General features: G+C 40.7%; 5 protein-coding genes across 6 annotated transcripts; 4 read left to right on the top strand and 1 right to left on the bottom strand.

Moving 5' to 3' along the window:
• The first annotated feature begins 853 nt into the window (after positions 1 to 853).
• Positions 854 to 6533, top strand: LOC124409307. The gene is made up of 5 exons (XM_046886846.1): positions 854 to 1060; positions 5334 to 5508; positions 5574 to 5728; positions 5845 to 5961; positions 6211 to 6533. The coding sequence occupies exons 1-5, from the start codon at positions 1041 to 1043 to the stop codon at positions 6389 to 6391; spliced, it is 648 nt and encodes a 215-aa protein (XP_046742802.1). The 5' UTR covers positions 854 to 1040; the 3' UTR covers positions 6392 to 6533.
• Positions 6534 to 24416: 17883 nt separating this feature from the next.
• On the top strand, positions 24417 to 33966 carry LOC124409018 (mucin-5AC-like). Its single transcript, XM_046886405.1, has 9 exons — positions 24417 to 24760; positions 28752 to 28888; positions 28963 to 29314; positions 29383 to 29569; positions 29674 to 29990; positions 30085 to 30397; positions 30464 to 30990; positions 31106 to 31745; positions 32479 to 33966. Exons 1-9 carry the CDS (start codon positions 24720 to 24722, stop codon positions 32842 to 32844), a joined length of 2880 nt encoding a protein of 959 aa, XP_046742361.1. The 5' UTR covers positions 24417 to 24719; the 3' UTR covers positions 32845 to 33966.
• Positions 33967 to 34815: 849 nt separating this feature from the next.
• LOC124408624 (autophagy-related protein 9A) lies at positions 34816 to 42470 on the top strand. 2 transcript variants are annotated; one of them, XM_046885689.1, is made up of 8 exons: positions 34816 to 35050; positions 35635 to 35743; positions 37037 to 37353; positions 37560 to 38026; positions 38127 to 38311; positions 38488 to 39438; positions 39636 to 40016; positions 40438 to 42470. In XM_046885689.1, the coding sequence occupies exons 2-8, from the start codon at positions 35690 to 35692 to the stop codon at positions 40591 to 40593; spliced, it is 2511 nt and encodes an 836-aa protein (XP_046741645.1). In that variant the 5' UTR covers positions 34816 to 35050; positions 35635 to 35689; the 3' UTR covers positions 40594 to 42470. The 2 variants fall into 2 exon arrangements, with proteins under 2 accessions (XP_046741645.1, XP_046741646.1); XM_046885690.1 differs by lacking the exon at positions 35635 to 35743 and having other exon boundaries at positions 34817 to 35050.
• Positions 42471 to 43020: 550 nt separating this feature from the next.
• LOC124409145 lies at positions 43021 to 46590 on the top strand. Its single transcript, XM_046886563.1, has 3 exons — positions 43021 to 43292; positions 45164 to 45309; positions 46369 to 46590. The coding sequence occupies exons 1-3, from the start codon at positions 43151 to 43153 to the stop codon at positions 46588 to 46590; spliced, it is 510 nt and encodes a 169-aa protein (XP_046742519.1). The 5' UTR covers positions 43021 to 43150.
• Positions 46591 to 47571: 981 nt separating this feature from the next.
• LOC124408669 (sodium-independent sulfate anion transporter-like) lies at positions 47572 to 55319 on the bottom strand. Its single transcript, XM_046885788.1, has 11 exons — positions 55117 to 55319; positions 53769 to 53947; positions 53499 to 53694; positions 51033 to 51253; positions 49697 to 49841; positions 49467 to 49631; positions 49223 to 49384; positions 48909 to 49049; positions 48639 to 48784; positions 47874 to 48035; positions 47572 to 47773 (listed from the first exon to the last, which is right to left on the bottom strand). Coding segments are annotated over exons 1-11 (1665 nt in total). The 5' UTR covers positions 55118 to 55319; the 3' UTR covers positions 47572 to 47626.
• Between the last annotated feature and the right edge of the window lie 4176 nt (positions 55320 to 59495).

Here is a 59495-nt window from a genome sequence, read left to right as displayed (position 1 = left end):
TTTGGCGTTAAATTATTTCGAAACATTTCCAGAGCACATGCTACGCGCCGCACTCGACCTGCAGGTAATAAAATAATGATTATAAATAATTTCTAAACAATCGATAAAGTTTTAATAAACTCTCAACTGTCTAGGAGGACCTCAAGGCGTGTTGACAAATTCCACGAAGCGTTACTTTCGTAATCTGCCACATTCAAGTGTACTTTACAATGCGCATGCGGTGTTCCATAGGTCAAATTAATAATAGACTACGATGGAAACTTATGTGAAGAGGTAAGAACAAATCCAACATTTTTTCACTTCATTATGATAAGTCTTTGATGAATTTCTATGAAATAAAATATGTTGCTTTGATCAGTGAATCATATAACTATAAATTTACTGGAAACCAACACTGTCTAATTAATTATCTTTATTCCTTCTTACGAATTTCTCACAGCTAGAAAATACCTTGACTATATTTTTATATAGCATAATTACAGTATCTCGATATAGTAAATGCCTGAAAAATAATGTCACAGAAGACCACTGATCAATCGATCCAATCAGTTGATCCCTTGAACGAAACGATTGGGATTGTAAGTGAAGGTGGAGTCAGAAGCTTGAATTCTATTTTTTTTTCCAACCCATCGTCGAAGAGCGTAGTTTCGAACCCTTGTACTTGCGTTCTGACAGGTCCACGTGCTCGTGGAGTACACCAGAGACGACGTAAAACGATGCAGTAGGCCAGGTGGTGGGCGTTGAGCTGTGCGCAGCTAGTCCCTCAGGATTGGAACGATCGTGTAACGAACAAGCTGTGAACGAAAGCGTATGGGTGGTTGGTACCAGAGTGAGAGTGGCATATATATAGAGGGAAGGGGGAACCAGCGGTGCACTTCGAGGTACACTGTCTCCGCGTCTGTAGTGTGTCCGACGATCGTACGTTCTTTGTTGTATCAATTCGACGTCACCCTCTCGTCGCCAGCGAAATCGGCGGCTCCAGAACACCTCCGGAGAACCTACAGTTCCTTACTTCACCGTGAAACATATCGAAGTCCAAGATGAGGCTCCGTATTGTTACGTGAGTACATTAAAATAACCATCCATGATGGTACCATGGGTCCCAATAATCATCATCTGAAAGTAAACGTTCCAAGTCGCAGTGATTTATCAGTGCTGACTTCTGCATAGACTCCATTAGATTGAGATTCCACTATCATAGTAGTCTTCGATTGTTGTCTAGCGAGTTTTTTTTACGAACCGACAAGGTGTCTTTGGTTGAATAAACATGGATGCTTTTTTCGTCCGGTATCTGGAGGCCAGTCGGTCAGTCAGATATTTTACCAGACTCGATCCATGCGCATTGCACCGCAGGGTTTGAAAAGCGGCTTCTTACGTAAGGAACTGTTTCTACTGTATACAATGGTTCTTTTTCTTTTTTCTATATCCACGATTTGCCGTCTCATTTTAATATCGCTCCGATAATAAGTTGTAATGAACGGATACGTGGATTCGAATGATACGGCGCTATAGTTCGGAATGTAAATGCATGATAGCAATAAGTAATTGGAAGGGAACCTGATCAAAACTACAAAAGTGAACGGCGATCGAGAGAAAACATATGGTGGCTGCTTGGTGGCTCGTGCAAAATGGAAAGTGCGTATTGGCAGAAAATTTAATCATTTAGTTTGAAATTGCCTGTTATAACGGCAGGCTGATTTGATTGCCGGAAGAAGTATAGAAATTTTGATGATGGGACCGCTATTAAAATACTAAACAACGCGATAATTGAAACTGATATTTTTCAAGCGTTGCTTTCTACTTATTGCGAATAGTCCCAAAACCAATAAAATGACACGATAATGATGACCTGAAATAATTCGCAGTATTCGGAGCGTTCAATTTCACCTGTGAATTTCCTCAGGAAATTACGGTTCCAAGATGTTTATACGAGCTAGTATAATTTGCTACGTTGCTTCAAAATCGATGCTTCGCTTCAAACGACCACAAATTAACGGTTTTACAATTACTATCGATCACTAGCTTCGACAATGTTCAAGTAAGAGTCTCAGCTACATTTGCAGCGAAGGCTATTAAAATATTGCGGTCAGTCACATGAAGATAATCAGGATTCGTCCATAAATCTTTATCTGAACAAATAATGACGCGGTCTTGCATAGCTTGCAGGTTATATCACACGTTGCGTAAGATCTGAAAACTTCTTATAACGAGGAAACAAGACGGCTAATTTATACCACAATCTATAATCATCTGTACGCTCTGTAATGAGTTGAATGCACGTACGATAAAATTTCGACGAATCTCTCAACGACCTCGTCCTGGGTTCGAAAGAACCAAGACTCGATTCGATCCCTCGAGCGATAGAATCCGTGATTACGATCTTCCTTCACGGACAGGTAGCTTGGATCTATGTCGGAAAAATGGGCAAGGCCTTGTCCAATTATTCGACCACGTGGTATTATTTATCTACTTACGAGGCGAGAAACAAGCTTACAATTAAATCCGGTGCTTGATTAAATTCGGTTTTCTCGCATTGGTGAAGGGTCACCAGTGGCTGTAGCAAGTACCACATACTCACTTGATCGGGGTCAACCGAAAGTCTCTGAGATCAGCGTCACGCACGAAAACTCGCAACGGTTTTACTGGTTTGTCTGAATCATGATGTGTACAATCAGGGAAAATGTCTTTCGAGACCAAGAAGTCTCCGCAAAGCAGTAACTTGGATCGTCTATCAGAGATGGTCTAATGGAGAACCGTTGATTGTTGATCCTGATTGCAGAAGTTCTGGAGGAAAAATCGTTGGAAATGGACAATCCTCTTAGTTCGTGATTGAATATAATTATGACGCTTTCAATTGCGTACTGAAGTTGTGGACAATGCGTTAAGCAATATCAAGACTTATTGGCTCAAGGATTCTTACGGCAGATCCTTTCCTCGATATTATTGAGCCGATGACGGTCGAAAATCCCGATTGGCAAATCGTAGAGACTTGGCAGAAGGGGGAGGGTTCACAGAGGGATATAAGTATGCTCTTTCGGTTACATAAACTTTCATACAACGAATTGGCTAATCGCCAAGGGGCGCAACGTGCCTCCAAATCCCTCGCTTATTGAACCTATTTGCTATATCGCTTCGTGCATGGTGCCTACTTACATTTCTCATTATCGCATGATGCTCAGCTTAAAGTTCTTTCGAAAATATCCACTTTCGATTTCATTCGATGAATCTCTCAAAGGCCACCTCGAACCCGGCAGCGCTAAGCCGCCTCCAGAGATCCTCACTTTCACTGAGTCCCACTCGGGCCACGTTCAAGCTTCGCTTGGTCTTTCCAACCGCGCCACGTTCTGGGTAATTGAAAAACGCGGGGCATAATGGAGATGAAAAAATTTATTGGTTTAGTTTGATTAAATAATGAACAAGAAGTATCGAGTTGTTACAAGGTTTTGTGTCAATCAGTCCAGCTGAACTCCACGTTTTTCGGTGTAGACTGGTATGGAACATCACTTTCCTAGCTCTGGTGTCGACATATTTGGAGAATGCAATCTTTTTTTGGACTACAGTATTTGAAATCTAATCGACGCGCTTTACGATGCTTTTCGACATGAATACTGACCGGTTAATTAAATGTTCGTTTTCAAAGTGGAAGGCATTTTATCCACACTATGCATAAGTGGATTGGAAATGACGATGTTAACCACGTATTTCAACACACAAATTTCAAAATTAAAAAGACAAGACGAATACCATGGTGTAGAAATCTCGAAAATGGTTATCTAAATCGAAGGTGAATATTTATAGCCGTCGTAAAGTACTTTTAAACGTGCTGCTTCACAGAAAATAGATGAACAGTTATTATACCTGAAGTCGGCACCGACAGGTTTGGTTATTCAAATATAATTTGTTTTGACCATGTTTGGTTTTTCCTAATCACATTCTAAATCAGAGACCTTGAAGCCAGACTGCATTCGCTTCGTTATTTCGGAAAACGTATTGCTGTTATTGACTTTTCGTTTTCGGTTTCAACACTATAAATTTTCCGACATTCCACGAGTCACAATGAAAGATGGATCAAGGACATCGTCAGGAATAGTGAGCACCGATGTATAAATAGATTACAACAAATCCTGGTTGGAATGTACGGTATAAAGATAGAGAATGTCAGGAATACTTGTTTTGTACCGATTACAAAACCAGCTGCATAGATTTTTTAATATACCGAGGAGGTTTTTGAAACGATGAACTAAAATGAATCTTGGCTCCCGATGTTTAGGATAAGAATATTAGACAAAGATGAAGCCGAAGGAGTTCGGTGACATTCGTGGTTTCTTCGTATCCCACGAACCGGAGAATCGCTTGGGGCTGCATGGTGCCGAGTTAGCTGGCAGAGAAAGTCAGTTTGGTACGTGAATGTCATAGGGCATGAGGAATCTGGTTTCCATGTGGTTACAAATCTACGGGTTCTTTGTAGTCCGTGAATAGCTTTGAAGAAGTCACGTTGGTCGAGACTGGGCCATGAATAATGCAAACAATTACGCACAAGCAGTTGATGAATATCGATACCCAAACATCTTGTAACTCTTCCATGTCAGGAACGACGTAAAGAGTATATTTCAATTGTTTTCCTTCTTTTATCCGCGCGTCATGGGACCATTGCTTCGACCCAACCCGGAACGGAGTGTAGAAGCCTAGTCTTTTTAGTTTCTAGTTTTTTTTTCTCAGATTGAATCATTTGCAAATGTCATGTTATTTTGTCAATAAATTCAAATACACTCAGCCAAAAGTTCAGCTGCTATATGAGCAGGTTTCTACGATTAGCTCCTAGTATACCCAACGTCGAATATGATCATCTTGCTTGACATCTAAATGCCACGTGAAGAATGATGAACAAACGTATTTCATTGCACCATGGACCAGCACAAGTCGTAAGTCGTAATACACAGATCAAGGCATCCGCACATTTGCACGTTAAATTGTATGTGTAGATCCATTTGCGGTGCTAGACATGCGCCGAGATTATAGGCTGCGGTTCAATCTTCATAATTACAACGACACCAGCGATATTATGGCACTGAGAGACGAGTTTTCCAGTCTTCGTCATCTCGCAGGCGTCTAGTCTAGCCTGTCTAAGGATCTTACCCAACGTCTCTATTCACCTCGTCTACAGAATAATGGATAAAAATTTTAGAAGTATATATAGGTATAGTCCTTCATAATGTAGCAGTAAATGCTGCCAATCATCCTCCGTTGACGGTATACAGGTTTGAAAATTCCCAGGAACGCAAGTGTCATCAACATCGTTAAAAAGTCTCATGATATCGCCTTGATTGCTTCAGATTGGTCGCTCTTTGCTTGATCGCCGCATGCAACTGTGCCGAAGAGGAATACGAGTACGATGACGAGCCAGCACCAGCCCCAGTGGCTCCAGTAACTCAGGCGCCTTCGAGGAACGCAGGACGTCTGGCTCTCTTGACCAGAGGACGAGGTCCAGTCGGAAGGAAACCTGCATCGGTAATTATTCCAGGATTTGATTATCCGTCATCCACTGTCACATCGTTCATGTACGGTGTTTTCAGACCACCACAACTACCGCCAAGCCCGTTGAAGAACCCGTCGAAGAACTGGGAGGTGGTGAAGAGTACGATGCGGAGAGTGAAGAGGCGGAAGAGGAAGTCCAGACCACGACGACCGAAGCCCCGAAGAAGATTCGAGGAGGAGTCAGGCCCTTCAGGTGAGCCATTAAGAGTCCTTCAGAGTCTTTCGCCTGATCAGTTATGCTCTCGACATGCTATTAAAACAACACCTTTTACAACGGAACATTTCTTACGTCCTACATTCGAATTTCAGATCCAATGAGGACCTTCTCGCCGCTCTGAAGAGGAGAAGAGCCCAGGTTGTTAACACCAACAGCATTCGTGACTCTCCCACGACAGAGGCCGCTGAACCAACAACTCCACGACCAAAGTGAGTTCGAGTGTTTTTTACTGATTTGAATCGATGAGTTCATAAGCTATTACAGCGGAAGGTCTAGTCTGAGGTTCATCGAAATTAATTTCCCTGACTAAAGTGAAAGTATAGTTTTTCATCGGTGTCTTCGTTCGAAAGTGTTTTTTTTTTTTTTTTGAGAATAAATACGACGTCAAGAGGTCGTTATGGATGACAAACAATTAGGGTGAAGATCGTCTGACGATTCTAATCTTCTACTTCCTTCAGGTCAATTTCGTCGAACAACAGTCGAAGCCGAGGTGGCCAAGCGGCGGACAGTGCATCAAGATCAAATCGAGGCAGATTTGGAGCCACACGAGGCACTGCCAAGCCCGTGCAGGAAGAGGTTGAGGAAGAAACCCAGCGGGAAGAAGTTCAAGTGAAGCCTAAGCCGTTCCGCAGAGGTTAAAAACGCGTGCAAGCAGCGTATTCCGCTGCTAAAATCAATTCGCCAATAACGAAGACAGAAGTTTGAAGCGAAGAAGTCAGCCCCAAAGTGCTGGTGGGGTGATGGCTTGACTGAAGCCTCTACATTTCTCTTTTTTTACAATTATTATCACTATTGTTTTTTTTTTTGTTTTTTTTTTTTAGATATTTTTTTGGTAAATGAAAATCTCCAACTATTGCATAAACTCTTCGTAAATGATTTATTTTTTATAATAGATTTGACGTGTCGTATGAATTGTGATAGCAGTCCTAAAGTGGCAATCATCGAATACATCATGTATACTAAATAATGTACAACATATATAATTTTCGCGAAGTTACTTATCCCCCTTCGACTGAACCTCTAAATGGAAATATAAGGAATACAACGATGATCATAATAATTTAGGGAGTACACGAAGTACAGATTGCAAGTTATTTTGAAATGAACAAACAGGATTTGAAGCAAAAACAATCATTTTTTCCTACTTTTTAATGATGTGATTTGTACGACGGTAACTCGGTAATATTGTATAAATAGGAGACTACAGTAGTTTTCCTTCTCTGATTAAAATAAAATATTGTGTAAATGTAAATGAGTGAAAATAAAAAAAAGTATAAAAAATTATCACTAACATCTGCATCTCAACCCAGGAATTTTTTTTACTCTACCTAAGATTGATGTGCGCATGTGTACTCAATATATGTATACCTATAAATATATGTATGTAAAAGTTCAAGGAATGCTAGAGCATTGGTACAGGTTAAATTTTTCTCATAAGGCAAAAATTAATACAACAAATTGAAACTCTTGGTACAATTCGAGTTTCGCAGTCAGTTTGCATTTATTATTTTATGAAATAATGAATAATAAATGGTCAAATTTAAATGTCAGTGTTTTCGAAATACTCAAAAGCATATAACATATTTCAGACTACTATCCACGCGTTTAAAAGGTTTCTAAGCATTTCACACATTTATCTCTAAGCTCTTCGACGACACTTTATTAATTCTGTGAAATCGATAATCGCTAGAAGCAGATGGATATAACGATTAAGTTTATCGTGTTCCGCGGGCGATGTGAATCGGGCAACGTAATTTGAAAAAAATAGAAACAACCAGCGCCAGAGTCCAGGCAAGCCGCAAGCCTTGAAGGCCATGCAGGTTGCCAGAGGCCGCACAGCTTCAGAGTATTCGAAAGCACCTTTGAACTTAAAATTGCTCTTTGAAATCGTTAAAAACGTGTGAATGTCCGAAATGGCAGATGGCGTGCGTTATATCTCTAGGACCAATTACCACGGTGACGCTAAAAGAGAGAAGAGCAGAGCCACGTAATATCTTAGATAACGCGCGTCTCTCCAAAGATAAATATGCAAAACTTATTAAAGCCATTCCCGATGTCCACGTTGACCATTTTTATTTTCAACATGAACGGTTTTTAACCATCGCATACTCAATACCCTCAGAATCAGATTTGATTGGATCGTTTTTTCGTTCATCCCTATCATCGTTTTTCCTTATTTTATTTCTGTCAAAATTGACGTTCAAATCAATTAAGATCCTGCGTATCGGGGAAAGTATAAAGTTTTGTGCAACGCTTGTCTCTAGCTCGGTACGAACGTTTTTATTGAACGGAAACTTGCTCTACAGATTATAAAATCGTGATATACGTATGGAACATCAATTTTAATCGTCAACGTCAAGTGATTAATATATTCTTATAATATATCCTCATTTCTCCGTCTCCCACCACGTCATTTTCCCACCTTCGACAGAATTCTTATAAAACCGATCATTCCACCCTTGACAAGCATTTCGATAATGGAATTCAGAATTCGCTGGATCCTCGATCGTCTAAACTAATCCGAAGATTCACTACCGCCATAGGCATCCAGTCGTTCTCGATCGGAGTTTAAGTAACACTTGAATTTCAACCTTTGGTTACGAGTTCCTGGAAGCAGTTTGCAACGTAGGACTAATTATCAATTTCTCGAGAAAATTCACTCCTCGCAAAAATTGGGATCCCTTTGCGATTGCATTTGTTAATTCTGATTTTTCGTTCCTTGATATTTGTCATCTGCGAATCGCTGCCGTTGGAACGCAGTGGAGACTCGAATCACGCCGACAGAGAATGAAAGTAAGAGGAACGGAACGTGGTCGGCCTTGGTAAACGCGGAGAAGAACATTTCACTTATACATAAGGGATACACGCTATCGCGATGAACATCGAGGAGAGCTGCAGAATGCGATGAGCCCATGGGACTATTATATTACCGGTAATACGACTGTAATGGTGGCACAGTGGCGCTGCTGCGGTGCAGCGAGTAACCAGCTGGAATTAGATCGGGGCGAATCAAGTTTTTCTATGTTACACCTATGGCGCCGAGAATGTTTATGTAGGGAGCATTCCGCGTCAACTCGACGGAGCTTTGACCTCGCCGTTTTCAATTTCGGTGAAATTTTATCGGCTGAAACTCCCGATTCTTCCATTTCTTATTTATTGGAGCATTTTTGTGTGTTCATCTTTTTGAAAATTTTATGAATTCATTAGTAACTTTTATTACTTGAAAGTCCGAGCCACGATAGAATCATAGTTTGTTCAATTTGCCAATTTTCGACACTTTGACAGTTTTGGATTTTAGAAACTCTTTAAAACGTTCCCGAATATGTTCGATGATAAGATGAAAGGTACTTTTGATAGTTTTTTTCGCAAAATCCGTTTCACCTTCCTTATGATTTGGACTTTTTTGTTATGGAGTTGAAAACGATACACAGATTTTAAAAATTCTTTAAATCGACTGTTGTAATATGAACTGACTAAAGACAAAAAGGAACTAAAAAATAAACTAGAAAGAAAATATTATCGTAGGATCTGTTTTAAAGTGATTGCATTAAGATGAAGTTACATTTTATTTCAGAATTCAGTAAATACATATTGCAGAAGCATGTAAGGCAGTGAATATTTCTAATAAACCAAAAATCGTGGTACAAAAATAAAACCGATGACGTATAGATGAATATAATCGTTCGAATGAAAACCTGAGCTCAGAAAAGCGTAAGCATAGAGTTTCAATCGAGCTGCTTAATCATTCCAAAGTCATAAAAGCGAGTCGTTAAACATACAGCGTTTCCAACAATTTTTATAGATTAAGATTTCCTTTGATTCCATAAGTTTCCTGCCACGCACGTTGTTCAAAGTTCTTAAGTGTCGCCGTGGATTTTCATATATATATATATATATACATAACCGATTTCCGTTGTTTTTGGTTTCTTCCGAAAATTTTTGCGTATCAAACGATTGACGTCAAAGAGATATATATATATAGAGATAGATAAGAGAGAGAGAGAGAGAGAGAGGCAGAAACAAGTCGTTTGCTTTTGCGATTCCGCATATCAGTTTCAACCGCAGAAGGAAGTGTAAATTTGTAATGCGAAAAAGCAGCGGAGCAGCGAAGCATGACGGCGAGTCGGAGCTGAACGCCTGCAACCTCCAACCTGACCTTTCCGACGTCTTCGCCGCAGAAGTAGAGAAGGACAGAGGACTTATGAAGAGAGTAGGAACGATTGGGGCTTGCGAAATGACTCGGGGCTCAAAATATCGCGTGGCAACGACCGATCTTATAGTCATATAATATGTACACAGAAAACGAAGAAGAAGGAGAAGAAGAAGAAGAAGAAGAAGCCACTTGACCTAATTGCAGCGGCGAGCTATAAGCCGACTTTAATTCGAAGACAAATTGCTGCAGCTCAGTTACTCAATCGCAATTTAAGAACGAAATTTAAAAGAAAGAACGACCAGACGTATAAAAATCAAACAACGCGTCGCGCAAGACTCGCGGTTTCTCTGACCTTTGGGCTAATGTCAACCCGAGTCAACCTGATCTGCATGATGCTTCGCGATGTGCATTATTCCGCGAATTAGGTATATGATTCTGCAAAGCTTCCAGGTTTCCCGTCGACTCGTCCTTGCGGTGTGCGGAATTTCTTTTTGTGATCTTCGTTCGAAGGTCTCGAAGATTGTTCAGGGTTTCCAGTGCTTGAAGTTATAAAAAATAGTTGCGTTAGTAGTAGAAGTTATGAAAAATAGTCGCGCTTAAGGTGAAATTGTGCTATAATTTTTGAATATTGATATATACATTGGTCCTACAATAATGGTGGATTTATAATTAGTTTATAGTCAGTTTTTATTATGAAAAAATCTAGGATTCGAATGAGAATAGCTTGAATTATTATTTCTGATACCCATAAATTAATGTTATTCTCATTATGGAGGTTATATTTATACTTGAACCCAGACATTTTCAACAAAGCTACTTTGACATTTGCACATTTTTCAAAATACCTACAAAATCTCAAAGATTGATGGAAGGTCAATAATCCGATCCCCGTTAATGTTGAACCTGAACTTCAACTTCAAGCTTCGATGCTAAAGAAAAGAAAATTATTCATCAATTGTTATTAGAAATATTTTTGAAAAAAACTTCTTTAAAAAACAAAAAGTTGTTCTTAAATTTTGAATGACTCCATTGCGGAAAATTATTTCCGTACACATCGAAAAAATAATTCCTAATTCAAGAATAGTTTTCTTCTCTCTGCACTTTTAAAGACGAATTAATGTCACATGAGTAGAAAAGTAGTTTTCTATCCAGCGAAGACATCATGTAGCGGCATGTGTCGAAAATAGTAGCAAATTAGTAGCATTAGTGACAAGCTTGGCGTGGCCGGAAATCGGTAAGATTAAAGTGTCGCATCTCGTTCTGCACAAATAAAAGTTGCGAAATTATAATTCGCTCGGTAATCGATTCGCCTCGATTTCATTCACGGTTTCCGTAATGCGTCTTGTAATATTAAAAACCGAAAGCCGGTCGCCTTGTGTCTTGTTATAAATTGCGCCAAATGATCCTGAGGATAACCGCGACCTATCATAATCGAGCAGCGAACCGCGACTGATATCCGTACCTATTATTGCGAGTCGTACCTGCTGCAGCAGCCGGAAGTATAGCGAGGATGCAACAAACGGCGGAAAGAAGCTGACTGAGAACCGGAAATTCGCCGAAAACCGCCGCGGACATTGCAGGAACAATGCGCGTTAGAATTAAAAATTGACACACTTGCGAAAAGAATATTCGTTCTCTGCTCTTCCGGTCTCTAATTGCGTTGTTGTTGTGCAAAAAATAACACAATTCCTCGGACTCGAGCACTTGGGAAACAGGAATTGCGATTATAACGTGTGCTAACAACGAGGCGCGAAGCGTAATTTCGATGTAAAACAGGCGAAATCGGAGGAAAATAATGTGACGCAAACCACTTGTATTACGAAACTAGGAAATAATTATGAAAAGTTTGTTGGTTTTATGGGTCGAGCGGCATGTGTGCTGACTGTTGTCGTCTCACCTCTTCTCAGATGCATCCGCATCTTCTCATCGTATGTACTTATTATTTCCCTCTGAGTTAAATTATGCAAGTTAACTCAAGATAATTGTTCTTGAGATGCTCAAGCCGTGAAGGAATCCGTCTCACACCTACAGAAAAGTTGTCGACCCAAGATGACTTCCAAAAACTGAAGCAAAACGGGGTACAATTTCATTAGCAGATTGCAAATCGGATATCAAATTTTAATCTTTACGCTAAGAGAATAGCCGTGGAATTATGACAATTTTTTAATAGAAAAATTATGACGCAAGGAGCTTTTTTTTTTAAAGTAACAATTTTACGTAATGAATACAAATCGAGTAAACTAGGTGGAAAAATACTTGTTTTGTGAAACTTTTTCGGATTATCAAAAATTCAAGAGTTTGGAGTTTCTCTTTGATGCATCTAGATACGTGAAAATTTGTTAGCAACCATTGAAATAGTAAAAATCTTACTATTGAGATCAGGAAGAAGAAGAATATATTATGTTGATGTTAAAATACAGATTTTCAATAAAAATTTCAGAAATACAACAATCGACTTATCAACTGTAATTAGTAGCTTATAAAACTTTTTGAGAACCAAAATCTGCAATATTTCCTTCATTACTCATTAATCACGCGCATAAAAATGCATAGATATTTAGATAAAAAGCTCAGAGGCATGAATGCGTGCGCAAGCTTCGTTCTAATCGAGTGATATTATTTATGAAAATTGGCCAGCTCAATGATTTGTTTGGTATAAAATTAATGTCGTTAGTTGCGTGCACTATTATTGGATGTAATGTATTACTCGACATGTATATGTATATATATTAGGGTGGCGCAAAAAAACCGACAATTTTTTTTCCTGAGTCTCGTGTGACAAAATTTTAGTTTTTGATGTTTTAAAAGCCCACTCCAAAGGACAGACCAAAAAAAAAAAATTCTAAGAGGTCGGACCAAATTTTAAAAAATGTCAAAAATCGTCAAAAAATTAAATTAAAAAAATTATATTTTCAGTATTTTGTTTGATTTTTAATTCATGCCATGGTGTATTGTTATCGATTCTTTTTTACTAAATAAAAGAAAAAAAATGTGTGAAATTTTAATATGAATATTAAAAGGTCGCTCGAAAAGATCTAAAGAAATGCACCAAAAAATTGAAAAAAAATTATGACCGATCTTTCAAAATTCAAATTTTGAACTGAAACTTTCGGAAACTTATTTTTTTTTTTTTTTGTCTATAAAATTATACCGTAACGTGAAAAAAAATTAAAAAAAAAAAGAAGATTTTTAACGATTTCTGACGTTTTAAAAAATGTGGAGCGACCTCTTAAAATTTTTTTTTTTGAACTGTCCTTTGGAGTCGGTTCTTAAAACAACAAAAACTAACATTTTGTCACACGACTCGAAAAAAAAAAAAAAATAGTCGGTTTTTTTGCGCCACCCTAATGTATATGTATATATATATATAAAATTGACCTGTATTTATACCCGTATAATGCAAGACGAGTAAATGAGATACTCTACACAGAGAATCGCAAAGCGCACGACGGCGATTCGGTGCGGGGGTGAGAAGTATAAGGGGAGGGAGAGATCCGAGGACTTTCACTCGGTCAGAAATCCTTACACACGCTTTCCCTGATAGCTGGATGTATGTAAGCATGTATAGAGTGTGTTGCATACAAAGACTAGAAGTTGGTTATACGTACGTTTCTCGCCCGCGTCGGCCGAGGATTATCATAATTATCGAGAGGCTGCAAAAAACTTTTGGACGAACATCGCGTGCCGGCAGCTTATATATTCTGCGGCAGAAAATGGCGTCGAATTAAATCTGACTTGGTTATAAAATATATAATAAAACAACAAGAAAGTTTTAGATAACAAAATTCGGACTGATCCGGTACCCCAGAGTTTTTGAATCTTCTTCTCATGCAACCAAATGACTATCGAACTTCTACGCTTTTTCATTCCTGCACGTTGAGGTGCTTTCCAAACGACACTTAAACATAACTTGCGAATAATTAACATACAAACATACTTTTAAGATGCGAAAGAAGCTTCGGCCAATTTTACGCAATTGGAATTTGAGTAGGTATAGTAGGTGGATATGAACCAACGAAATCGTTACTTTCTACTCGAAAAGTTATCGTCAACCGAGTTAGATAGGTATTGTGTCATAAGTATCGATACACTGATCGGTGCCTGGAAGTTAACAGTAAAATTGGCGTAACAAATGCCATAAATATACGTGTACCATCGCTGAATCTTTCTTCATAGGAAATAAAAATGGTAAAAATTATTGTTACCGTTGAATTGCCAGCTTTAAAAAGGTCTCTGCAATCACCGTAGGAGAATATTTCAACGGCACGATCCCAATAGTGATTAAAAATCGTTTCGATCCCCAGCTCGGCAATCGAGATCGAAGGCATCCTGATTCCCTGCGAAAGTTTGATAACGATCTCGTTATACGAGTTTATGCACAGAAGCGATCTGTACAGTGAAAAGTATCGCGTAAAACCGTTTATAATCCTGATCATTGGATTTTACGATATAATTGAATTTCATTCGATTCGAATAAATTTACGACGTGATAAATCATTTCATCAAGTTGAAGAGCGATTTATGGATTTTCTGTTGTTAAAGAAATGACATTTCAGATACCGTTACGTAAAGTAATTTTAAAAGATTAATTTGACTCTGATCAATTGAAGAAAACGATGAGAAGTAGAGATTAACGATTTCTTCACATCGAATTGAATGAAATTAATCAGTGGCGTTAAAGGACTTTTGGCAAATAAATATTGTATTATTAGGTGTACATTAAAAGCACAGTAAGTTTAACGTATCCTGCGAATTCACAAGAGCAGGAAGTTACGAAAAGTCCGCTATATCTGGCTAAATTAAAGAAGGCCAAAGACTCAATGATGTAGACAAGAGAAAATAAGAAAAAGAAAACAAGCAAAAATAGAAATAAAAAAAAAAAAAAAAAATGGAGCGACGATCTGGTTTAAAAAAAATTAGAGATCGTCGCATAAAGCGAGGAGTGTGGAAGTGGTTCAGAAGCACGAAGAACGCCGATGGAAGGAAACTTTTGCAAGCGAAGTAGAAACGACTCTGGCACAGATATTGGCGCTTGTGTCTCGCGACGATCACTCATGATCGTTATGGTTATGCTCGAGGGACAAAAATCGCCGAGGCAACGCTGCAGTGGTCGGGTTGAGGAGTCGGAGGAGCGAGTGGCCGGCCATTCTTTCAATGTTAAGGTTACTACATCCGCGGTTCTCTCCTGCGCCGTGGCGAGCAAAGTGAGTGAGCGAATAAGCGAGCGAGCGAGCGAGCGATCGGGACGAGACAACGAAGCCTCTTTACTATCCTTCGGATCTGGGTCAACTCGACATCCGGTTCTGAAGAGATTCGATCGCGATCCACTCCCGTCGCTTCTGGGCTTGATTGAAAAGTTCGCTTATGATGCAGTTTCTTGATCTCGTGCCAATCTCTAAATCATTGTGGCTGTTGGGCTCTGACGGATTCTGAATCGAAGATGCCTCAGGCGAGCAGTCTAGATGAGACAGTGTCTTAATGAAAGAATTACGAAATCAAGACTGATGATTGTGAGTATGGATGAGATTGATCAAGTCGACTCAGGTCAAAATAGTGATCCGGGCACATGGAGAAACGAGAAAGAATCAATGGATTTTCATGGACAGAGCTCAGTTATTGGGAAATATAGACGTTGCGCTGTTTTTACCACTCATGGAAATGAAAATAATTATCTAATATTACGTCAAATTTTATTGGGTGCTGCTTCATTCGATTTGTGAATCGATTATCTGCAATATTCCTGAACTTTAGTGTTTGCACTATTCATGTAAAATCAATACAGGTTGCAGATAATAAACCAACCTTTTATTTGGGTTTTTGATATTCCAAAACATGTTTATTTTAGTAAAAAATCCATGAGAGGTGATTTGCATGGACTTTAATTACAATCAAAATGAGATATTATTTATCGAGTTTGGACAAAACCATACGATCTTAGCACTAACGAAAGTTGATCGATGATGTGAAGCGTCTTAAATGATCAACATTTCCGATAATATTTATACCAAAACTCAATTCACAATTAAGTTATCGATTCTTAAACTCTGTTTTACAATTTTTCCATTTTGTGTAACTTTTCTCTCCGGACTGTACACTTCATAAATCCTCACGATGTGGGCAGAAATGACATTTCCAATGGATCCTTTCACTCTTCGAGAGGCTCGCGCACTATGAAGAATTCACGAGTGCCTTTCAAGGTCCGTTACTGTAGCTGCTGCGGCCTTTGCAATTTTAATAGTTCCGGTAAAAATCCAGATCTTCTTTAATTGTATACAAAATGACGTATGTATCACGTGGTTGGCTGTTTCCATGCAGGCACTCTCGTTTAATGGATAAGCCTGACATACGTGAACGGTGTTCATTCTCTGCACGACAATTCACGGACCGGAATCCAAATCGCGCAATTGGGTGCATCAGTTTCAATGCCAGAGTTGAATTTGGTCGGATAAGATTCTAAACACGATTACAGTTCGTAACTTGAGACACGGAAGCGCGACGCTGGATAAACATGACGTTGCTTGCACGTTCGTGGATTGTGAACGTTGTTAGAAATCAGTGTCGAGAGGCATAAGACACATAGATTTACTCCCGGTTGAGCTCGACACAAATCGTATGTAGCTGTTCTTCGCATTCTCGCATTTGAAAACAGCACAAAATTTAAGGCCTTAGGCCACTCTAGAGGCCGAAAAAAATAGGCTTTTTGGGGATTTTTTTTTCAGAAATACTACAAAATAAATCGAGATAACAGAAACGTGATTTTATTATTCATATCAGTGACTGCTTAGAATAATTTTTTTGAAGCGATTTATTTCAAAATAGCGGCTGTGCAGCGTTTTTGCGACGACGTCTCCTTTTTTTCGGGGTCCACGGCCCGGACTAACAGCTCCTGTAATTTTTTTAATCATAATGAGCCAATGAATTTTTTTGATTATATATAATAACTGCTATAGAAGTATGTAAGATTTTTTTTTATATTGCGTAGTTCATTTGTTATTAACAATTATCTGACAATTTTTTAGGCAGGTTCTTCACTTTCCACTTTAGAAGTGCGCTATTTGGCCAAAAATCAATATGTCGCAAAAATCCTACGTACTTCTATAGCAGTTATTACATATAATCAAAAAAATTCATTAGCTCATTATGATTAAAAAAATTACAGGGGCTGTTAGTCCGGCCGTGGACCCCGAAAAAACGGAGACGTAGTCGCAAAAACGCTGCACAGCCGCTATTTTGAAATAAATCGCTTCAAAAAAATTACTGTAAGCAGTCACTGATATGAATAACAAAATCAAGTTTCTGTTATCTCGATTTATTTTGTAGTATTTCTGAAAAAAAATCCCCAAAAAGCCTATTTTTTTCGGCCTCTAGAGTGGCCTAAGGCCTTAAATTGGAACTGACTTTCCTCCCGAGACGAAGAGTTCGGTTGATTCAAGGGTGGTTGACCCCCTTCAGGAATTCACGGTTCTCGAATAGCAAAGTTGCGCCATCGTTAATCGGTCTTTTTTGCTTCAACGAAGGAATTGGTGATTAGAAAGAGTTGAAAATCAGTGGAACGAATTCGTTAATCCGTGGATAATTTAAGAGTAAATGAAAAAGGCTATGTTGTTTATAATCAATTGTATTTATGCAGCTACAGGAATCGACGACGACGATGAGTTTTTTTTTTTTCTTTTTGTCAGCTCTTTAATTGTTCTTTCCACAAGTCTCTCCCATCTTTTGTACATTTTGTTCTCTCTTTTTTGTCGGCACGTGACAACAATAACAAGACAAAGAAAAAAAGCCAACAATTTTTTCCTCTCTCGCGGTTTGAGATCTCGGTATTTATGAGACGCTTTATTTGCATGAATCGTTCTTTCATGCTGTATCCTCCTAGCCGAGTGAATTATGGATTAAAGGCGAGAACATTCTTGCGACTCTTTAAACGTGCGGAATATGAAACTTGTCAAAAACGAAAACAACACGGCGTGCCTATTTCCGTTAAATGCAACACACAACCAGCCACAGTGGATTAGTCAAGGTCATTGAAACCCGTTCGACTAACTTTCCTTGTTTGAGTATTCGAGTGAGCGACGCGACGATCACAGCTCGCCTGATATGCCTGCCTTCACGATCGTTTGTCACCTGAAATCCACCCGCGCAGAGAGAAAGTAATAGTTCGAGACCGCGTAAAAGTTGGGTGCAACGATTATCACTCACTTCCGAGAAGCTTGCTGAAGTGAGTTTTCCAATCGTTGAATAAGGTATTGATGAGGAAGTTCCAGCTCGTCTCAATCTTATCCATCTTTCATATTTCGACATCCACGAATGAAAGTAAAAGTCCCGAAGACAAGAGACCTGTCGTCATCAGACAGGCGCCAGAAATTCTCAACTTCTTCTTTTTCTCTACGCAGAGTCCAGGAGAAGTTGTTGTAATCGTTCTAAAAATGAAAAAATGTTTTCGGAGTTTCGAGATTCATCTTTGGACATTTTCAGGCCGACGCCTGGATTTTTGATCCATTTTTTGGTCTACATCGATGCGGATTTTTCTAACTCCAAGCTGATTAGATTTTGAGCGGAGCCAGCTCGACTCTTCTTGAGTTATTGTAAAAAATCTTCATTTCTTTGTCTGACAGTATATCGTAAACGGATGGACCGATTTGGATGTAACTTGATCGATTATATTTAAGATCGGTTTAACTGAGAACTGATCGGATCTTGAAAAGAATCGAGCGAGTTTTTCACGATCATAAAACTCTTCTATTTGGAACATCATTTAAAATTTCGTCAACAATGGTAATAACGGACAATTTTATGCAAGAGTGTTTTCACTCAAACTAATTTCAAGCGATTTTAAAGCAACTGGTTTCTGATTTCCTGTTTCTTTAATCTAGTCTCTTCTTCCTGCTTGTTCTTGGGAAGAAGGTACGAGATTGAGAACGAGAGCGGGCGTTTGGCAGAGGCAGGAATTGTAATAGTGATTCGAAGGAAGCCATGGAGAAAGTGAGATTCAAATTCACTCTCTATGGACTTCACACGTTCGACCGCGGGCGTGTGTAAATATCCATTATACGGTAGCAGCTATCTGACGGTCGGATCACGCATGATCGGAATTTTCATGATACAACCCATGTACCATGGTGGCAACCCGCCCTCCGGCCCGACTCGCCTTATGACACTCAAAGTCAACACCGTTCCTGGGAGAAAATACTCATCGCATAGTTCCAACGCGTACGTGCTGCGTAACGCGAAGTCGATACAGTGCCATTCTTCCTTCATGTCTTTTGGCCAATTTCCCTTTCTTCCTTCGCTTAAAAATATTTGTATTTCCAGCGGTCTCGAGGCAATCGACGGTCAAAAGTGGTCACCTTCAGACGCCACACAATGCAGTGTTATTTTTCACATTTCAAGAAACGAAAATACATAAAGACAAAGAACATGGATGTATTTTTCGCAATTGCTTATTGCACGTTGGAAACATGGAATTGATCTCAAAACTGAGCTTTGTTAAAATCGAACAATACATACTCAGGTCATTTGAATCCAGTAACCAGCTCAGTTTTCAATCGAGAGTTATAATACAAAATTTGAAAGACACATTGCCACTCTGAGAGAAAAGTTGCCACTGGTTGCAAGCCTCGAGGCATAGTCAGTAAGGCCCAAGGTCGACATTCCCGATGTCGATGAAGGCTGGCAGCAGTCGCGGAGCGCCAGAAACGTGGTGGAAACGTAAGATTTTGAAAGTATGCAGTTTGGCTGATAGGCGGCGATTTGAATGCACGGCGAGTGCACTGCGTCGTATTCTCGAAAGTGCATGCATGAACAAAGTTCGACAAAATTTCCCGGATCGATGCGTCGTCACGATTGGCGGTGGAACATCGCCCGTAGCTGGAGTAAATTCTGATCGAATGTCTCTTCGTGCGGTTGGAAGGTTGAAAGGGAATCGTTCGAAAAACGTCATCGAGTGAGACCAATCAATTTAAGGCGTCGCCGAAATGCACCTTGAACGAGAACCAAGACACGCCCCTGAAGTGAGATTCCTTGGCACCTTTGACCGCACCTTGAATGCCTCGACACCACGCATTCGACTTTTGTCACCGCGGTTCATTGGAGAAGAGGATTGTTGGTACGAGAGTCGTTCCTCTTTGTGATGATAGCTACAAAACGTGATCGACTGCAGAGCTGCTCGTGGCGGTTCCTGATCCCGCTTCGAAGCTTTCGTTGGTCGAATGGCGCCACTGTTCATTGTCAATTCTACGGTGAGAGGTTTGTCTCGAATATTGTTAGCGTGCCCCACGCTCAGAGTGACTCACGACTAAGGCTTGACGTTTTCCATCATTTAACAGCCTCTGCCTTCGCTATGGCGGCGGCGATCGAGAGAAGAGAAAAAGGAACAAACCAGCGAAAGTCGATGACTGTAGCAGCCACGTCATTCTTTGTTTATTGTTTCCTGGGCCTGGCCAGGATTCAAGCCTGGCTTATAATCCTAGAATTGATAATCACTAACCGGAGTGGATTACGCAGGCTAACAAAAAAAGTCTCATCATTAAACCGCAATTAGTGCTCAGTTCCGTTCTGCGCAGTATGATTGATTTTTTTTTTCTCTCTTCTTTTGCTTTTGCTTTACAGTGCTTACATTATAGCCGGTTGCAACAAATCAGACGAGAACGAGTGACGAATTACTAGGACAACTCAATTTTGTCAGAATACTACTACAACAGGCGTCGATTGCTATGGTTGGAAAAAATATACAGCAGCATTCCTCCGAGATATTTGACACTGGAGAATTTTTCTATCCGAGTCCTTGAGGCTGCAACCGAATGCGTTATAAAATAAAACATGGAGTGTCCCTATAGATAGACTTTCATCGAATAAATCGCTTGAACCTTGAAAGAATGAAGGGATTTCTTGCAGGAGCCTCAAGGGCGTCTCATCACATTCGTATGTGTAATAAAAATAACAAACAATTCGTTGAATTCCTTGCCCAATGAGTGGCAACGATTTATTTTCACCTTTTTTCCTTACAAACCGCAACCGGCCAGCCTAATAAATTCTCAATCACCAAAATATATGCAAGCGATTACGAGAATAACCGAGCTGGACGAGCACGGCGCATTCAAAACTGGGTAGTTTTTTTACCACCACAGCAAGATTGTCCGGTTCAAAAAGCGCCGTGAATATCGGGTGAAGAGACAAATTCAAATCATCAAAACAATCGAATTAGTCAACTTGACAAGTATCGTCGAGGCGAGTCACTCCAAGTCGTTACTGATAAGTGAAAACTCGATTACCATTCCACTACTGCGGTTTTCTCTGATCGAATTTCTTTCACCTCCAAAAAAGAAGGGGGAAAAAGAATGGATGAGAGCCGGTTAAACGCGACCCTGGATGTTTTTATCCTTTTCTGATCTTCGCAGAATTAGCGACTATAAAACGAAAAGAAATCGCTTCTTTGTTCGGAAAAATTCTTACTATCTCGCTTTAAAAAACTGTGGCTGATTTTTTATTTGCTCGTTGAACATAGCGAAGAAGAACTCGAGAAAAGAGGCAAGGAGTTCCTTGATCGTCCCACTGGTGTCACCAGTTTTCGCGGCGGCTCCTCTTCGTCCCGATACAAGATTTTTGAGGCAACCTGCAATCGCCTAACGTTAACAATCCTACCACATCAAATTGCACAATCCTCTGACGTGCGTCACGGTATTCACGATTGGCATTCGTTCACTCGACTCGGATCCGGTTGGACTTGGTGACTCAAATGAGATCAGTTACCGAACTGGTACAGAGCAGGGCAGCACCGTAATTCACAACAACGAGACCATCATGGCTGGTTGCGTCATGGGGCAATAGAAAATCCGCTGTTGGATTAAATTGCAAGAAGGTGAGTACGCACCATGCTGTGGCTGCTAATCACCGACACCAAGTCCGAAGTCCGAATAAAGGGATTTGCTGGTTGGAGTGGTGGCCGTCCTCGGCTGCAGAAACCTCGAGGGAGGGCAAAAACAAGAGTGAATCCGGATCCACTTGGTTCCTCATTGCCAGTCGTGACTTATCCTTTCTTTTCTTAGTTTCTTTCTTTCTTTTTGCACTCAAGGTGACTCGGGGCCTCCGTCTTGTGCTCGGCCACGTTCTTTCGGACAGATCAACGACCGACCTCATGCATCGCTGCCCAGCGACCTTATCGGGTCTTATTTCCCTACACTGATCATCCTTATTCGGACAGTCTTTCGGCCTGTCTGCACGGACACTGGCCTGCAGCGGATACGATAGACGTGTTAATGAATTACAATTACGAGGCGAGTACAACTAACGATGATTATTTGTATCTTTATCTACCGTAAGTCACAGTGGGGCTTATAAGGATTGCGAGTGCTCGTGGCTGTTGCTGCAGCCAGTCGTGATGAGGAAATGCGTGTGAAATTAGAAGTGACGATTCCCAATTAATGAAAATCGATTTTTAATGAATCTTTATGTAGTTGCAGTACACGGCTGGGGATTTCGATTAGGCTCAATTCTCTTAGCAATTACGTTGTAAGAGAAAAATGAAAAACCATTGAGCTTGTGCAGTTTCACTCGAAGTTGGCAACCGTTATGTGTTGATGATTATGTAAGGAGTGTGTCGAAGCGAAAAATCCGTTATAAACGATGATTTCTTGACGACATTCTTTTACGACACATCGAACAATTCGATTTAATCACAATTTGACTTATACTGCGAGATTTTGGGAGTAATTATTCTAAATATTTCAACCTTTGTGCTGGCTCGCTTCTCTGCGACTAGCATTTAAAACCGGTATTCATGTACAGTCAATTCTTCTGTTTCAGATGTGTAAGAGAAATTTCTTAGAATGATAGTTGGGGTTTGCCAGAAAAACGAAAATGACGGGTTCTCAGGTAATGGTTATCGAAGGTGACCGCTAACGATATTTCGAGTTCATATATTTTCTTCGCACCCATAAAAAGCACAATTTACGAGCATAAATGAAAGGGATCCTTGAACGAAATTGTGGAATTTACCAACTCGTGAAGAGGAGTTATGACATTGTAGAAGATTTTAAGCATTAAAAGTGTTGAAACATTCGCTCATTTTTATTCAATCTTATTTTGAAGTGACCAAAATATAAAAAATCAACCCTTTTCCTTCAAAACTAACAACAATCCTCTATCTATAGTCTCTTGATAGCCAATGCCGACCTGCAAGAAGTTCCATTTTCATGGCAAAAGCAGTTGAAGGGATTATTAATGAAAGGTTCAAAGACTCGTCAAAACGAAACAACGGTCGAGGTGGGATAGAATTCAGGGAGCAACGTAAAGTGAAAAAAACAATATTGCCAAGATGATGCAAAACCGAAAGTGATAGTTCTTACAAGTAACAAGCTCCGTTGGATGTTGCCACTGCATTATAAGATGTTTGAGTCGTTAGTTCCACTCGGTCTCAGAACGTGTCTTTGTTTTTCTCTCCACCTCCATTTCGCTAGGGCGTTTAAACTCACAGTGAGAATCTCTGATTCCAGGAGTCGCAGCCTCAGTATTACGTAAATTAGTCACGTCACAGCGAATCTTGCAAGCCAGTCTAACGGCGTTCTGGTTACCCCGATCGAACTCTTACCGCACTAGCTCTCACAGACCTTGACACCACGAGGTCTACCACAGGCCAAATAATCCGTGTCTGACTCACATCTAGTCATTTTCAGCAAATACGACTCGCATGAAACCTCCCGGCAACGTACTTCCCCAAATCGCTTTTCTGCTCTGGTTTTACGCCTCAGGATAAACTCGAAAATGCCTTTTTAAAATTTTTTAATGAACAATGCTTCTTTCGTTATTTTCACCTCGATGAACGGTGTAAGATCCAGTTTTTCGCAATGGATAAAAATCGTTGACTCAAAAAGAGTAATTAATCTTTCGAATAACTAAAATATATGGAAACTGTAACTCGAATCCAAAATGGACTCTCAGCAGACCGATGAGTAAGAATAAAGCCCCGGAGTCAAGGATCAAGGTGTTTTTCGAGCCAGATGAAATAATCGTGGTCAAAGAATGATTGCTCATCTTTAAAGGCAGTGAACAAAAATATTCATATCTTAATTATGTAAATATCGTTTCTCTGATCATCTTTACAGCATATCAAATTTCGGTTCATCAAAGTTCACAACGAAACCACAGATGGAATGTCAACTGCAGAAAGTTTGTCGACACGATTTATCCCCAAGATGATTTCCTCATTCGTCCATCAAACATTATAGCGTCGATGAATCTCTCGTGAACCTCGGCCATTCGACTGTTCGTCTAGCTGGTATATAACTTGCGTAAATCGTAAATCCGTGAATAGTTTGAATTCTCTATAATGGGCTGCATCTAGTCGAGTGGACGGATTCCTCATAAGACGGCGTGCAGCCCGACTCGGGGCATCGAAGTTGCTGCAAACGGTCTCCAGAGGTGTCCGACGGTCGGGACTCCGTTCTTCGATGCTGGTGGGGTGTCGACGGTAGACGTGGTGGGTGGCGTATAAGTAGGGGTCTGGCTTCGCGGCCGTCCTCATACCCTCACCGTGTCCTTCTGCGTCCGGCTGTCGCGATAAACTTGGCCACTTTGTGTTCACGAGCTCCTTCTCCACCTCCCAAATCTCGGGGGTCACCACCGATCACCGAGACAAGCCGAATTCACCGAAGTAACACCGAGTGCTAGAGGGGCCGCCCGGATTCGGCGAGTGCTTTCGAAACAGCAATGCGGGCCAGTGACCAGTGACGTTAGATTGATTGAAGTGATTTTCTCGGTGCCGCCGATCATTCAACGTTATTAAACTTCGCTCAAAGTTCGCTGACGAGGATCCGGGGCAGAATGAGGCTCGAAAATATCATGTGGCTGAAGAGCGCCGTCCTGTAAGTACCATCGAAATCATTATTATTATTAATATTATTATTATTTGACTCGGTTCAATTCTCGCAACTCCAGACTCGTTTTTACCCTTCACATTACGCCATATGCCAGGACTGTACGATCCAGAGTTTAAAGTTTACGGCTGTCATCTCCGACCTCGTTACGCAATTTTTTTAACCGGTATATATATATACTCGCGGTATTGATGCAACGAGCTCGACAATAAGAAAAAAAAAAAAAAAAAACACCTCGAGAATAAAATGGGACACATAAAACCAAATCGAGCGTACAAATCTCGTTGCGATTCTGTTTTTTTCTTCTGCAAGTGTACTGAAAAAATGGCGGAATTTCATGTCCCGCGCGAGCGTTCAGTTCTCTGACGACGCGACGTCCGGCTGCGAGACGGGAAAGTGCCTGTGGCTTGTAGAGAGACCCTGATTGTTTTTATTCGCATACACAAACCCCTCGTGAATGATGCAACCGGCAAATAACTAGGCGATTGCTGATCGACACGGCCTACGTATGTGCATAGAAATCTTTCACTCTTGGCTTGTCCTAAATCAGTTATCGTGAGTACAGTTTGCAAGCTGAGTTGTAACTTTTACCGCGTTGTCGTCGAAGTATCCCGAGATGTCGCGGCGTTTCGTTTAACTTCGCCTTTTGTTTTCTTTTCTCTTTTAGCAATTGCTTACCTCGATTTATTGGCCCATCGGCATTCTGAAGTTTCGTTAATGCACTAGCCGCTTGTAATATACATAATCGTGAACACGCAAGACTACCTGCGATTTGTGGATGTTTGCACACCATCGACTGTTATAACTAATTGTATACACAAGCTATAGCCATTACATATATAGTTAAATGCATAACTCGAAGTCGTTAAACCGTGCGTGTTTATATGCTTGTCAAATTTTACTTTCTAGAAAATATATATAAATATGTATGTGAATATATATGTATATATAAATTTGGAATGTTGCAACAGAGCGGACGATCATGTTTTCAAGCTATTTGCATAAATTTACAAACGCGGAGATTATGTAGTCTCATGAGCTCAACTGAAACTTATATGCAACATAGACGACAATTTAATATCAACATATTACTACTTCCAAACTATTAACAAATTTTTTCCCCAAAAACAACATTTTGTCCAGCATATTTTAGTGAGCTTTTCTCGACGTAGCTGCATCGTGTGTTTTCAACGATCATCGTACTTTGCTTGAACTCCTTTTAAAATTCAATCAATGTTTGAACAATCCTCTTAACTAATCCCGGTTAATTGGAGAGTCGCTTAATATCACGGGGCGCGGTATGATGATTTCTAAAACGAGCGGCTTGCTGCAGATCAGTCGCAGCCTCTCGCTGGAAGACGAGCCTGACTACTTTCATAGCTTTAGAGAAAATAGAGGAACTGAATATATGTGTGCGACTCGATTCCTCCAGTACTCGTTGGCATGTTGCGTTAATCTCGCTTGTCTTCGTGTAAGTCACGCGTCTCGAGGTTTACTTATCCTCCTCCTCCTCCATCTTACAGGCACACCGTAATGTCATCAGCAACATTTTCTTCTCCACCCTTCACCCACGTAACGTTAAAACGCGTGTGGGCAGTAGAAAAACGATCAATCGCATAAAATAAAATAAACCGTTATATCTGCATTCAATCGTTAATTAAATTTATACACTGAATGCTGGTTTCAAGTTTTCTTCAAGGACCACGACTGGCGTACTCGTCGTTTGAACTTTCAATACCACTTCCACAAGTTGGACGTTTGCATTCCGGTTTCACTCAGGATTTTACTTACGATTAATCGCAAATAGACTTTTCTACCATCCTTCATTCAGGCTATCCTGTTTCTTCCTGAACATAACTTCAGAACACCTTAGCACAAGCATGTAAAGCACAAGAATCGGATAACAGGACCTCAGACCTTCCTGTCACAACGTCACTGTTCCAGATCATCTCATGATCCCAACTTTATCCCTCTTTCTTCATACTAGCAAAGCTTATTATTAATTCTCAGTTTCTCGGTACTTCAGCCCTTCTGCTGCTACTTTATTCTACTCATTCGCTACACGATACTCGTATCCGATGTTCCCCTGGGGCAAATTGCGCCAGCAGGGGTAGCTGTCGGTAGCCGAGGAAATGAGCCGCGGTAACGAGGCACTCCGACATTCCGTGGGCACAGCTTTCGCAATAGTAACGTGCGTCGATTTTGACATTCGACTGCCGAACGGTTGAAAGTATGGCCCGAGGGCCTGGCCATCCCTCCGAGGCCAGCCAACGTCCCGATGAGGACCGGCAGCCATTCGTGATCGGCTCACCACTAGGAAGGTGGTGGGTACAAGCCTGGTACCAAGTGGTAAAAGCGGATGAAAAATCACATTTCTAAGCATATGTTGGTGTGTTTGTCTTTGGATTATCTATAGCCGTTGAAACATCTGTGGGCTGGTTAGAGGCGGTTTCTGCGGTGACGCTGCGTCGTGCGACTTGCGTAACCCGGTCCGCCGATAGACGTCTGCTGTATGCCCGGGCCGTGGCTGCTGGCTGCACCAACCAAGCCTCTGTAGTGTAGAAAACTACTTTCTCCGTATGATTTCTTCTCGATGAATTCCACGCGTGTATATTAATATACGAACGATCCGACAGCACCTGTGGATATTTTACGCGCGCAAGAATATGAGAGGATTTCGCTCTTTGATTATCGGCCAAATTCACCACCTGCGCATCCACTCCATCGGCCATATTCGACTTGGACGTTCGAACAGCCGCCTGGTTCGGATTTATTCGAAACCATCCCCAACGCGTCATCTCAAACGCTGTTAAGTTCCAGATTCTCTTTATTTTTGATGAACAGATTGATGCTAGTAACTGATTTAGTGTAAATGAATTATCTTCAGAATCAGCCATTTCATATAGTTCGGACAAAATGGTTGAAGAATTCTTAACTCTATTTCTTGAGATCGCGTCGCTAAGCTGACTGGATGAGGTTCTTTAATTCTAGTGTCATTGTGTAATGCGTATAATTGTCTGGTGCCAAGGCGGATACACATTTGAATTTCGAACGACTCGGTGACAATGGATTGATCGGTAATAGGCTGCAAGTGAAACGAGAGTAAGGTCGGCTACCGGTGACTTATTCGTTATCCGCATTCAGTGCGGATTTGTAGCAAGGACTCGTTCACGGAATGAATATTTCGAAGAAGCGAGTCCGCCATACTGTCACGTGACAAGAACGTCACTTCCCTTGGCGAGAAGCAGGAGCCTTCGGTAACGTTGATCCCCGCCTTTTCCACCTTGATCCCAATCGCATACACCCATTTCAAGAGGACGGATCAAGGTCGAACAAGCCCGCGGGGTCTACGCTCGAATTAATTTTCACGTCTAACTACTTCATTCCTACATATAATAAACTGTAATTGTTGTTAAATTATCGCCTACGTCCACGCGGTTATACTCTAGCATTTTGAATAATGTATTTTTGCCCAGCACACAAGGTGGGCCTGAGATAATTGGCACTAGCGGTATCGCGGATCAGGAAACAAGAAAAATCACCCTGATTTATCACGACGCATCTCGCACTTAATTATAACAGAGGCTTAACTTTCTACGGTTTCGATCTAGTTCTCTTTTCTTTTTTTTAACAGATTTTGACGGTGAAAGTAACGTCTGTAATAAATTCACAACGATAAAAATATTCAATTTTCTTTACGCTTAGTATCGAATCACGTTTCAAGGTATGCCTTGCATTACAAAAATTATTGACACTTTGCGTTTTTTGTTCACTAGATAAATATCCGTAAGAATTTTTACAAATAATATTTAGGGAAATGCTACTCAATCAATAGAACCTTCAATTACAATTTATTTTCTGTTTATTAGGGTAACTTCCTCCAGTACAACCGATTCTGCAAATTATCAATTAACCATTACGAATTTGCAATTCCGGAGAACATTTTAGCACTCTTTAAGTTCTCGATTTTGTTTTCCAGGCTGTGTAGCGTGATGGCCGCAGTTCTGGGCGATGATGACATCGTGACTCAAGCGCGAATTGGTCAGGAATTTGTGCAATACGATTCCTCCCTCGGTGAATCGTCGCAGCTAAAAGCTCGAGCGATTCCCGTAGAAGGTGAGTCTAGAAGCTCTGGTCTGAAAACCCATCAGAAAACCGTCGACCTGTGGTACAAATTGATTTTTTTCCAGAGTTCGTAACCGCGCACAAGATTCCCGCAGAAATAGAGCAGCCCTCAGACGAGGACGACGAAGAAGATGCGGAACTAGCAATGGAGGTGGAACTCGCTAAGGAAGTGATTCAGCGAGCGGTTCAGAGCCGCGATAAACGAACGGATAAGAAGAAGGTAACGCAACAAACGTCGGAGCCCTACGAAGACGAGGCAAAGTCCAAAAAGAACAGCCCCAAAAGGCAGGCTCGCGTGCAAATCGAGAATTTCAGTAACTCTGGTGTCCTGCCAGAGGACGGAGTGATGAAGATTGAAATTGCGAAAGAGAATTCCGGGGCTCAAACCGACTCTATAATCCCTGGAGTTGAAGTGAGGTAAGAATCGCGGAAGCGGCATGGCTGTAAACTCTACCATTATTCCATTAATGTTCTGAACTTATCAGCCCGGAGAACCCGACCACCATGATGCCGGTTCTAACCACCCCACGTGAGGTCCGTGCCTTCGACTTCGTGCCCGTAAACATCATCCGTGAGGACAGCAAAGACGCTTACACGCCCTTCGCCGACCGGCACTTTGGCGACCTTAGTGACGTCAGTCTTGTACCCGCCGGATCAAATTCCCGCATCCAGGTGAGCCAATTTGAAAGGAAAACGTAAACAGTGAAAACAGTCAAAAACCAGCTCCATTTTTTTTTCTCGACCCTTTAACGCTGACCTCTTTCCCCCAACATCAGGTCAAAAAAGGACCCAACGGCAAGGACTACGAGTACGAATATGTGTACTATTATTACGACGAAGAAGACGAAGGTAAAGCAGGTTCCCAGACAAATACTCAAGGCGATGTGGTCAAGACGACGCCATCGCCACTCTCAAGACGTGATGCGATTACCGGAAGGAATAAGTACTCGTCCATTGATCGCTCGACAACCATCGAACCAGCCAGCAACGAGGTGATTCCAAGCCGTGCCAATGGGCGAAACAGACAGATCGCTGAGTCCGAAGAACCAGTGTCTGATGAGAGACTGCCCGCGAACACGAGATTTCCACCCAGGTAAGTTGATGAGGAAACAGTCGACACATTTAGCACTTTAGGAATGCTAAATTATTGTGATTTCGAGGTGAATGTCAAGAGTTATTATTCCTAGGTCAAGGTCGAATCACAACACAGGAACAACGGAGCCTAGCCGAGCGCGAGGCAACCGTCCACGACCTAGTCTGGACCTTGTTGATTCCAGCAGTTTTCGAACTCATCAGGAGGGACCTGAGTTCCCACAGAACCTTCCCAAGGGACCTCTAAGGTTCCTGGGAGTCACCCCAAACGAAGAACCGGAAGAAAAGCCTGCCGTCCGTACCCGTCAAAGACCCTCCAAGGTCACGGAAGCAGCACCCGTTGAGGAAACCTCTGAAGAGGCTGTCGTGCCGCACAGAAGACGACCTGTCGCAGCTGCCAATCCCGAGGTAAGATAATCGAATGCCATAAAAACTTTGGGGAGAAGTCGTTGCAATATGCATCTAATTTTTCAGGTTGAAGTTGAAATGAACAAAGATGAACCAACGACTGCGGACGAAGAAAGCAAAGAAGGAGGAGCTGAGCCGATCGATCCAGCTACGAACTCTGCCCCCGCACCAGTTGAGGAAGAAGTTCACGAGGACTCTGTCAGCATGGAGAGCGCCTCGAAGGAGCAGGACCTCATGGATGTGACGACAACCGAAGTTCCGACCACAGAAAACCCCTCAGCCATGGACAAAGTCGCTTTGGACCTTTACGCCTTCCTTCTTCAGGGTCAGAGCAACGTTGTCGACGTCTCCACCCCCGAAGATAGCGCCGAAGATTCGACCACCTGGTCGGAAGACGACAGTACCACTGATGTCCCGACGACCACGGAGGCCATCACAACCACGACGGAGCCCACAACTACTACAACTACGACGGAAGCAACCACCACAACCACAACCACAACTGAACCACCGACCACCACAACTCAACAGACGATTGGAAAGGGGAAATTCAGAAGACCAGGAGTACCTGGAGGCATTGGCTCTAGGAACAGGTAGGTCCTCGATTCTGGCGTGAAATCAACTCCACGTTTCGCCTTGAAGTTAAGAATAATTAAAGTTTACTCGAGACCCAACTGACTCTTGATTATTCATTTGAACACGTGTCAGGTTCAAGACCAGTGGGTCTAGCTCGACGACAACGGAGTCATCGTCTTCGGCTGAGCAATCACCGGCACGTCCTCGCAGTCGCTTCGGATCAACGAGCGGAGGTTTCAAGAGGCCACGACCTGGACAACGGCAGCCAGCCGAAGAGGAAGAAGTCCAGAAGCAAAGCAGTGGTTCGGTGAACGCCGAGAGACCCAGCCTTCCAAGTCGCGGTAGATTCCGCGGATCTTCGTCCAGGTCATCAGCGACGACGGCCGCCCCAGCCATTTCTAATTCACAAGAATCGTCGACCTCCTCCTCCGCGGAAGTGACTCGCGGAGTCGTTCGTCCATCCTTGAACAGATTGAACCTGAACCGCAGACGCGGAAAACCGACGACTGCGGCACCCACAACCAGCGAGGAGGCCCAGGAATCAGGTGAAACTGCACAGACCAGCAGCGTGGAGGTCACCAGTACCACTGCGCGGTCCGTCGTAAGACCGAGACTTCCTGGTACTGGACCAAGACCCCTCAGACCGGGACCAAGAATCAACCTCCGAGCAAGACCCGGGCTGCAGACGACAAGCACCACGGCGGCACCCAGCACGCCGGAAGTCTCTGCTGAAGAACCAGATGGCGCTGGCACCGAGGAAGAATCTCACGAGGTGAGTTGGTCTCAGTTTCTATTCGCAGATTAATCCTTTCTTTGGGTTTGTAAGGGAATCCACTTTGAGCGGTTTCACTTTTATGCCAGTAGTGCAGTGGTTTGACGAGTTTTTTCATGAAAGTTTTTTTTGCCAAAAATTGACTATAACTACAACGAAATGTCATCTCTCGATGGGTTTGCTTGTCATTACGCGAAGCGAAGCTGGTACCGGTAAATCGCATTTCGAATCACGCAATCTGGCATGAACCGAAGACGATCATCGCGCAGTTACTTTCACTAATTGACCTTTTCAAATGCCATTCCGCCTCGCCAGCTGTGCATGAACTTTTATATATACTCCACGTGCATGTCGTATACCTACTTTCCGGTGCGTAATATCAATATTTCAAAGAAATTAGTATGTTGCAAAGCATTGCAGTTACCATTGCTTGGCTATTGTCATGTTTTTCGAACTTCTTACGAAAGTAGGTCGCCTTTGAAGTATAGTTTCTCACCAATGAAATACGTCAGTTTGAACGCAATCAGAGCAATAGAAGATCTAGATAGTCTTGTACTAACTGCATTGGATAACCGAAATAAACCATGATTCAAGACGAATAGGTACATAAGAACTCAAGTTCGATTTGAAAGTGATGATCAATTTGTTGCGTCTCTGTGCTCATAGTGTCAAGTCTCGTTATGACTTAAAATCCAACTAAATTTAACATCCGGTAAAATTTTCTGACCTTCAGGCCCCCGCGGAAACGAGCCCACCGCAGCCTACGACACCCGAAAGTCCGCTGACGAGGTTGAGAAACAGAAACAGACTACAGGTTCACCCGAAGGCTCCCCGAGTGGCCACGCAACCTCCACCAAGGCGGTCGCCTCTTTTGCCCCGAAGAAGGACAACGGAGGCACCGACAACGGAGGCTATCAGTGAGCCAGCCTCTGCAGAAGAATCCGAAGGTGCAGAGCCTTTGGTCACCGAGGAAGCGGAAACTGAATCCAGCACAGCCGCGAGTCAAAAACAAGAGGAAGTCAGAGGTCTCAGTGGACTCTTGGCTCCGAGACGTAGGATAGCGTCACGACGCCCTGGACAGCTTATCGCTAGAGAATAAGCAAGCGAGAGAAGAAGATACTTCAACGCACCGCGAAGTACCATTTCATAATTTATGACCCCTTGTGGCGTGGATCCGTTTTAGTATGGTACCGGCACCAGAGAGCTTACGACATCGAATGCGCATCTACCCATGCCTGATCGGTATCTCAAAGTAGATAGATAATCTGACGAATATTTTTAGTTTTTTACTATCAACTTTTTCTAATTACTTTTCATCTATAGTATACTTAGAGGTCCGGTTCGTCTGTAGCTGTCGTTTTTACAGTGTAAGCTCTCGAATTTATCAAATTTTAATGAGGGTGGTAGGTAGGTACCATTGAAATACTCATGAAATGGATTTTAATGTTGATCATCTTTTTTCTTTTCTTTTTTTTTTGTTACGTCCACCAGTATTTATACTTATATCATCGCTTACGTTTTAGTAAAATAACATTTTTTTTTTTTCTTTTCTGTCCGTATATCGCCATCGATGAGTAATTTTATCTATTATTTTTTTATAGTGCTATACCTAGTACTAAGATGTTTTTACTGGTGTATAATAATTCGTAAATGATGAAAACAGCAAGAAAAAAAGAAAAGAAAAGAAAGAAGAATGAGTAACGATGCTAATTTTAGTCACATATGAGTGTAATCACGATATTTGTAATAAACTTAGCAACTTCATTGGCCCTTATTTTATACGCAGATTGAGAGAAAAAAGAACAAAATACATGTAATAAGTGTAAAATGCAAAGAGTAAAAAAAAAAAAAAAACTAAATCTTTACTACGAAAAATAGTTGGGCCAATTTTTAATAGTGTGATCATTACAATGCCTAATGTGTATATTTAATTCGACTTGAAATGTGTGTGTACTCCTATTTAATTATTAATTTTTACAATTACTATATTGCATATGCACTGCTGTACTTAAACTAATTTTTAATCATATTTCAATTACACATAACGTTCATTTTATTGTTGCATTCTTTCTTTTTAGAAATCGCGCGACACTGTAATGAACACCGTAAGTTTTACCGTTGTACACTATTATTGGTTGTAATGCCCCCAAAATGCTGTAAATATTTCGATAAAAAATATACGTAAAACAGTAGATCATGAACTTCTGTCATAACGTGGAAACCAAGTTTATACCTTTCACACTCTCATTGATAATATATATTCGAAAACTCGACACTCCGCGATTTTCACCCCGATGCACTTAGCATAGCTTGAGAGTGTCACGTTTTTTTTTTTCAGAACCGAGAAGTATCATTCATAAAATTCAATTTAATTTTTTTTATTTTATATTGATATTTTTAAATCAGATAGATTTCTTCGATTCAAATTAATTCATTTCAATTCATGAATTTCAATTTTTTATTGATAATTCACTCTAATTCAAGTGAGTTTGAAAAAATATCAATTCATTCTTTTGTATTTCCTATTAATGCGAATATTTGTTTATTTTTTTTCTTATACAATCCAATTTCTTATTACAATTTAATTTTTTTTTTTTTTTTACGGCAGAGGCAGAAGTAAAAATCAACATCCCGTGCACAGACATGAATTTTTCGACGCAATACTTACACATATAACTCACCTTCGATACTTGCAAGCCGTGCTAACTTCAATAACTCGCTACAATTACTTCGGGCTGTGAGTGGCGGGATATACGGAATTCCAAAGACCCCTCGAGACTTGACGAAGATTTCTCCCTCGCTGGTTGAGATTAAATGCCAGCCCAGCACCAGTGAAATTTGATAAGTTGAAAACGTGACCCTTTTTCTCAAGCCGGCGTTTGTCTACAATGTCTGCAATCAGCTTCCACTCTCGACTCAACAAATAACAGAAAGTACAGATTCCGACTAGTATCGATCGAAAAGAAATCATCGACAGTCGGTAAGTCAGCGGAACTGTGTTATCGATAGTGTTCCAAAATTGACCGGCAGTATCGCTACAGTGGCAATCGCCGCGACAAAAGAGTGAAGTAAACGGCGGCAGAGTGAAGAAATAAATAGAAAAATGAGAACAGCGGTGATGAAAAAGTACGCGAAAATGGCGAGGCGGACGAAGTCCGCACGGTTTTAACAGTCAAAAGTCTAAATTAGCAGTGCACGATCGTCCATTTGGCTGTTCAACATGTGAGTTTGACCATCGAAGTGATTGATTTCGTGAGATAGAACCTAAATCAGAATCGGTGCTCGAGCGAAACTCGATGATAAAGGTAAGACGATTCGCTTTGTTTATGAAGATCAGCTGTGTCACAGCCTGGCGTACATTCGCGTGTTATTTACGGGTTGCGTCCCTCCCTCCCCTCCGTATAAGATCTAACGCGCGTCCTATTTCCGTCGGACAAAGGTCACTTCTAAATTACGCGTTATCAGTTGACCTAATAATGAAAAAATATGCGATAAATCATGCCAAAAGTTATCAACCGACAATAATTGCGCGTTGACGGATATTAGATTGAATTCTCAGCGAATCCCTCATCCTCAGTTTTATTGCCAAGGTCTTTGGCCTCACCTGCCGCAATACTTACTCGGTCAGTCTCTTTGTTGTGACACATATACCTAAGAATATATTTACTAATATACCACATTCGCGATGATGATGATGCGCCTTGTTCAGTTTTCTCTTTGTTTTCATTTCTTCCAAACTCCTCGATGTAGCTCGTACGAATATGCTCTTTTGAAAATAAACCGAGTCACGGAGAGCGTAAGAGTACGATGTGAACGTTACGAGACGAAAGAGATGCACAAACAAGGATGAAAGAAGAGGGATCGATACATTTAACAAAATGTATTCTAGATGCTTGGAGCGCACCTGTTGGCTAGTAGTTAAATGAGCTTAATAACATGAAAGAATGAAACGAGATACTGTTATTACCTGCCTGGAGCCAACTCGCAGAGCCCAAACGGTAATCGTTACCAGTATTCATCGCTCGCTGCATAACATTATTCTGTATTTCTTTTTGTAGCTTTGATGCATGTGCTAGAATCTGCGCACCTGAGTTGTCTAGATGCTGAATCAATTTAGTCGATCGTCGATTTTCCACATTTTTTAAGGCAAAATTTTTATACAAACTCTTACATGTCAAGTCTAAAGTACTATTGGTAGCAAACATTATAAGATGGAGAATTTTAATAAAACACTACATTCACTATATTGAAAAGTGATCTTCCTAGTTTCTAACTCTTTCTTCGACCTTACACTTTGATTCTTCACCTGAACAGCTCGCTTATTTGATACCAAGGTAGATCCTTCTGAGTAGGACTGAGTAGAGTGAGTTAAGATTACGTCTTTAAACAAGTAGATTGTTCTTCTGATAAATATTGCGTCAGCTTCTCGGTATTTTGAAGCCAGCAGACATCGTCGTCAATAAAAACATTTCTGCTGATAAAAAAACAAATTACCGTTCCAACTTCTGAGCAAATATATTGACGATGGCTTACAGCTATTTTTTTGTCTCGCATTTGTTGCAATCTTGTTTACTGGTAGTAATCTAACACAGTTCTACACTCTCCTCCCTTGAACAAAGCCTTGAAAACGGATTGATTTTACATTTGAGAGATGTCCATGAGTCGACAAATGATAGAAAACCCTATTCGTCAAAAGTTGTGCTCTAAACACAAGACAGGCAAGGAACGGTGAGATTAGAAACAGCCTTTATGGAGGCAATTCGACGGAAAGTCATAATAGTTCACGAGTCGGTCAAAGTTGTTGACAACTGCTCATTTTTTATGTCACAATAGCTTTCAGTGAGTTCCATCTTACTATCGACTTCAGTTCCATCTTACTATAATTTTCGAAAAGATGTTCTTTAATCATCCAACTCATATATGCACTTCACTCCTGACATTGACAATTGCATTGAACTTCAATCTCTCAAAGGGAATATAAATGAAGAAAGTTTACCTAATCGTCCAGATTATGTATCAATATGCATTCAATAGTTATCATTATAGTTGTTTCCAATATTACTTGTTACCTCTCTCATTCGCCGTATCATTTGCATCTTAGCAGTGTACCGAAAACTGTCTTCTATGAATATTCTGGTGTCTCATGGTGTAATTTTAATTTACGTCTATCTGCCTACTTGTATTCGTGCTCATTGATAATTTGACGTATCTTTCAATTCTTTCCTTGTTTTGATCTAAGAGGAATAAATTCTATTCCAGAAAAGTCATTTAATTCTGAAGATAAATTTCAGATGACAACAGTGCTGGAGGGTAGGTACCAGCAGCTCGAGACATATTCGGAGGGTGAAGATGAAGCACGGGATGGGAATGGGGAAGAAACGCCGCAAGAATCGGGGATGATGATGCAAGTCGTCCCTGACGATGGCAAATCGAGATGGAATCACATAGAAGATCTGGACTCGTTCTTCACTAGAACGTACCATTACCACCAAAAGCACGGATTCGCGTGTATGATGCTTCAGCAGACTCTAGAACTTGGACAATTTATCTTTGTAGTTACGTTTTCAACTTTCCTTTTCCACTGCGTCGACTATTCAATCTTATTTAGGTGAGTATGATTAAACGGCATGAAACACTGTTCAATATTTTGTATTCGTTATGAGTACGTTCAGCCACAGTGCTTCATTTGAAATACTCAATTGTTTCCATCATCAGACCATGGGAAATTCGGTATTCCTTGCAAAAAATGTTAAGCCGTCAATAATCTGAAAAATTTGAGCGAGCCATTTTTTCAATTCAATTATATATTTTCAGGAACAACGTTATGAACAATACATCGCACAAAACATCGATAAACGATGCATTATACTCTCCAAGCGAATGTGCAGCATCCATGGGCCTGATAACGTGGATCTGCATTCTAGTCGCAGCAATTTTCTGGATGTTTCGTGCTGTCAAAGTATTATGCCACCTGTCACAATTCTGGGACATAAAGCAGTTTTTCAACACAGCACTGAAGATCGAAGATCGCGAATTGGACAATCTGACTTGGCACGAAGTCCAGAGGCGTGTTAGGGATGTTCAAATCGACTTGCAAATGTGTATACACAAGCGGGAGCTGTCTGAGCTAGATATATACCATAGAATATTGAGATTTAAAAATTACATGGTAGCCATGATCAATAAGTCACTATTACCTGTCAGACTGAATTTTCCGATAATCGGAGAAGTCATATTCATGACACAGGGCCTAAAATACAACATGGAGTTATTATTGTTTTGTAAGTATTCGAATAACTCACCAGCAAAATTTCTCTTCTAGAAAAGTAGAAGGAAAAACATAGAAAGCTGATCGTTTTGTTCCTTTTCCTTTGATTACAGGGGGGCCTTGGTCGCCTTTTGTAAACAACTGGCACCTCAAAGAAGACTACAAAAAATTTAACAAAAGACAGGAACTGGCACGGGCATTATCCAAACACATATTGTGGGTCAGCGTTATTAATTTCATCTTGTGTCCATTAGTTTTTCTCTGGCAAATATTGTATTCTTTCTTCAACTATGGAGAGGTAAGAAGAAGTTTCTTTATTAAAAGCTTGACGATTCATTATAAAATACTTTCATATTTTAATACAATGATCCCAAATGATCAACTGTGGCTCATGAAGTGATACGATACTTTTTACTGGTACTACCTAGTTAACAAAGACTGACGCATGACTAACCAGCTTGTTCTTTTCGACAGATAATAAAGAGGGAACCAGGCACTCTCGGATCTCGAACGTGGTCTCTTTACGGTCGCTTGTATCTTCGCCATTTCAACGAACTTGACCACGAGCTGAACGCGCGGTTGAACCGTGCCTACCGTCCGGCGTCAAAGTATATGAGCATATTCACGTCACCAGTAATGACGGTGATCGCGAAGAACGTTGCTTTCGTTGCCGGCAGCATATTTGCTGTATTATTGATACTGACGATCTACGACGAAGATGTATTAACCGTCGAACACGTTTTAACGACAATGACGATGCTGGGTGCGGTTGTCGCCGGCGCAAGGGCTTTCATACCTGACGAAAACCTTGTCTGGTGCCCCGAGCAACTTCTCACCGCAGTCTTGGCTCACACTCATTACAGGCCCGACAGTTGGCGGGGACACGCTCACACTATGTCGACCAGAGCTCAAGTAGCTCAGCTCTTTCAGTACAGAGCCGTGCACCTGCTGGAAGAACTGTTGTCGCCGCTCTTCACACCGTTCATTCTCTGTTTTCAAATGAGACCACGAGCTCTGGACATCGTCGACTTTTACAGAAACTTCACCATCGAAGTTACCGGCGTCGGTGACGTCTGCAGCTTTGCTCAAATGGATGTCAGGAAGCACGGCAATCCCATGTGGCAGACCGCGCCTCAGACCCCTGGTGTCGAGGAGCGTAATATCGGATTCGACAACAAGTACGGCGACCACCTCGACAAGATTCACGTCCCCATGTCCAATCAGTACACTCAGGCTGAGGATGGGAAGACGGAACTCTCCCTCATACATTTCACTCTCACTAATCCAGAGTGGAGACCTCCTAGTCACGCGGAAACTTTCGTCACTGGGCTCAGGGAAAGGGCCAAGAAAGATGTCACCGACATTCCAAACGACATCAATCCGCTCTATAGCAGCTTGAACAGCTTGTCCAGTTTGGGGGCTGGGGTGAGTTGAAAGGATGTTAATCGTTATGCTAGATCTTGGGTTGATACTATTTTCCAAGTTTTCAATTTTGAAAACGACCCGAAGGGAAGACTTTGGTAAATATTGTCGTAAATTCGTATCACCTGGGACGAAAGAAACACGGATAGTTTTTAATTTCTCGACTTGGTAACGAATACACGAATGTCTTCTGTTTTCAGTACAACAATTTAGTATCCAGCATAATACACGGCACCTTATTGAACCAGTCCCAAACCACGGCGTCTGGAGTACACGGAGGTTTCATGAACCAGCCGGGAATGTCGAGTGCCTTCGGAGCTCCCGAGGATTCGCCGAACGACGCTAGATCCGGCGCAGCGTCGCCTGCCGTTCGCGGTGGGCTGAACAGGGCCGAAGGACCTCTCCACAACGATCGAGGTCTCCTTCACAGTCTGCATCAAGGACTGTCCAACCAGTCGCTCGGGGCTTCGATATTTGGTTCCGGGCACGATCTGTCGCCGGAAGTTACGGTTCCAGTGGAATTAACCGCTGCTGATATGTCCCTATCTACACTGTACCTGCACGAACTTCATTATAGACAAGTATGTGGCATTTATTTACAAAGTTATGAGCCTCTAAAGATGAGCTATGCTAATTTTTTTACTATTGCGCGGTTTTTGACTTCCCTACTACTGATTCCGCGACAAACAAAGTTAATATTACCAAAAATCAAAATATTTAGTGTCTAATATACTAAGTATTCTAATCTCAATGGTCGTCAAGTCGCTAAAAAATGGGGAACCATTGATTGAGAGATTTGTATATTGTTTTGAACTATCCTAGAGTTCTTCAAATCTTTTCAAAACCATAAATACTAACAAAATTTGTAAAGTGTTTAAATAACGGTTGGACTAAGTTCTGCTAGTTTTTGTGCGCGTAAATGTGTTTAATAATTCGTTATTTTTTTTTTTTTTTTGTTATTTTTCAAACACAATAAATGAAAAAACATTTTACTCGATTCAGATTAGAAGACGAGGCTATCAAGAAATGGCAACTAGAAGTATATGGCAACGAAGCCCAGTTCAAGAATTGGCCACTCTTTCGGAAGTGAGACAGGAAAGAGTGCCGCTGCTACGTCACGTGGATTCTTCTGTGAGAAGTTCAGGCCGGGATTCTTAGCACAATATTTAATTACTCTTATAATACACATACACACATACACGTGTGTCAATTTTACCACCGTCTCACGGCAGATATAGCCTACATACCTATATACTAGACGTAGTGTATATATGAATATATGTATAAATAGTGTGTATGCGTTATGCAATGAAAAACAAGCAAATAAGTAAAAGAAAATCTTTAGTATCATTTTTAAACGAAGAAAACGATAACATTTTTACTCACTTAACGATATACTACGTACAGTATGTGAGGTATATTTGCATTGAGCTGGTAAGATTGATTTCACCATATCACTTAGACACAACTCACGCCGCGTATGTATGTGAACCGAATTTTGAAAAATTTCAGACTTAAGATCACCTCTAGATTATTTTCGGTATATATCGTTCATTTTTCTCTTATTTTTTTAGAATATTTTAAAGAAATCGGCAGTCGAACTTTAAGGCAAAGAAGGAACAGAAGAAAAAAACAAAACAAAAGATTATATTCTTTTATACACGCGTGTGTTATTATTGCTCTTATTATTATCGATATTGATATTATTTGCACAAAGGATTTATCCGATCATTGTTGCAAATATTATCCCTACGAATCACAGCTGTGATTGGTTGTAAGATATTTACCTACGTAAAACTTATGATAATGATCCGATTGAAAGCATTTTTCGCTAATTGTATCTACAGACTACGTTTTTGCAATGTCTAATAATACTACTACTATTACTACTATTACTTTACTGTTACTACTACTACCAACTACCACTGCTGCTGCTACTACTACTATTACTACTATTACCGTATCGCTGTTATGATCGAATCTTTCGCATATTCGTACATGCGTGTTGAAAAAGAACACGTTAGATGATGTATTAATTTTTTTTAATTTTCGAACGCCACGATTCTCTAGTCATGATAATAGTTAACGTTATACGTCACGTAATGTAAATGCCGTGCAATTTCATGAATGACGATACGAAAATACGGTCCAGGCCCGTTGGTAAAGGAGCCGAGATGGGGAATCGAGCGGGAGGGTATCGCGGCTTATTATAGATATGCTGTGTATATAAAGCTTGTTCAAATATCAGTTTATACTGCGTATAGCATGCATGTAAAAATCAGCATTGGTAATTTTTTATAGGAAGCTGGAAAGGCAACCTGAATACGAATCGTTATATTTTATTGAAATAAGACGCAAAAAAAAAAAAAAAAGTGTATGTTGGACTATTTTCACAGAAGCGCTTGCTTTTTTGAAAAATATACCTAGTCCGATATTTATTTTATTTTCAATTCTCTCTTGAATCAATTTAGACCCAGGAATTCGTAAGTAGCCGTACGATTTCTCACAGTTCTACGATCAGCGATAGATATGAATGCGGATAGTAAAAGTAAATGAATTCATGAAACACGTGTGCGTTTGTTTATGTACACCTTCGCTTTCTCCACTGGTCTGGAAATACTAATCTATTCATACTTTTATTTATTTTTCAAGGTTCGATGTATTCTACCTGAACCTGTGTGTTTTATCAAAAGAAGAAAAACTCCATCAATTTGTACAGACGATTTTATTACACTAATCATACTTTTTCCTTTCCTTCCGCTACAACGAGACTTGAAGATGGTGAAACTTACTTGTAATTAGTTCAATATTTATACGACGGCATGAATAGTGTGCCGTTATTTTAATCAGATCAAAAAAAAAGAAAAAAAAGAACAATACGCTATTACCTTATCGACTTGATGAAAAATGTGATCATACCATGTAAATTAAAACTGTTTATCGGAAACGGTATAACTCTATCGTCGATCATCGTATCGTAGTAGGGATATTTACAGTCTCTTAATCGAAATGAAAGTAAAAATCACTTTCACGGTTAAAAATACGAAGTTGATTTCTAACCGAACGAATTCTCTGTATATCTATACGTATAGTATAACAATTTTTTGAAAACGACTTAACTGATTAATAAAGTAGACAAAATGATGCAATAAGGGTTATACACATATATTGTATAAGATTATATTATGTATACATAGATAAATAATACGTTTCGTAATAATACGGCTTTATATCTTCATCAGATTATGTTTTTCTTCGATCCTTAAAATGTAAGTACCCAATACGAAAAATACTATGAAAAGCTATTAAGTTATCATGCATTTTTTATTCTGTTTTTCGCATTTTCCGAGGTGAGACGAAGCCAAGAATGGCATAGGAATATCTTTACTGATTATTTCTTGCGTTAACTAATTCTTCAGGGTGTCAAGAGATTTATTCACCGTGGAATGCTAATATTGTGCTTATTTATAATCCGCAATAACAGAAAAGCATCGCCTATTAATTTGGCACAAACCGAGTGCGCGGTGAACAGAAGATGAGTGTTGACGGGCTGCAATGCAAATGAAACAAAATTATCATATTATCATCTTGCAGTCGAGAGATTTATTAATAATTTATTAATAACAACAACTGAAGTCGGTATAACGCGGACGCGAGCCTCCCTTCGCAATATTGAAGAGTGACTAGAGCTTTGGCCTACCTGAGAGAAAGGGAAATGGAGAATTTGCAAAATCTAAAATCGACTGACACGTCGAAGTACAATTTGCGGTGCAACCGAAACATCAGCGAAAAAATGACAAAGAAAGATTTCGTCTATGACATACCGGCGCCGTTTCAACTCATGAGGAAGGTAAAAAGCTTTCACCGAATTTCAATCCAACTTATTTGCAGTGATAAGAGGAGGAGATTTTTTGTACAATTATCGTTAAGGTTCAGTCCTATGTATCGGCTTAAAATTTTATTTTTGTAGGTGAAAATTATTTCCTTCGTTTAATTATTTCTTTGTTTCTTGCCCGTGCGGTCTTTTTTTTCTTACTCTTTTCTTTCCTCGTCCATAAATACATAGAGTGAATTCCTAACGACTGCATCGTCAGTCGTATCCTAAAATTAATGCAGAGATCAAGAGCGGCTGTTTGCCAGGGCGACCAACCGTCATAAATGTAACCTCATAAATTTTCCGTAGTCTATGGAGGATAGAGGCAAAGAGGATATACTCGTTTGCAACTGAAAAAATGTCCGCCAAAAAGCTATAAATAGTGGTTTAACAAATCACCGGAATGGCGCTAATAAGCAATCAGAGTTCAATCTGATTGGCGCTTCCTTTCAAGGTCATATAGCAGTTCTATCCTTACCGACCGAGCAAACTTACCCGCTTTCTTTCTATATTAAATTGACAAATGAACGAAAAGGATTCAAATTTTGACGGTGCATCTCTCTGTCGTAAAAGAGTTTAGAAAAGTTATTTATATCCCGAAAATCGTCAAAAAGGGAGTATCTTTCATTTACGCAAATTATAGTCATTTCTAGTTCTCGTCACGATGGTACATTTTACTTCTCATTCTTTCCGGAATCGCACAAAGTCTTTGAATTATGCACTTTTTGATGTCTGAAATGCGGGAAATGTGGAGATAGTATTACGTATCAGAAAATCACACATTTCTTTTTACAATTTCGGGATATGAGTAACTTTCCTGAATTCCGCTACGAAAGAGCTATGCGCCGTCAAAATTTTAACCCTGTATTTTCATTTGTTAGTTAAATATATGAAGAAAACGGGTGAGTTTGCTCGGTCGGTAAGGGTAGGACTGCTACGTGACCTTAAATCAGAGTTCAATCTGATTGACGCTTATTTTAAATGTCAAATTTTTGCTACAGTAACGCGATTTAAATTGTACTATATTTTATGGACATTTTTTATGCACGGAGATAGTCCTTCTTACCTCTACCCTCCATATTGTGGTCGTTCAGAATTCATTTTGTACATCTTTACGTTAAATTTCTTATGACGAGGGATAAAGCCAGATCGATATCAAAAATTCGATTAATAGCTTTTACATCAACGCACCACATCGTTATAATAAATAATGCTGCTGAAGTGTCAAAAACTCGAGTCCAAAATAACCGGGATGATATCGTGTTACTCGAGGCAAATGTTTATGCATAAACATTTCCTTAAGTACAAGCATGTAAACGCGCGCCAGGCTAAAAGCCGAACATTGTTCGGAGGCTCGGAGGGTTTACTGAAAAAATATGTGTTAGTAAATTAGGGCCAACAGGGAAGGCAATTTAGTATGCCGTAGTAAAACCAATCGATATTACCGCTGATAAAAAATAATACTCTATAGATAAGGAGGACCAAAATAAAATCTCGCACCCTGCATTGGTGAAAAAGTGCTATTTGTAACCAAGCAGTGAATTTATAAAATATTTGCAAAATTCGAAGTGTAATTTCATCACCAATTTTATCTTTTTCAGGAAAAGTGTTTACTCTCAGGATTGAAAAAACCGCGTAGTAGTTTCGGGTGTTTTATAACGCCGAGTGCGATTACCGAAAATCAAGTAAGAGCTGCTGAAAAGAGCAGTGAGGCAAAGATAAACAAGAATCCTGTCGGCCTTCTGAGGCTGATTCAACCGCAGAACTTACAAATTGCGAGCGGAAAAAGTTCGAGCCAACCACCCGGAGTCGCAAGAATTGTTCATAAACAGGAAATTCCAGGGGCCGATGAAGAAACCGAAATACGCCGGCAAATCGTTCTGCCAATTCAGCTTCGCAGGAAACTTGGATCAGACTCAAAACCACCTCGTTACGCGGTAATCCCGACCAATGAGGGACTCGAATTAATCAATGAATCCGCCGAGCCTCACGCTGACCAGGTTCGAATTGGGGAGTCTAATGAACGAACCCTTCGAAATTACGAATTTTCATTACCGCGTTTATTCGGGATTATCCGAATTCGGATTTTCTCTGCAAAACCGTTAAGCATCGTCGATCTCTCATAAGAATTCGATTTATTTCCTGGAAAAATGTTGTGATTTTCATTAATTGTGGTCTTACAAAATTGCCCGACCTTTTTTTTTCATTCAAATTTTGGGTTTGATTTTTTTTTAAATGGGTTCGTTGAAGAATAACCACCAGTTTATTGGGATTTCGAACATTTGGTGACACGTTTAAATGAATTTCAAACCAATTCATTGCAACCAGCAAACTTAATATCGTTTCAAAGTGATTAACGAACATTTATAGCTGCTTGGGTTGAACGTAGAGCCTCTTGGACTTTATCGAAAAAGTTTTCGCGTAGACGGGAGGATGTGTTTGTCTAAACACGCTTGCGAGAAGCTGTGTAACAGAAGTTTAGTCACAGCAGTAAAATCTACAGGACAAATTTACGGGAAATTTACCCGCACGCGAAGCCGCGGTGGATTTCAAACTTTTAACGTTCGTTTATTTATCGCGTTTAACCCCGTGTTTGAGGTGAAAAGTTCAGCGGATTGTTTTCATTAGTTCTGGAACATGCCTGTTTTTCTCTCCCTAAATAATTTCAATGAATAATGCTTCTCTGGTGAAATGTTTTCACTCCGAATTATTTTAACAAAATTGGAATAGATGAAAAATAAATCACCTTCAATATTATCATTCGTTGTGGCCATGTTGGAAACACAATTGGTACAAAGATGGTTTGATCAACGTGAGGACTGATTTTCAATCAAAAAAGTTTACCAAGTTGTAAAAAATTCTCTCCAAAACTCGATCAAAATCGGATTTTAATCACCGATTAAGTAGTAGTAGTAGTAGTAGTCGAGGAGATTTAAAGTCAAATTAAGTACCAATTGAATTTCGTTTATTCTTGGGTATTCCCGGAACCTCGTTTGCGGGCGATTAGGATTCCATTACCGAAACCTTTGGCTAACGATTATACTTCCGTCGTCCGGCAGGTCCCAGAGCGCAAGATCCTGCGGTTCCAGTGTAATTATTGCCAGGAGCGATTGGCGACGCGACTGTCTTTGTCGACCCACGTCAAGTATCACTGCGGCACCTACTGCACCACCTGTTTCTGGATCCTGAAACCGGATGAAACGATGACGCAGCACATCCAGAGAGCACATCCGGTTCCAATTCCCGCCCCAAATCCGTCGACGTCTGTTCCTCGAAGGTGAATTTTCGCCCACCTTCAGCGCGGTTTTCATCACAAGTGGAATATCCTCACTTTAAGGATACTTTGTTCACAGTGTTATAAGTGTTAATTATTTTGTACGATATTCCGGGTTTACTCTCAGAATAATTATCTGGTATACGAACTCTGGGTGTAACGTTGCCAACGTAATGCCTCATACGTACGCAGGAATTATGGTCTTGTTCACAATGCCTGCGGATTCTACTCGTCAGCGTATCCTGTAAAATGCCATTGAATACACCTTTGAAGTTACGGGCACTTTATGTATAGCTAAAATTAACTTTCGGTAATGAGTTCGAAATCACCGTTCCAGCCTTCCTCGTCCTTTTGAATCCTTTATGGCAAAACAAGTGGAATATATGCATGGATGAATAATTGTTCAGAGTGCGGTAAACAGCTTGTGATAATAATTTGATAACAACTTATGACTGTCCGCATCGTGAATTCAGGACGTGAATTACCCAGCGTTTTAATGTTAGTTATTAAGTATGTAATATTATTATGTAAAGTCCTTGCAGAATTTTTAAATATTGTTTAAACGAACGTATACTTGTGTATGATTTTTTTGCAAGAGTTTATCATTCGATTAACGATGCCTGTGCACACGAGTCCTTCGAGAAGTACTTAAGATGATTAGAATTAAGAATTAATTCCTCGTCGCGAATCTCCTTGCGGCAGTAAATTCTAGCACACCGATGCACTTTGTATCACAACGTGTACAAACAATTACCCTAATGTGTAATTTACCAGGCCAAAATTAGAGACGGAGTAATAATTCATTGGACATTATACAGAGAGTTGAAACGTCTCGCCTGACACGGGTTTACCTAGTTTTGTATACCATCGAAAATTCAGGGTATAAATGAAAAACGGAAAATTAGCGAGCTTTGTGAAAAGTGTTTTTTTACAAAAATGTGGAAAACTGCAAGTAGAAGAAGAAGAAGAAATGAAGTCATAGAAAATTTATTCCGGCTATGAAATTTTTTTTCATACAAACACCACAAAACTGAGCCTGAAATTCAAACGGAGAGTCCTTCGGCCTTTGTGAATCGATTCGTGAGTTCCGGAGCCACAGTGCCAAGGATTCTCTCCACGTTTTCGGAGCAGCCAGTAAACGTGACTTCTTGTCCTCTGACCGAGAGATCCTTAGCGAGGAGTTTGATGTTCTGCAAGGAAAGCATGCTCGTGATAATTGAGTTGGGTAAAGTCCACCGGCCACTCGTGTGTTGCCGGTTGAAAATTAGATACGAAATAAATCACACCGACCTTAGCAACCGTTGAGTCGATCCTCTTAACGTTTTTACAATTGAATATTACGTCCGAGGAATTTTTCTCCGACAGCTTCATTATGCCGTTCCGCAGATGCTCAGCCGCGGGGAAGGAAACCGTCTCCTCGGGCATCACCTGGATGAACGTCTTTCCCTCGATCTGAGGGTTCACGTAAGACAAGAGATTTGTTAATGTTAATAATTTGTTAAATTATTAACATTATAGAATAGAGTGTGACCCCCATTGTTTGAATAAAAAATCAGGAATAGAAGTAATTTTTGCTGAAATTTAACGAAAAATTCCATTAGGTTGGTCAGATACTATGTCGAAAAATAATTGACAAGTGTTTTTTCTTTTTTAATTCAATGTTCGTTAACAGAGATATAGCAGCTTGAAATTGACGCGTGACGTCACAATGGGCATAAATATAGATATACTATAATGTGAATATTATGAAGTCACACGGAATTCAATTTGATATATCTTTGTTAATAAATATTGAATTGGAAAAACAAAAAACACGTGTCAATTGTTTTTCGACATTCTATCCGACGACGGACCTAATGGAATATTTTATTCAAATTTTTATTATTATTTTTTATTCAAATACCTAATCGAAACGTTAAAAATGATTAGACTCTGGTCGAGGAATCGTGTCAGATTTTTAAGTCCCAAAATTAGTTGACACGTTTTTGAGTTGAAAAATTATTTACGCAGGTGATTCTTTCGACTCAGAATTTCACTCGTGGGATTTTCTCATACCTGTTCGATTCGCATTTGAACCGCCGGTCTAGCCGAGTAGTAGAACAAAGGTATGAGATTGAGACCGATGCCTATGACGATGCCGAGTTCGAGACCCAGGAAGACACACGCGATGAGGGTTGCGATCAGGACTATGAAATCCACCTCTGAAGCAAACGAATGTTACGTTACTAATAAAATCATATTTTGATGAAGTATAGTGAAAAATCCGAACTCAAATGAGGTTTGAGAGAAGGAATTTCCGCCGCAAGTATTAACACCGATACTCACTCTTGGCTCTCCAGAGTAAAGCGTAAGTGGGAAAGTCCACCAGGTAGTACATGGCGCACAGAATAACACCGGACAAGGTTGCTCGAGGTATGAATCTAAAGGTTCCAGTAAGAAGACCGACTGCCAGGAGCACCAGGATGCCTTAGTGAGAATAATTTTGGTATATATTACGAAGAGCTGAACGATTCTGGAAGTGGAAAAGAGTTTAAAACCAGACTTCCTTTCGAATTTATGCTAAAATTGACTTCTGCAGGAAATTGCTTTCAGCACTCGAGTAAAGATGGCAAGGAAGTTGGTTAGAGTTAAAAATTCACCGGTGAAAAGTCCTCCCAGCGGTGTCTTCACTCCTGAGGCGTAATTCACGGCAGTTCTGGTAAAGGACCCGGTGACTGGCATCGACCGGACAAAGGATCCAAATATGTTACACAACCCCAAGGCCAGCATTTCCTGGGTTGCATCAAGGGCCTTTCCCATGGCTGAAGTGAGATAAGAGAACCGAACGTCGATAAAAATTACTTAAACCATTTATGAATCAAAAAGTCAATATTTCGAGCTCACAGAAGGCCTTGGCAATGGCGATGTGCTCGATGGTCGAGATGATCGGCATGGTTACCAGCGTCGTGCCCATCCCTGTAACCATGTCGACGAAGGTCAGCGTCTCGTTTCCAAACTGCGTCGAGAAAGGCGGCCAGGAAAGGGGCGGCAATCCCTGGCCCATACTCCCTGTGGAAGACGCGGACAGGGTGAAATTGATCTTTGGGATTTGAGGAGAACGCGTTATCACTCACCTGTCAGCCGAAAGGGTTCCATATCGTAGACGTAAAAAGCGTAGGCCAGCCCCGTGCCGAACACAACGACGATCGCGTTTCGTCCCAGACCAATCATCCACATGACTTTTTGCCAGGCAGTCCCGTTCCTGCGTCCCGGAAGGTTCTGATTGCGATTTACGAAATATCATTCCTGCTTTACCCTCGGTTTCGCGGTGTGTTTCAGGCCCGGCCAGGAATTGGCCAAAATGATATAAGCAGACGCTACACGCGTGCTCTCGGGTACTATCGTAATAACCTTTAGACTACCGGGATTTGATGAGCTTTAATCCCAATAGAAAGTTCTCGAATAGTGTGCCTATATCTTAAACATAACCTATACAAAGTTCCGATCACAGGTATAACCTATTATTTAGGCTTTCCAAATTCAAGAGTTGTAGTTTTGCATGAGACCTGGATGTAGGATGCTTGGGGTCGCTGATAACGAACCTGGAATCAGATATTCGAAATTCAATATGGCGAATAATAATCCAAAAAGTCACTCTGCGCAACCATATTGGATCCACCATGATGAAATTTTGAGTTCAAATTCGTGATTAATGACTTCAAAAACCCTCGAATCCCGAGTATCATCCAAATTGAGTGTCTTTTCGAATTTTAGTACGCCATATTGAATTTCGAAATTTTGAGTTCAGATTCGTAATCAGTGACCTCAAAATCCCCTGAGTACAGAGTCTTGATAGATTGCTCCACAGCGCCTAACTTAGATTTTCCGGCGACCTAGAGGTTAATTGTGCGGAATTATAGCGGGCATTCCATACCTCTTCGACCTGGGTCTGACCCTTGACCTCTCGCACTGGGCGTGTGATTTTTTATATAATTTTCCTGACTTTCAAAGGAATTCGGTTTTTATATATATATATATATATATATTTCTTTTTTACTGGATTTCAATTTTCTACAATTTTTCAAACCGATCTCATCAGCAAAATCAGAAAAATCCTGTCAGATATAAAAAATTTTTGCTTTCTTACTGTTTTCAAGTTTTTTATGAAAATAAAAATGCATTACAAAAATTAGAAGTAGGAGTTATTTTACTATGAATGGTTGTTGAAACATTTTCATACGTTTCGGAAGAATAATCTCCCCCCTCCGGCTCTAAGCTTAAAAATTTTGATATCTGACCAACGATTTTGCAGAATTTTTCCAGATTTTTAAATCGTGACGATCAATTAATAAAATTGTTTTAATAAATTGTATAAAATTGAAATCTAGTCAAAAAAATCGAAAAACAAGAAAACCGAATACCTTTTATAGTGAGAACAATCATAAAAATCGCGGGCCAATATGTAGGTACCTTAAGGGCGACCAGAATCGCGATGGTTCCGAACCCCAGGAGTGCGTCCCACCAGCCTATCTGGTCCAGATTTGTGAATACCGAGACCACGGAGTCAATGAACGAAGAACTCGGCCCTGGAATCCCCAAAATCGGCTTGAACTGAGACGAGGCAATTGTCACCGCAGCTCCGGATGTGAAGCCAGTAATTACTGGGAGTGAAATAAAGTCCAGGAGAAATCCTTGGGAAAGAAATAGTCACATCTGTACATCATTTGTCATTTCTTCAGAATTGAATTGGTGATAAAAAAAAAAGGAAAACAAAAAAAAAAATACGGACAAGTGCGTGTACGACTCGCACCCTGGAGTTTCCGCACAAACTTAATTATTTTTTTTATGTGATATAACTACAAATGAAATATTTTCAGAATTTTTTCTTTACTTATGCTGTGAGAGCTTCTTTCTCTCCAAATTTCACGATTCTAGGTTAACGGAAAGTACAATATAGGTTTTGATTTGTGAGTTTGCGAATATCAAAGTATGCGATATGAATGGCTGTATCTTTTGAATGCATTGACTTGGAAGGTTGAATTTTTTAAACATTCAAGTGACCGTCGACATTGGTATTTGATGTTAATTTTAGGTTAACACATCTACCCGGTCCTGAAAAAAAGGGTCTTGACAGACGGACAACGAAGTGATCTCTATAAGGATTCCGGTTTTACCTTCCGAGGTACGGAACCCTACAAACGACGTTTGATCCTTGCCTAATCGCAGGAACAGCCCGATATGATGAATTTTTTTTCACTGATAAAAATAGCCGATGAGTTTTTAAGGTTAGGAAGGAAGGTGAAAAGTTGCGGCGAGAGTATCGACGCCATTTACGGCATCGAAAAAGTGTGGTACAAGACACATCGAACGAACAAATGGGAAGGACGAAGGGGGAAGTGATTTGTAGGAACAGCAAAAACTAATTCACTATAAATATTTTCCACTTTGCTTCTCGTTAAGAAGCCGAAGGTAATTCTCTTGAGGATATTTGCACGAAACTCAAGTCAACTATTTCACTGGAAGTGTTCCAGGTTTTCTCTATACTAACCGATAACTCTTGACTAAGGAATTTTCCCGGAATTCCCGAGACGTTAATTACTCATCGTCGATGTGGTTGTTTTAGACGCACTTTCGAACTTGACTTCATTATTCGAGGAACTTGAGGTGGTTCGTCACTTCGGAAGACTCCGGGTACATTTTTACGTGCCTTGAGGCAATTATTGATTCGACTGAACACTACAATCGCCAATAGATATATTGGTGTACAGGCATCACGACTTTATGGACGGTTTGTCGATCCCTCGGGCATTTCTGTACCTCATTTGTAAATGTCGTACTTGTAATGAATCGTCGACCACATATTATTCTCTGACGCTTCTATGGTCTTAATCGAGAAAATGGGGAAAGCTTAGTGGCTTAAAACGGCAGTTCGAAAACAAACTGACTAACTTCCCGGTTCTGGATAAGCCTTGAAATTTACCAAGTGAACGAGCTAAAAGCATTAATCGAGGTTCGTAGATTTTTTACCCACAGTCAACTGCCATCCATTAAAAATGTGGGTACTTAACCTCTCCAAAGTCACTCGATGGAAAAAAAAACCCGCTTCTCTTACGTTTCGTTCGTTTTTCGAAGTTTCGCTTCGGTTGCCGTTTCATTTTCCGACAGTCATGTTAGTAGATTTTTATTTATTTATACGTTTGTTCTTTTTGTCCAAATAACGGTGAGGTGAAAAGAAAGAAAATCGTCATGCGTTTTAGGACAAAGAGAATCATTACCACGAATTGTGTCAATTACTAGATGTTTGCTTTCAATTTCCTCTACCATTTACCTTTCAATCTGCAATTATTGTCCGCGGTGGCAAGTTTTCAATCCTGTTTCTCGCTCTGCAGCACGGCAAAGAGAATTCGGGCAAGCCAACTAACTGCGAACGAACTTTCGATTTATTGATAAATATTTCCCTGATAATGGTCCAAGACAGAACCTAAGTTCTGTCCTTGGGTGGTGGACCGCAATCTCGTTAAAGATATGTCCTTATGTAGTCCCGGATAAGAAAACCTCCCGTGTCTAGATTCGGGTATACGTAGGCTGCAAATATTCAATAATCGAATAGGAATTGCACGGGGCTCGACGAATCCTCGGAATTGTTCGTAATTGGCTTATGGCATCTCGTAATAGGGGCCGTAATTCAGAAATAACTGTGTTGGCGCGGTGTAATTTGATTGTGCGGTATAATATAATTGAGTAATTCGGTAAGCCTGTAGATATTAAATTTGGACGACATTTGATTTTCGAGCCTCGCCTCTTGCCACAACGGAAAATACCAATTGTCAACGATTTCGTGTCACGTGAAATGTTTAAGTGAAATGTCGAATGTTCGAATATCCGAATATCGTGCGAAGTTCCGTTTCACTGATAATCAAGAAACCGTTTGCTTACCCAAGTGAAAGATCCCGAGGACGGTGATGATGCATCCCTTTAGAAAACAGATCAGAACCGCCATGTCAGCTCCGTAGTTCGCGACCATCGACTGGACCATAACGGCCATGATGGCGGTGGGTCCGATGGTGATGTTGGTGCAGGAGCCAAAAAATATGTAGACGAAGGAGGCCATGAACGCCGAGTAGAGGCCATACTGGAAGGGAAGCAAAAGTTATTAGAGATCCAGTGAGAACCATGGCGGAAAAAATCAGCTCCGAATGCGAATACCTCGGGATTAAGACCAGCCACAATTCCGTACGCTATGCCCTGAGGGATTGCGGTCAGTCCGACTGTGATCCCGGCCAGCATGTCCTGCAGGATCCAGCTTGGCCTGTAACCCGGTGCCCAGGCAAGGATGGGCAGCCTCCGCTTACCGTATTTCGCTAATTGCGCCCACCCGAGCTTCACTGAAAGCGTCGAAGATGTTTGTGAGTTGGCTTCAAGCGCAGGGACGCTGTTCTCTTGGAAAGCAAGTAAACAAAGTGTCTCTGTTGCTTTATCGAAGGATTTTACCCTTCCCAAACACTCAACGAATCCCCTCTCGGTTTGGCTCGAGGGGTGAGAAAAATCAACGAACTCCCACAAAGTGCTTTGAACTTGAGCGAAACACTGAGGAATCTGTTTTACTCAAGTGTCTTGGAACCTTTGCTCCTGAATCGAATCCTCGTCTGTCTCTATTCACCGACTGACATATGTGTTTACGAAATAAAACCACAAGTTTGGTAAACCGTCATCTGATTTCTCGAACTTTGCATCCCTACATCCTTGTCAACAGTTGAGGATGAACAAGTGTTTACATGTGATATCCACCAACACTATGAGGCGAAGATTCTTTAGATCCTCTTCTGGACTTTCTAACTTTGGACCGAATCGCTCCATCTCTGAATTCTTCAGTTTCAGTTTGGAGTGGCAATAAAGTCTCTGTGTTAGGCACGCACGAGGGCGAAAGATACTGTCGCGGGGTTAAAAGTTTGGACAATATTGCTACCCGAAGGTATAAGAAAGAAGAACCATCACGGAGTGACCCGGCTTTTTTAAAACTGTTATTGTTATCTATGTTTCCCAGACTTCTTTTATAATTTAATATTTCAAAGGTGACACGTTCGAACGAAGGATGTGTAAACCTCCCGGGACAGACGGACAAAAAAATTTATCCAGCCGCTACATTTCAGTCTCGTCGAAGCCATTTATAAAATGATAGTTTCTATCTACGTGATTCTCTTCAAATAAACTAACACTCCTCGTATTATCGTTTGACTACAGTACAAAACTTAACTTTGAGTAAACAGCTGATCTTTTGAAAGGAAAAATTTGAGGTAAAATACAAAGAAAAGTAAAAATTTTATGATGTTCAGAGTAACTCGATCCGGTTAAAGAAATTGGTTGATTACTAATAATCAGTGTAATCGATCAACGAATGACAGCATGGAAAGAAAGTTCTACTGCAGTTTGCATGGATGGGTGAGCAAAAATCACTGGTTCTATTTTAAACGAGTATGAGTTGTTTGAATAAAAGTTGTACCGCATTCTTGTTCGGATTGTAATCATGCGATACATGGAAAATTAGTATACTCACTTTTGTTTAACGTCCAGCTTGTTCTGCGACCGAAGTTGATACCCTCCTTGTGACAATAGAGTTTCTAACCGAGTATCTAAGGCTATCTAAATCTTGTGACGTGTTGCGTGATGGATGTGCGTTGCAATTAACGCGGAACCACGTAATAACCAATTGCGTAACAGTATCTGAGTCGCAACATCATTAATGCATATCACTGCCGAAATCCCTCTGACGATAGTTAAGCTAAGAGTAGGGTTGATCGTTGAGAACTTGAGCTGGTTCTCCCCTAAACAAGTCGAGCCAGATCAGATGATGGAAAGTGAATAACGATAATTCGATGAAGAAATTATAGCTTCCGATATCGACGAGGCGTTCACGATAATTAAGCTAGCTTTAATGCTTATCGGGGTAACTTATCATCTCGTAGAAGAAATAGCTTTTTAAAACACCTTATCAATACATATATCTCTATATCTAAAGGTCGCTAAGATCGGAGCGATGTGAATTCGTTACCGCGGACTACCGATTCAAGGTAGTTCAATTTCACCCACGGATAAATCAATTTGAAGGAGCAATTATCCAGGTCTTTGATGATCGAGGAATCGTTCGTAGACAAAGGATAGAACGCCCTTGATCCTGTGCGGACATTCCTTCTCCATCGGTCGAGCCGCGGTGTGAAGAATCGTGAGAATCCCGACAATGGCATTGAAACTTTTAATCAGTTACCACCAAAGTCGACGGAACTTCTGAACGCGCAATCCAATTTCAATACTAAGTCTCAGTGCTCGAATTTAATACTGGAAGTTGCGTGCCAGACTTGCCGAATCAAGCGACGTGGAATCTGTTTAGAATTTCAATTTATCTATGCGATTTCCTACTCAGACTTAACTTCCATTTGATTATAAAAAAGAAGGCAAAAAAGTTTTATTTTAAATTAAAAAAAGGCACTTTAAACGTAGATATTTTTGTACTATTTGCAACCGATCGACGAAATCCATCAGCAAATCGAACAGGAATCCGTCGCTACACAATGCGGAGATATTTCACTTGAAGATAATTTTGGTGCTTAGGAGCGCATGAAGCTTGCGGTCTACTATAAACCCTTTGTGGGATATTGCTGTTGGTTAATGCAAAGCCGGAAGGGTAACGGATGCTGCAGCATCGTTTACCGATAAAATTTTAGCATCTAGGTGCTCTACCTGTCTGCCTGCCGGCTGTTTGTGTTCAGAGTATTAGAGGCACTGTTCAGTTAGGAATACAAGGCAACCGCCGCGTTATATTACACGGCTGAATCACACCCCTGACTCCTCAACCGCCAGCCTCCGCTTTGCTCAGAAACGCTAAATGTGAGGAACAACTAAGATAGAGATCTTGCCAACTTCGAGAGGACGGAAATGGGACTTTGTTAAAGTTAATAGAAACACGCGCGGGACCAAGAGACCGCTAACGATTGAGGTGTTAGGCCTTACCATCAAGGACAGATGTGTTATGCCTTACCGCTAAGGATGGAGGTGTTATATCTTATACTAAGGATGGAGGTGTTATATCTTACACTAAGGATGGAGGTGTTATGCCTTACCGCTAAGGATGGAGGTGTTATATCTTATACTAAGGATGGAGGTGTTATATCTTACACTAAGGATGGAGGTGTTATGCCTTACCGCTAAGGACGGAGGTGTTATATCTTATACTAAGGATGGAGGTGTTATATCTTACACTAAGGATGGAGGTGTTATGCCTTACCGCTAAGGATGGAGGTGTTATGCCTTACCGCTAAGGATGGAGGTGTTATATCTTATACTAAGGATGGAGGTGTTATATCTTACACTAAGGATGGAGGTGTTATGCCTCACACCGGTACCCCGCAGGTGCATCGAAAATGGTCGGTGTATCCTAATATCGAAATCGCGGACAGTGAAAGGAATGTCTTTCTTTCGGTGGTCCTTATTTAGAGTGTTAACGAATTAACCCCCCCCCCCCCTCCCCCCTCCCAAATCAACTGCAAATAATTCCAAAACACTGGCTTAGTTTTTTTCAAATTTTTACATCAACACCCTCGAAATCAAACTTTTTTTATTTAGCGGAATTGCAATTCGTCTAGATTGCCTGGTATGATAATGTGAATTTTTTTTCAGACATAAGCACTAATGTTCACTAAAACCTCGCAATTATAAATTTTTTTGAAAATTATTACTCATACAATAAAATATATACGTAGCAAAAAAGGTTTTACAATGTTATTTCCGTAAGAAACTTCGATCACACAGCGGAATATCGTTAGAGTTGAGGTAAAAATTAGAAAAACTAGAGAATTGTTTGTGAATTTAATTCGATGTCGATTTTAGTGCTAAGGCGGAAAAAATTCGTCAACAGCCTAAATAAGGATCACCCTAATCTTTCTATTGCGGGCATTTTCGGGACTAGAATGAGGCGATGAAAGAGTACATATAGAAAAAATTCAAACCCGCTGGTGCGATATAAAAAGCAATTCAACTGGAAAAAATAACAAAGAAAATGTATTGAGAGAGACGATTTTATCAAGTTCTACGGTCACGCACTTTTTTCAGCTCAACAGTTGTCCGTTATTCGTTCGACGTTCAACGAGCACAGAAAGAGAGTATTACAATTTGTAATAATCCACCATTCAGTGCCCCGTAATCCCAGCCATGGGATAAAGGATTCACAGGAAAGTCTGTAACCGGGATAAATTTATATTAAAAAAATGTTATTCGTTGAAATGTAAGGCACGTCGGATTTTTAACTGTAAACCTTTAATCCTTTCAATTATATTCAACGAGGTGCGTTATATAATTATCTCAAATATTCCTGGATCACCCTCAAAGTCGTTCACTTACCACTGGATCACCGTAATGATCAAGTAACGTGACGCAATATAGTAACGCAATTTTACTGGATATACTGTACTATATACGGCATGCAAACTACGTTACTATTCCAAAGCAATCGATGTTGCTGCAAACCTGTTGCTTTATGTGAATTGATGCTGCTGAATCAGGCTCACAAAATATAGAATCATCCATCAACTACGGTGTCGTTAATCGAACCATAAACTTTGCGGCGGGGGGGGGGGGGGGGGGGGGGTAAGGCTGTTATCGGAACTTTTTCCTGCACCGTTCGCTGATCTCGTAAAATATTTTAATAATCGGCTGCAGTACCTGAAATCAGCAACTTCTGATGGTGTATGTTTGTACTCTATAATCGCATAATTTGAACTCACTCGTATAGAAATTTTCGAACGCATGCTGATCATACTGACAAAGTTAATAGTGGAAGACCGGAATGTAGACACGAACGAAGAGTTATTGAACTTTTCAAAGGAACTTTCATCGCTTCTGTGCTTCTCCGACTACTTGATTTACATCACAGTTTGCAGCTGGTCGGATATAATCTGAACATGCATAATGAACGAGGATACTTTGTCAGTTCCTGACGTAATCTTGAAGGCAAAAGCTTCAGCTCTTGGGGATAAATTTCATCCCCACAAATCCGTAGTCACTGTGGAAGCATGCATCTGTTGCACAGGATGAGGAAAGTTTTGAGCGAGCTTTTTTGGCGGGGAACTTTTACTGCAATACACCTGGTGGACAACATCCCCTCGTTTATACCATTAAGTGAGTTCGATCGCAGAGTACTCAGTCGAACACGTGAAGGACATTACCGATGCCAAATAATCCAGCCTCCAATCACTCTGCAGGCTACTCCTGATCGTGCAGAAAGGACTCAGAGCAGCTTGTCTGTTCGGATTACAATGCAAGTTTGGTTCAACCATTTTCAACGCCCCTGCAGAGGGGATGACAACGTCCACACGGGGAGAACTGCAGTCAAATACTTGGAGCTTTTCCAGGGATCCATTTTCGAGAAATGCTTCGATGTCCTGCCAGGACGATATTAGAACAACATTTCAAGTTTTTCAGAACACAACTTTGTACGCAGCTGCTGCCTTTAGCGAGTTATATTTGCACGGGAGGACCTTGAAACATGAACCAATCGAAGTTTCTCATCCCCACGAATTGGTTTTCCGATAAACCTGTGAAATAGAAGCATTCGTTATTTATTTTCATGCAAACCGCAACGAACGAGTTTTTCAATAGCCAGCATAACCTGCAGGCGAAATTCGTTACTTTCAACTAATTGTAAGCTGGAAACGTAATCGTAAGAATTGAGGAGAGGTTGAACGTCGAAATTATTCGAAAATCCACTGAATATCAAAAGGCTGAGCTTGGCTTAGCTTAGCTACTGCTGACGTAACGTTAAGCTAAGTGTTACTCTGTTCAAAAAACGGTAAAAAATGAACGAAACTTTTCGGCGTGTTAATCTGCAGATCGGCGACATTTACGACTTGGTCATGATGCGAGGAAGCCTGCGAAACAGACTGC

This window comes from Diprion similis, chromosome 8 (assembly GCF_021155765.1).
Source record: "Diprion similis isolate iyDipSimi1 chromosome 8, iyDipSimi1.1, whole genome shotgun sequence".
Taxonomy (NCBI): domain Eukaryota; kingdom Metazoa; phylum Arthropoda; class Insecta; order Hymenoptera; family Diprionidae; genus Diprion; species Diprion similis.
Note: the sequence above shows the minus strand (reverse complement) of the source record. Positions and strands in the feature narration are given on the sequence as shown.

What these genes read in the sequence shown, in the direction of transcription:
- LOC124409145 (XM_046886563.1), top strand. Translation starts at nt 43,151, where the DNA reads ATGGAGAATTTGCAAAATCTAAAATCGACTGACACGTCGAAGTACAAT. An exon ending in ACTCATGAGGAAGGTAAAAA is followed by an intron (nt 43,293 to 45,163) that starts GCTTTCACCGAA and finishes GGGCCGATGAAG; the next exon opens with AAACCGAAATACGCCGGCAA. An exon ending in CCGAGCCTCACGCTGACCAG is followed by an intron (nt 45,310 to 46,368) that starts GTTCGAATTGGG and finishes GTCGTCCGGCAG; the next exon opens with GTCCCAGAGCGCAAGATCCT.
- LOC124408624 (XM_046885689.1), top strand. Translation starts at nt 35,690, where the DNA reads ATGAAACGAGATACTGTTATTACCTGCCTGGAGCCAACTCGCAGAGCC. An exon ending in CAACTCGCAGAGCCCAAACG is followed by an intron (nt 35,744 to 37,036) that starts GTAATCGTTACC and finishes GATAAATTTCAG; the next exon opens with ATGACAACAGTGCTGGAGGG. An exon ending in ACGAACTTCATTATAGACAA is followed by an intron (nt 40,017 to 40,437) that starts GTATGTGGCATT and finishes TACTCGATTCAG; the next exon opens with ATTAGAAGACGAGGCTATCA.
- LOC124409307 (XM_046886846.1), top strand. Translation starts at nt 1,041, where the DNA reads ATGAGGCTCCGTATTGTTAC. An exon ending in TCGGAAGGAAACCTGCATCG is followed by an intron (nt 5,509 to 5,573) that starts GTAATTATTCCA and finishes CGGTGTTTTCAG; the next exon opens with ACCACCACAACTACCGCCAA. An exon ending in GGAGGAGTCAGGCCCTTCAG is followed by an intron (nt 5,729 to 5,844) that starts GTGAGCCATTAA and finishes TTCGAATTTCAG; the next exon opens with ATCCAATGAGGACCTTCTCG.
- LOC124408669 (XM_046885788.1), bottom strand. An exon ending in CGATTCTGGTCGCCCTTAAG is followed by an intron (nt 49,842 to 51,032) that starts GTACCTACATAT and finishes AATCGCAATCAG; the next exon opens with AACCTTCCGGGACGCAGGAA. An exon ending in GCTGGGAGGACTTTTCACCG is followed by an intron (nt 49,050 to 49,222) that starts GTGAATTTTTAA and finishes ATTCTCACTAAG; the next exon opens with GCATCCTGGTGCTCCTGGCA.
- LOC124409018 (XM_046886405.1), top strand. Translation starts at nt 24,720, where the DNA reads ATGAGGCTCGAAAATATCATGTGGCTGAAGAGCGCCGTCCT. An exon ending in AACACGAGATTTCCACCCAG is followed by an intron (nt 29,991 to 30,084) that starts GTAAGTTGATGA and finishes TATTATTCCTAG; the next exon opens with GTCAAGGTCGAATCACAACA. An exon ending in CCGAGGAAGAATCTCACGAG is followed by an intron (nt 31,746 to 32,478) that starts GTGAGTTGGTCT and finishes TCTGACCTTCAG; the next exon opens with GCCCCCGCGGAAACGAGCCC.